The 72,089-nt window shown below is 44.5% G+C and overlaps 3 protein-coding genes across 3 annotated transcripts; all 3 read right to left on the bottom strand.

Annotated features, from left to right (window-relative positions):
- Positions 1-10,224: 10,224 nt before the first annotated feature.
- On the bottom strand, positions 10,225-14,244 carry aar2 (AAR2 splicing factor). Its single transcript, XM_036945794.2, is given in 8 exon segments — positions 10,225-10,374; positions 10,640-10,813; positions 10,815-10,858; positions 11,191-11,247; positions 13,568-13,755; positions 13,757-14,051; positions 14,054-14,183; positions 14,185-14,244. Coding segments are annotated over 8 exon segments (1,098 nt in total).
- A 1,258-nt stretch (positions 14,245-15,502) lies between these two features.
- Positions 15,503-18,520, bottom strand: LOC149976957 (uncharacterized). Its single transcript, XM_090203755.1, has 5 exons — positions 18,025-18,520; positions 17,545-17,679; positions 17,166-17,222; positions 16,401-16,562; positions 15,503-16,224 (listed from the first exon to the last, which is right to left on the bottom strand). Exons 1-5 carry the CDS (start codon positions 18,025-18,027, stop codon positions 16,087-16,089), a joined length of 495 nt encoding a protein of 164 aa, XP_090059881.1. The 5' UTR covers positions 18,028-18,520; the 3' UTR covers positions 15,503-16,086.
- Positions 18,521-26,854: 8,334 nt separating this feature from the next.
- prpf6 (PRP6 pre-mRNA processing factor 6 homolog (S. cerevisiae)) lies at positions 26,855-51,683 on the bottom strand. The gene is made up of 21 exons (XM_036947530.2): positions 51,277-51,683; positions 50,352-50,514; positions 50,141-50,259; positions 49,949-50,027; positions 49,602-49,778; positions 43,690-43,827; positions 43,265-43,359; positions 43,011-43,167; positions 42,456-42,618; positions 38,437-38,555; positions 38,062-38,280; positions 36,887-37,009; positions 36,625-36,746; positions 35,802-35,940; positions 35,537-35,656; positions 31,656-31,832; positions 30,691-30,824; positions 30,498-30,589; positions 29,337-29,451; positions 27,674-27,800; positions 26,855-27,552 (listed from the first exon to the last, which is right to left on the bottom strand). The coding sequence occupies exons 1-21, from the start codon at positions 51,564-51,566 to the stop codon at positions 27,400-27,402; spliced, it is 3,021 nt and encodes a 1,006-aa protein (XP_036803425.1). The 5' UTR covers positions 51,567-51,683; the 3' UTR covers positions 26,855-27,399.
- Positions 51,684-72,089: the final 20,406 nt, after the last annotated feature.

The raw sequence follows: 72,089 nt of genomic DNA, 5'->3' as shown, positions 1-72,089 counted from the left end.
AACACCTAGATCCCCTGAACGCAGCTCACTTTCCAGCTCACACTCTCAAACACCTAGATCCCCTGAACGCAGCCCACTTTCCAGCTCACACTCTCAAACACCTAGATCCCCTGAACGCAGCTCACTTTCCAACTCACACTCTCAAACACCTAGATCCCCTGAACGCAGCCCACTTTCCAGCTCACACTCTCAAACACCTAGATCCCCTGAACGCAGCTCACTCTCCAGCTCACTTTCCAACTCACACTCTCAAACACCTAGATCCCCTGAACGCAGCTCACTTTCCAACTCACACTCTCAAACACCTAGATCCCCTGAACGCAGCCCACTTTCCAGCTCACACTCTCAAACTCCTAGATCCCCTGAACACAGCTCACTCTCCAGCTCACTTTCCAACTCACACTCTCAAACACCTAGATCCCCTGAACGCAGCTCACTCTCCAGCTCACTTTCCAACTCACACTCTCAAACACCTAGATCCCCTGAACGCAGCTCACTTTCCAGCTCACACTCTCAAACACCTAGATCCCCTGAACGCAGCTCACTTTCCAACTCACACTCTCAAACACCTAGATCCCCTGAACGCAGCTCACTTTCCAACTCACACTCTCAAACACCTAGATCCCCTGAACGCAGCTCACTTTCCAACTCACACTCTCAAACACCTAGATCCCCTGAACGCAGCTCACTTTCCAGCTCACTTTCCAACTCACACTCTCAAACACCTAGATCCCCTGAACGCAGCCCACTTTCCAGCTCACACTCTCAAACACCTAGATCCCCTGAACGCAGCCCACTTTCCAGCTCACACTCTCAAACACCTAGATCCCCTGAACGCAGCTCACTTTCCAGCTCACACTCTCAAACACCTAGATCCCCTGAACGCAGCCCACTTTCCAGCTCACACTCTCAAACACCTAGATCCCCTGAACGCAGCCCACTTTCCAGCTCACACTCTCAAACACCTAGATCCCCTGAACGCAGCTCACTTTCCAGCTCACACTCTCAAACACCTAGATCCCCTGAACGCAGCCCACTTTCCAGCTCACACTCTCAAACACCTAGATCCCCTGAACGCAGCTCACTTTCCAACTCACACTCTCAAACACCTAGATCCCCTGAACGCAGCCCACTTTCCAGCTCACACTCTCAAACACCTAGATCCCCTGAACGCAGCTCACTTTCCAACTCACACTCTCAAACACCTAGATCCCCTGAACGCAGCCCACTTTCCAGCTCACACTCTCAAACTCCTAGATCCCCTGAACACAGCTCACTCTCCAGCTCACTTTCCAACTCACACTCTCAAACACCTAGATCCCCTGAACGCAGCTCACTCTCCAGCTCACTTTCCAACTCACACTCTCAAACACCTAGATCCCCTGAACGCAGCTCACTTTCCAACTCACACTCTCAAACACCTAGATCCCCTGAACGCAGCCCACTTTCCAGCTCACACTCTCAAACACCTAGATCCCCTGAACGCAGCTCACTCTCCAGCTCACTTTCCAACTCACACTCTCAAACACCTAGATCCCCTGAACGCAGCTCACTTTCCAACTCACACTCTCAAACACCTAGATCCCCTGAACGCAGCCCACTTTCCAGCTCACACTCTCAAACACCTAGATCCCCTGAACGCAGCTCACTCTCCAGCTCACTTTCCAACTCACACTCTCAAACACCTAGATCCCCTGAACGCAGCTCACTCTCCAGCTCACTTTCCAACTCACACTCTCAAACACCTAGATCCCCTGAACGCAGCTCACTTTCCAGCTCACACTCTCAAACACCTAGATCCCCTGAACGCAGCTCACTTTCCAACTCACACTCTCAAACACCTAGATTCCCTGAACGCAGCCCACTTTCCAACTCACACTCTCAAACACCTAGATCCCCTGAACGCAGCTCACTTTCCAACTCACTCTCTCAAACACCTAGATCCCCTGAACGCAGCTCACTTTCCAACTCACACTCTCAAACACCTAGATCCCCTGAACGCAGCTCACTTTCCAGCTCACTTTCCAACTCACACTCTCAAACACCTAGATCCCCTGAACGCAGCCCACTTTCCAGCTCACACTCTCAAACACCTAGATCCCCTGAACGTAGCTCACTCTCCAGGTCCCAATCACCTGATTTCTATTTAGTTCAGTTCTTTGCACCCCATCATTGTGAGGTTTTGTTTGTTTTGTGACACACTTCTATTCAGACCTCTGTTCTTTTACCTGTAATTTTGATCCTCCCGTGTATGATAGTTTTTGCCTGCCTCACTAACGATGCCTTTTGCCTATTCCCTGCCTGTACTTTAGCCTATCGGATTTCCTGTTATCAACCTATTGCCTGATCTCCCGGATGACGTTACTAGCCTTTTCCCTGCCTGTTCTGCTGCACTGTTGGACCCCTTGTGTATGACCTTCTGCCTGCCCCTGGGTCCAGATACCTGCTTCCTCCTGTGGTCCTTTGCAATAAACACCTGCCTCGCCCTGCGCTTGAAACCAGCTCTCTGTCTCCTCTCGTGTTCATTACCACGGCACCAGTGCAATGAGTGGAGCTTACTCAGGTGTTCCAAAGCGTATTTCAGGCCGAGAGTCTAATGCTTCTTCTTGTAGTTCATTATGAGTTTTAGTTGATAAAAGGATCTCTCTGCAGAGGCGACAGTTACAGGGATGGTAAAAATAGATTGATTGCTATAGCAACATCATTGAAACTGGGCAGAAGGGAGTGGTGCTTAAAGTACAGCAGTTCTGCAACATCTTTAATTGAGCCTCTTGTTCTCCTTAATTGCCACGTTACGGAAAGAGACTAACTGTATAGGGAACTCTGGGGACAGGTCGTCTGGATTCTGGACAGACATAAATTGGCAGATATTAATAACAGATGTTCATCTTTAGCGGACAATAGTTCTTGAGGGCTTTAATTTCTTTAATAATTTATAGATAACCTGGTGAACCGGCATTTGAGTTTGGTTGCAATAAAAACATATAGAGAGATTTTACCAGCTAAATTTACTGAGAACACATTCTCATTTACAGTAACAACCTGGGGAGTAGTTACAAGGGAGAGGGGGAATGAGACAATTGGAAGCTGGGAATAATTAGGTGGCCATGATGGTATGAGGGCCAGATTGGGAATTTAGCCAGTTCACCAGGGTTTATAACCTTACTCTTACGATAAGTGCCATGGGATCTTTAGTGACCCAGAGAGTTAGGACACCTGTTTAACATCCAAGCCAAAATACACCACCCTATACAGGGAAATGTCCCCAATCACTGCCTTGGGATATTTTTGGGGGACCAGAGGAAAGAGTGTCTCCTACTGGCCCTCCAACACCACTTCCAACAGCATCTGGTCTCTTATCTAGGACCCACCCTGCTTAGCTAGAGGCAAGCCAGCAATAGTATGCAGCCTGGTAGGGTGCTGGTGACATTAACAGTCCATTATCTCTGGTAAATATTGGCATGCATCATTTAAGGCTAAGCTTAAATTGTGTGCAGCGCAGTGGACATGTAATGCACAATGTCTCAGGAAAGACTGTCTGGGTTGGGAATACTCAGCATAGAAAACAGTCAGGTCTGCAACCTGGACCTACAGATGCATATCTCCTCCTATAAGTAATGACTGTACTGTGAATTACATTTTTTCTAAACATGAACGATCCCAATTTGCTTTAAACATTCACATTCTAGTTGATGCACTTATCCTGAGAAACAATCAGTATTAAGTTCCTTGCTCAAGCTGGCTCGTGGATTTGAACCAGTGACCTTTCGGTTACTGGTCCAACATTCTTAACCACTATGCTAATACCAGTCCATCCCACAGGTAATCATGGGGACATGGTCAATTACTTAAAGCCCACACTCTCACAAGCTATTCATTACAATTATGTACCTCGCGATGGATTTAAACAGATTGACTGTCAATGTGAGAAAGAGAGACATTGCCAATTCTTCCATGAAACCTGAGAAATATGGCTATGCAGATTGACCCATAACTCTCTCTCATTCACACACATACGCTCACAAGCTCATACACACACACACACACACACACACACACACACACACACACACACACACACACACACACACACACACACACACACACACACACACACACACACTCCTTCCATGCATTAGCTCCTGCTCTGAAGAGAGACAGAGAGATCAGTGTTTTTACTGTGAGCTCCATGGAAATGACCATTCCACATCTAATGGAGTAAAAAAAACACATTGACTGACTGGGCCTGGGAGGGTATGTTTTCAGGTTCCACAAAACCAACCTCCAGGTCCTACACCAATATATTCCTATCAGCGGAGGCTAGTGGGAGGAGCCATTGGAGGACGAACTCATGTTATGGCTGGAATGGAATTAATGGAACAGAGTCAAACGTGATTTTCATACGTTTGGTGTTTGATACCAATCCATTAATTCCATTCCAACTATTACAATGAGCCCATCTTTCAATAGTTCCTCCCACCAGCCTCCACTGATTCCTATGTATTTGTATGTCTGGCTGAGATTCCTTCCGTTGCTGTGGAGGAAATGTGGTAGTAATTAGTCAGTTATTCATTCCAGCCATAGTTGTTGAAACCCCAGTGGTCAGCTGACACGTGTCTCGCCCTGAGGGAGAATGACGGACCACGGTCCATGTGTATGGTCCTGTTCTGCAGGCTTGGAGATGGACCACCACTGACCACTTATATAGTGTAGGAACAACTGAGTTCACTTGAGTTTCAATGCATTTTCAACTCCTTACTGAAGACCTCTTCTCTATTCCTCACTGAAAGCCCATCCCAGTCTAGCCTCCTCTCTACACATGACACTCAAACCACAGAGCAGAACTTGGGTCATTTGATGGTCCACCAGCTCAGAACATTCATCAGATAGGTGGGAAATGAGTTCCAGAATTTCTTTATATGCAAAAACGTTTCCATAGAATTAGAAGTGAATCATCATCAATAGTAGAGATTCCATTGGCTGAGGTAATTACACTAGGAGGCTCTCCTCTTTCCAGCTTGTGATTGGTTCCACAGACTGTTTCACAGAGCAGGGCCTCATCAAAGGGAATCATTGGAGCTAAAGGACAGACAAATGGTTGAATAGATGAACTGGATGGATCAACAGGCAAACATAAGGCCTGTTCCAAACCCCTCAGAGTCAATGAGAGGGTATTCTTTACACATGTGCAAGAACAAGCACGCACATGCACGCACACACATACACACACACACACCATTTCAGGCCTCATGAACATTGTGAAATCAGCTCCATCAACTCCCAAATGTTTTTAGGATGGCTTTGAACACTCTCACAATGGAGCTCACTGCATCACTGTCTCGCTTTAACTACCAATTGACAAAGTAGACTAAAGGCAGACTAAATGGAGGGACACACACACACACACACACATACCACCCCCTACCAACACTAAACAGTGGGGAGTTTCTGATTCTTCCTCAATCTGAAAAGTGTTGGTAATTTATTCAGTCCCTTCAAGATTAAGAGGAATTTCTTTGTGATATTTGCGGGCAAAATGTTTGATTCTGCTGCGGCAATTCTGAAAGTAACAGATCTATAGTGAAGATCAACGCCTCCATCTAGTGGACATAATCTGTAAGTAACATTTACAGAACAGAGTAACCAAAAAGCACACATGGATTTAAAGTTGTGTTTAATCAAAGAGAATGACCAGTTACACAAGGTTACAGTGAATGGTAATGTTACTGCATGCTATATTAGACACACATTGCTGATGGTTGTGAAATCTCAAGGCCATCAGACTGTTAAATAGCCATCACTAGCCGGCTTCCGCCCAGTACCCTGCCCTGAACTTGGTCACTGTCACTAGCTGGCTGCCATCCATTTACTCAAGCCTGGACCTTAACGGCTGCTGCCCTATGTACATAGACATGGAACACTGGTCACTTTAATAATGTTTACATACTGTTTTACCCATGAAGTGCTTCGAAAGGCTGGTCATGGCTCAGATCAACACCATTATCCCAGAAACCCGAGACCCACTCCAATTTGCATACCACCCCAACAGATCCACAGATGATGCAACCTGGACAAAAGGAACGCCTATGTGAGAAGGCTGTTCATTGACTACAGCTCAGCGTTCAACACCATAGTGCCCTCAAAGCTCATCACTAAACTAAGGACCCTGGGACTAAACACCTCCCTCTGCAACTGGATCCTGGACTTCCTAACGGGTCACCCCCAGGTGGTAAGGGTAGGTACCAATACATCCGTCACGCTGATCCTCACACAGGGACCCCTCAGGTGTGTGTGCTCAGTCCCCTCCTGTACACCCTGTTCACTCATGACTGCATGGCCAGGTACAACATCATTAAGTTTGCCAATGACACAACAGTGGTAGGCCTGATCACTGATGACGACGAGACAGCCTATAGGGAGGAGGTCAGAGAACTGGCCGTGTGATGACCGGACAACAACCTATCCCTCAACGTGATCAAGACAAAGGAGATGATTGTGGACTACAGGAAAAAGAGGACAGAGCACGCCCCCATTCTCATTGACGGGGCTGCAGTGGAGCAGGTTGAGAGCTTCAAGTTCCTTAGCGTCCACATCACCAACAAACTAACATGGTCTAAGCACACCAAGACAGTCATGAAGAGGGCATGACAAAACCTATTCCCCCTCAGGAGAATGAAAAGATTTTGCATGGGTCCTCAGATCCTCAAAAGGTTCTACAACTGCACCATCCTGACTGGTTGCATCACTGCCTGGTATGGCAACTGCTCGGCCTACGACCGCAAGGCACTACAGAGGGTAGTGCGAACGGCCCAGTACATCACCGGGATCAAGCTTCCTGCCTTCCAGGACCTCTACACCAGTCGGTGTCAGAGGAAGGCCCTAAGAATTGTCAAAGACTCCAGCCACCATAGTCATAGACTGTTCCCTCTGCTACCGCACGGCAAGCGGTACCGGAGAGCCAAGTCTAGGTCCAAGAGGCTTCTAAATAGCTTCTATCCCCAAGCCATAAGACCCCCGAACACCTAATCAAATGGCTAGATGATATCATGAGGATATATTGTGGATATATTGAAGCAACATCTCAAGACATCCCCCCCCCCCCCCACACCCCACCCACCCACCCTCTTTTACACCACTGCTACTCTGTTGTTATCTATGCATAGTCACTTTAATAACTCTACCTACATGTACATACTACATCAACTAACCGGTGCCCCAGCACACTGACTCTGTACCGATACCCCCCTGTATATAGTCTCGCTATTGATACTTTACTGCTGCTCTAGAATTACTTGTTACTTTTATTTCTTATTCTTATCTGGATTTTTTAACAGCATTGTTGGTTAAGGGCTCATAAGTAAGCATTTCACTGTTCACCTGTTGTATTCAGCACATGAGACAAAAACAATTTGATTTGATTTCATATGTACAGTTGAAGTCGGAAGTTTACATACACCTTAGCCAACTACATTTAAACTCTGTTTTTCACAATACCTGACATTTAATCCTAGTAAAAATTCCCTGTCTTAGGTCAGTTAGTATCACCACTTTATTTTAAGAATGTGAAATGTCAGAATAATAGTAGAGAAAATGATTTATTTCAGCTTGTATTTCTTTCATCACATTCCCAGTGGGTCAGAAGTTTACACTCAATTAGAATTTGGTAGCATTGCCTTTAATTTGTTTAACTTGGGTCTAAAAACCTGACTCAGTTTCGGGTAGCCTTCCACAAGCTTCCCACAATAAGTTGGGTGAATTTTGGCTCATTCCCCCTGACAGAGCTGGTGTAACTGAGTCAGGTTTGTAGGCCTCCTTGCTTGCACATGCTTTTTCAGTTCTGCCCACAAATGTTCTATGGGATTGAGGTCAGGGCTTTGTGATGGCCACTCCAATACCTTGACTTTGTTGTCCTTAAGCCATTTTGCCACAACTTTAGAAGTATGCTTGGGGTCATTGTCCATGTGGAAGACCATTTGTGACCAAGCTTTAAATTCCTGACTGATGTCTTGAGATGTTGCTTCAATATATCCACAATATATCCTCATGATATCATCTATTTTGTGAAGTGCACCTGTCCCTCCTGCAGCAAAGCACCCCCACAAAATGATGCTGCCACCCCCGTGCTTCACGGTTGGGATGGTGTTATTGGGCTTGCAAGCCTCCCCCTCTTTCCTCCAAACATAACGATGGCAAACAGTTCCATTTTTGTTTCATCAGACCAGAGGACATTTTTCCAAAAAGTACAATCTTTGTCCCCATGTGCAGTTGCAAACCGTAGTCTGGCTTTTTTATGGCGGTTTTGGAGCAGTGGCTTCTTCCTTGCTGAGCGGCCTTTCAGGTTATGTCGATATAGGACTCGTTTAACTGTGGATATAGATACTTTTCTACCTGTTTCCTCCAGCATCTTCACAAGGTCCTTTGCTGTTGTTCTGGGATTGATTTGCACTTTTCACACCAAAGTGCATTCATCTCTAGGAGACAGAACGCGACTCATTCCTGAGCGGTATGAAGACTGCATGGTCCCTTGGTGTTTATACTTGCATACAATTGTTTGCACAGATGAACGTGGTACCTTCAGGCGCTTGGGATTTGCTTCCAAGGATGAACCAGACTAGTGGAGGTCTACAATTTTATTTCTGAGGTCTTGGTTGATTTCTTTAGATTTTCCCATGATGTCAAGCAAAGAGGCACTGAGTTTGAAGGTAGGCCTTGAAATACATCCACAGGTACACCTCCAATTGACTCAAATGATATCAATTAGCCTGTCAGAAGCTTCTCAAGCCATGACATCATTTTCTGGAATTTCCCAAGCTGTTTAAAGGCACAGTCAACTTAGTGCATGTAAACCTTCTGACCCACTGGAATTGTGATACAGTGAAATAATCTGTATGTAAACAATTGTTAGGAAAATGACTTGTGGCATGCACAAAGTAGATTCCCTAACCGACATGCCAAAACTATAGTTTGTTAACAAGAATTTTGTGGAGTGGTTGAAAAATGAGTTTTAATGACTCCATCTTAAGTGTATGTAAACTTCCGCCTTCAACTGTGTATTCTGTATTCTAGTCTAGGCCAACTTATTAAACTATTGCTGTACATTCACTATTTTATCCTACGTATTCAGATATACTACATATTCAATCCACATACTGTCCATAATACATATATACATATACATCCACATATACGTCTCATCACACAAAAACACATCTATAATTTTGAATTCCATTACTTTACTTTTAGATTCTTGTGTATTGTTAGATACTACTGCAGTGTTGTATTTCTCTACACCCTCAATAAAATCTAAGATAGGCAATCCCAAAAAATAACTAATTATTGATGATAGGTGCTAACATGAACACAGAAGGACCACTAGAGGGTATCAGTGAGGTTTTCCACATTTCCCCATTCTCCTCTAGAACCTTAGAACGATCCACGTAGAAAGTGCCATATTGACCCCATTCCTGATTCCAATTGGACCATTCATTTTAGATGGACATGTGCTTGTTTATGAGTAGACTGGCAGAGAAGTTAAAGACAGAGAGCCAGGGAGGGGGCAGCATGGCCAGAACTAGAATGACACCCCAGCGTTAAAGAGCCTTGGAGGTCAGTTGTTTTTCCTAAGAATGGTCAAGCTCAAGGCAACACACTTGAAGGAAATGAGAGACAAAGAAAACAGAGGCTTCACTACAGACCTGGGTTCGATCCCACACTGTGTCACAGCTGGCCGTGACCGGGAGATGACGCACAATTTGCCCAGCGACATCCGGATTAGGGGAGGGTTTGGTCGGCCGGGATGTCGTTGTCCCATCGCGCTCTAGCGACTCCTTGTGGCGGGCCGGGCGCCTGCAAGCTGACCTCGGGCACCTGCATGCTGACCTCGGTCGCCAGTGGTATGGTGTTTCTTCCCACACATTTGTGTGGCTGGCTTTTGGGTTAAGCGAGCAGTGTGTCAAGAAGCAGTGCGGCTTGGCAGGGTTGAGTTTTGGAGGATGCATGGCTCTTGACCTTCGCCTCTCCCGAGTCCGTATGCGAGTTGCAGGGATGGGACAAGACTGTAACTACCAATTGGGGTGAAAAAGGGCTAAAAGTATAATAAATAAAAATAAAAATAATACAAATGTAAAAAAAAATATATATATAAGTCTCTTCTTTAAGACAAGGTTGCAGTCCTATTTCCTGACCCCCACGTACCTGTGACCCTGGATGTTCTTCACAGCATGCTCAGTCCAGTGTGATCCTCTCAGGCAGTAACACTACAACAGGGTCACAATCATCAGGATCTACCTCAGTGGTCAGGTGGGCCTTGAACTTCTCTGCCCTCTTCTGAAGGGTGCCGTTCACCCCAGGCCCACTGGCAAACTGGAAGAAGTCCTGACGGAGAGAAGGGAAATGGAGAGCAAGTTAGACACGAGTCACACCGTAACAAACGCTGGCTGTGTGCAGCAGATTCAACATGTAGAATTATCAGGAAATGAATAGAAAATTACGGACTGTGTTCTGTGGTCAGATGTGATAGGATGGCCACCTGCTGCTTTTAACCAATTTACGGTGCGGTCTGTTTTGTCTTCTAGAACTGGGGAAGATATTCTATAATACAGACATCAGTAATGATGGGGTTTCATTGATGCCAGCTCACCTGTAACGTGGAGGTGAGGTAGTTGTCCTGAGACACAATGTCCACAGAGAAGTCTGTAGGTATCTCTCCCAGCTGCTGGTAGAGCACAGCGATGACGCCCAGGTATAGAGCCGGGCTCTCACTACGACACAGCAGGGCCAGCAGATGCTTCCCGTGCTCAAAGCCCTCGTACGTACACGGTCCCAATGAGAAAATACACAAATGCAAACTGCAGCTCACCTGGGGAGAGGGAAAGGCATAGGAGAGAAACAGAGAGAGGCAATCAGAAAGACAGTTCATTACCAGGTTATTTTACAGCTCTTAGAGCAAAGGCTGTAGTTGTCAGATGTCCTATTAAATATGGTTTATAGTGGTTGAGGATAGGCGCCTGAGGCAAAAAGACATATGACTACAGCATGGTTGCAATCATGTCAATTCAAATGTCTAAGCCCCAATCTCCTTTGATGTTTCGCAATCTATAACGTCTAGTCTAAGTTCCTATTCACTTTATCTTCTCCATAAATCCACATAAATCTGTAAAATATATCACATAGATCTTACTTCCGCTTCACCTAGCTCATTGAGTGGTTGCTGCTGGTGGTGTTTCTCCAACAGAATGTCCAGGGCATGAAGTGGCAAGAAAAAGTATGTTAACCCTTTGGAAATAAATCTAAGATTTCTGCATAAATTGGTAATAAAATGTTATCTGATCTTCATCTAGGTCACAGCAATAGACAAACACAGTCTGCTTAAACTAATAACACACAAACCATTATACGTTTTCATGTCTTTATTGAACACACCGTGTAAACATTCACAGTGCAGGGTGGGAAAAGTATGTGAACCCTTAGATTTAATAACTGGTTAACCCGCCTTCGGCAGCAATAACCTCAACCAAACGTTTTCTGTAGATGCGGATCAGACATGTAGGAGGAATTTTGGACCATTCCTCTTTACAAAACTGTTTCAGTTCCACAACATACTTGGGATGTCTGGTGTGAACTGCTCTCTTGAGGTCATGCCACAGCATCTCAATCGGGTTGAGGTCAGAACTTTGACTGGGCCACTCCAGAAGGCGTATTTTCTTCTGTTGAAGCCATTGTGTTGTTGATTTTCTTCTGTGTTTTTGGTTGTTGTCCTGTTGCATCACCAAACTTCTGTTGAGCTTCAATTGGTGGACAGATAGCCTAACATTCTCCTGCTTAAATAAAGGTTACTTATTTATTTTTTATTTTTTATTGTTGAAAAATTTGGGAATTCATTTTTCCGTCAATGATAACAAGCTGTCCAGGCCCTGAGGCAGCAAAGCAGCCTCAAACCATGATGCTCCCTCCACCATACTTTACAGTTGGGATGAGGTTTTGATGTTGGTGTGCTGTGCATATTTTTCTCCACATATAGTGTTGTATGTTCCATTCAAACAACACAACTGTAGTTTCATCTGTCCACAGAATATTTTGCCAGTAGCGCTGTGGAACATCCAGGTGCTCTTTTGCAAACTTCAAACGTGCAGCAATGTTCTTTTTGGACATCAGTGGCTTCTTCCGTGGTGTCCTCCCATGAACACCATTCGTGTTTAGTGTTTTACGTATCGTAGACTCATCAACAGAGATGTTAGGTTGTTCCAGAGATTTCTGTAAGTCTTTAGCTGACACTCTGGGATTCTTCTTAACCTCATTGAGCATTCTGCACTGTGCTCTTGCAGTCATCTTTGCAGGACGACCACTCCTAGGAGAGCAACAACAGTGCTGAACTTTCTCCATTTATAGACAATTTGTCTTATCGTGGACAGATGAACATCAAGGCTTTTAGAGATACTTTTGTAACACTTTCCAGCTTTATGCAAGTCAACATTTCTTAATCTTGGGTCTTCTGAGATCTCTTTTGTTCAAGGCATGGTTCACATCAGGCAATGCTTCTTGTGAATAGCAAAGTCAAATTTGTTTTGACTTTGCTATTCAGCTCTAACCAACATCTCCAATCTTGTCTCATTGATCGGACTCCAGAAACGCTGACACCTGACTCCAGATACAGTGGCTTGCGAAAGTATTCACCCCCTTGGCATTTTTCCTATTTTGCCTTACAACCTGGAATTAAAATTGATTTTGGGGGAGGTTTGTATTATTTGATTTACACAACATGCCTACCACATTGAAGATGCAAAAAGTCAATATACTGTAAGGTGACTCACCTTTTGTAGCAATTACAGCTGCAAGTCACTTGAGGTATGTCTCTGTAAGCTTGGCACATCTAGCCACTGGGAGTTTTGCCCATTCTTCAAGGTAAAACTGTTCCAGCTCCTTCAAGTTGGATGGGTTCCGCTGGTGTTTTGTGTGTGTTCCTGTTTTGTTTTGTCTTGTTTTCCCACACACCCTCTTTACATCCCCTCATTACTCTACGTGTATATTATCCTCTGTTCCCCCCCTGTCTGTGTGTGGTATTGTTCGTTCGTTACGTGTGTGACGCTTCAGGCTGGCTTTGTGCATTGTTGTGTATTGTTGTAACCCGTGGTTTTGTTATTTGTACCTATTTGTGTATTTGTGCGCTATCGCTTTTTCCCTTGGGCCGGTGTGTTGTGAAGCAGTTTGCGTCCATCTGTTTTCCTCTGCCTGAATAAAGTGTACCTGTTCACTCATCTCTGCTTTCCTGCACCTGACTTCCAACCAGTTGCGCACACTCTGACAGGAATGAATACTTTTGCAAGGCACTGTAGCTTTTGGAGAAGTCATTAGCCTAGGGGTTCACATACTTTTTCCAACCTACACTGTGAATGTTTAAAGGATGTATTCAATATAGACAAGAAAAATACAATAATTTGTGTGTTATTAGTTAGCACACTATGTTTGCCAATTATTGTGACTTACATGAAGATCAGGTCAAATTTGATGACCAATGTATGCAGAAATCCAGGTAATTCCAAAGGGTTCACATACTTTTTCTTGCCACTGCAGCTCAGGTCTGGGCTATACTGAGTGATCTGGGCTGGGGTGGCTCCAGGAGGCTAGGTCTGCCTGGGGATGGGGGAGAACCTCAGCTCAGTCCCATCTCTTGGCTTCATCCTGTGCAGCCTGTCCTGCTCCTCCTTCATGGTCTGACACTTATCGTTCCTAGGCAGGTTCTGTTCCTCACGGGTCTTGGTGTTTGAGATAAAGTTATGGGATTAGGTTGTTGATGGCACACATACAACCCAGGAGAAGCTGCAACCTTGTGGCTAGCTCCTGGTTCACCCAGGCAGTTAGGGAGACACATTTGTACATCAGCTCGTACTGGTAGGGGCCCAGGAAAGGGTCAAGGTCTTGTAGGCCCACCCAGACCCAGCCCACCTCCTCTTCATTCTGGGAGGCAGAGAAGTCCAGATCCTCCTCTTTGGGGTCCCAGTTGGCCAGACAGATCTCGCTCTTTCAGAGGCCTTTTTTAGGGCCTGTTTCACCCCAAGGTCTGGTGCGTTGGAGGAACAGTAGTGGAGGAAGTGGAGGCCTGGTGGGATCATCTTCACCCCCTGGAAGCAAGACCCGACCTGCCAGCTCTTGTAATTTATACCGAGCTCTGTGCCCTCGGGAACGCTCCATAACAACCAGGGTTGCCCCCTCCTCAAACAACCCCCATGCCACCTCAGGATTTATCATTCATCCATGTTTCTCAAACGTAACATTTTGAAGATGTTGCAAATGTCAAGTTTCTAAGTGTTTAAGGTTAGGTTTGGCCATTATCTCTGAAATTGTAAGGGTTAAGTTTAGACATTAACTCTGAATGGTAAGGTAAGGGTTAAGGTTTGGGATAGGCTTTAAACAAAAATCTCAAAAACAACTTTATATTGCTGGTTTCGAATTTACAACCTTTGGAATCAAAGGCAGATGATTATGTTAGGCATTAACTCCGAATGATCCACGTAAGAGTAAAGGTTTGTGATAGGCTTAAAACAAAACTCTCAAAAGTAACCTTCTATTGCTGGATTCGTACTTGCAACCTTTGAACTAAGACGCATGTAGCTACATACACCTGCCATCCCTGTCCACGCAGCTCTAGCAAAATCAAAACCTAATTGAAGGTAAAAAACGGTCACTATTGCCCCCTAGTGACCGGCTTTCATGTATGTGAACTGACGGATGGAAGTCGAATACTGATTTGTATCCAGTGCTCAAAACCCCCTAGAGTCGATTTAGCGTGATTTAGCGTAATTGTAAAATCCCCATCAAAATCTGTGGCCCGTTAAATTAGCGATATCAGTTTTTTGTATGGGTACCAGTGAACAAAATGAATGGAAATATATGGAGATTGTTTAGTGCCTAAAATAAGAGGTTAAATACATGTAAATATATATATATATATATATATATATGTATATACTGTCATTCTACTCTATATATATTTGTGTCCTGATCATTCTTATATGTCTCAGATATAGGACAGACATTCCTTTAGAATGTATTTTCTTACTGATAATCTATGTATGAAGCTGTTGGTCAACGTGTTTCTATGGGCTAATAGCAGTAAGGCCAAATTCAATGTTTCATCAAACAAAAATATTTTGATACCTTAAGGGGTTCTAAAATTGTAAATCAAATAGCTAAATGATCCTTGGTATGACCATATTGAAGTAGACATTTAAAATGGTTAGGTTTAAGTTTATGGTATGGACGTCCCAAGGATCCAGGATAGCACTAACAGTGCTACAGAGTTCATGTAAACATGACTGTGCATGTGGAATTTCTTTCCCAACAGAAACAAAAACCTAAAATGAGAAACGTTCTGGAAGTTATGCAACTTGGGGAGTTTCTTGTTTTTTGTCCATTTTGTTAACAATTTCTTATAACAAGAGAACTAAACAATAGGTCTCTAGTAATGGCCCATGTTTCGATCATTACAGGAATAAACAACCAATAATGCAGTTTAAGAAACCTTTATCAGTGGGCATCTTGAATACATTTCATAGAACAACAAATGTATCTATCGGTTTCACAAAAACAATATCTGGATTGTGAGATAGCTAAGAGTTATAAAATGTGTGTGCACCAAGGTATTACAAGTAAATATCTTCACTGCATTGTAAAACCATCCTCTAACAACCATAATTAATGGGGGGAACTCAGTCGGGTCTCAACTTACTGCTGAGAGTAAGAATAGTAGATTACACAAGGTGCAATTTCAACATGTGGTTGTGCATCAGCAGTCACTTAATTAGCCCAAGTCAGGTAAACATTTTTAGATTGGCAAGTTAGTCTAGCGGCTAGCTATCTAAACTTATAGTAAGCATGATCAGTTCGGTTTTTTTGTGGCCCCCGCCCACATCAAAGTGGCCCATCCCTGATCTATGGTGACCTATAGCTTATACGTGTGGGACTATACAGACAAGAAGTAAAAGGTCATAAACAGAGGCCTATGCCTGACATACAAACTGTCATTCTACTCTACAAAATAAGCTTTTTTGAAACAATTTTGATAAAAAAGAAAAACATATTTTTTTAGAATTATTTTGTGGGTGTGTACAAACTCTGCAGCTTCTGCCAACAGTTTATCAGTGCCCTGATGAGTCTCATCCTCTTCCTGTTCTTTCCCTTCGTCCTCTGGGCAGTCACACACAGCGCTGTTCTCTTCTGTTTCCTCACCTTAAAGAAAGGAAAGGCAAAACATTGAGGATCCATCTCATCTCATTACATCGTCGTTGACTGATATACATCATTTATACACATTAACTATCATTATTAAAAAATGAATCGTATGTAACAAAAAGCATTCGCCAGAACCATAGTGAAACCTAGCCCTGTCTTTAAAGCAGCCTCACCAGGTCAGTGTGCCTGCAGTTCTGTCTGATCAGCACTGCCATCATCTCCACTGGCTTCTTCATGGCCCGCTGCTCTCTGCTGCCCCGCCCGTGTTCCTGATCCCAGCCCTGACACAGGAATTGCTCTGTCATACCATGGATGGAGCGCAACACGTGCTGCAGCTGCCATAATGAAGCATGGGAAAACAGTGAATTATTAGGCATACTGTCAAATAAGACATACGCGTTGGAAATACATTTTGTATAATGATTGTGTTGTCATCTGCAATTCACATTTTTATTTCATACATTCAAGAAATCAATCATTCATTCAATCAATCACTCAAACAAACAAACAAACAAACAAAGTTGTAATTGGAGTATAAGGCAAGGGGTAATTGTTTTCACAGAGGGGCATATTAGCTACATCCCCTGTCCATGGTGCTGAAACTGACACACAAACAAACACACACACACATTTGTTTTACTATCCTTGTGGGGAGCAAACAATTGATTTCCATTCAACATCCCATTTTCCCTAACCCTTAAACTAACCCTAACCTTAACCATAACCCCAAATCTAAAACTAATTTAAGCCTAAAATATCATTTTTCCTTGTGGGGACCTGCAAAATGACACTGACAATTTTCATTGTTTTACTATCCTTGTGAGGACTCCCAGTCCCCATAAGGACAGTAAAACCAAACATACAAACACACACACACACACACACACACACACACACACACACACACACACACACACACACACACACACACACACTACCTTTCCTGAGGGACAATGGTCCCTCCCTTTGGGTGTGTCAAAAGTGCCTGTCAGATTCTGTTCCAAGAAAACATACATGTCTGTTAGACAATAAAGGGATATACATGTTTTTAAAGGATATAGTATTCATAACAAATCAGTGAAGGCAGTCAAAAACAAGTATTCCACTGTACAGACTTGCCCTGCATAATATTTGTGTAGGCTCAAGCTAGTACCAGACGTTTTTCTGAAGTGTGAATTTTGCATCTGCCATTTTCCATAGTCAATATAACAGGTATAATAAATTAATAGTCACAACTAATAGTTATGTTTGAGATAAAGCCACTTTGATCTTGTGAACAACAGTAACACACTTTCAACGATTTGATGGCCCACATACCAAATTCTGAAGTTCAACGAAGATTAGTTCTCTGTACGTGCTGAGTATATCCGTGTAGTTGCACCTGCGCTTACTGTAGGAGACACCCAACAGCAGAAACACCACGACGCTACGGAGCACAGGCCCGTTCACATACTGAAAAATCAAGTAGTGTGTGAGTTAACACATACCTGCCAGTCAGCTTATTTTATTTCACATTAATTATTTGTAGATTTAATATGGAATGCGTCCTGCGCGCAATGCGCGTAATTGAAAGGTTATTCTTGGGCGCACGACATAAACTGTAAGTATATGTCTATATTTAATCATGATCAAACTATTCAACATGCAACAGTTCAGAACAGAGAGAAAACACTATAACATTAGTTGGTTTTATCTACATGAATGGACCCCATCTCCAAGTGTGCTTTCCATTGATCTAGGACAGCACCCATCGTTACGCAAGTATGCATCACATGTCAGAAGGGAATGGCCACCTACCATTTATCATTTTCTATAGGATGATCTCCAGACAAGCAAATCCGTGTCATCGGGAGCCAGCAGGAGCTGCGGGAGTTATTCGTGATCGGGCTGTGTACATTGTATCCAAAAGGTTAGTAGCCTATTTGGGTGTTTAAAAACGCTTTCATGGGTAAAGTCAACGCGTTGGCAAGCGGACCCAGGATGTGCAGAGATTTTTCCGAAGTTCCGTGGTTACCCAACATCGCCGAAATCCTACTGGCGTCTCTAGTTTCCCTCTCTGTCATGGGTTGCTAGCGGTGGGCTTAGGATTTCAGCAAACTCCAGTCCCATCAAGTCGAGGACAATTTCCACGATCAATCAATCACCTTTTTGGTTTCTTTCGGTTTCGTTGGAGAGATTATAGGAGCAGGGGAGCAACGTTGACAGGTTTAGGTTAGATGCTCCCCAATCAGCGGGCTAGGCTATGTACACTTTGGAGACCTTAAAATAGTTCTGGAAAACTGTCGTGCGTAATAGTATAATAATGCTGAAACTGTTGCTTTCAAACTGTTACATTACTAACCGTTGCATTCAAACTGTTCCATTCAAACTGTTACATTCCAGTCTATATACAAAGGAATGTCAAATTAATGCAAAAAAGCGTCTACTAAATGGCATATATTCATATTATTATTATTATTATTATTATTATTATTATTATTATTATATACAGTGGGGTCCCAAATTAGTTGATCCCTTGATAAAGATTAGCACAAAATACAATAAATAAATAATACAAGTACTGAGCTATATTGTATGCTAAAAAAACGGACAAATTATGTTATTTTATACTTACACAATTAATCAGAGAAAGAGATTTTGTTTAACAAGTAAGTAAAAAATATATTTTTAAAAGTACCCTCACCTTGCAAGCTCGAGGATAATGATACGAGTATTTTTCTAAAATGCTTGATGAGAATGGAGAACACATGGGAGGGATCTTAGACAATTTCTATATACAGAATCTTTCCAGATCATTGATATCCTTCGTCTGTGCTTATGGACTGAAAAATTATACTCAAACCACAGGTTTTTAAATGGGACTCAAGTCCGGAGACTGAGGTGGCCTTGCAAAATGTTGATTTTGTGGTGAATGAACCATTTCTTTGTGGATTTTATGTGTGCTTGGGGTTATAGTCTTGCTGGAAGATCCACTTGATTCACTTGGCGGAGGTTTTTGTCTGAAACAGGTTTTTGTCTAAAAGGTCGTAGTACTTGGTAAAGTCCTTGATGAGTCAGTCTGGTTGGGAGGGCTGCAATGATGTGTGGTTGGATTAAAGAATGTTTATGTCCAGTCGGTACTGGAACGTTTACTTTAGGCACAGATGGAATCAGCAAATCCCAACCCAGAACATTATGGGTGAAATGCCAAACTGATCTTATATCAGTGTCCAGACACACTGTCCACTTCATCTCTCATTGTGCTTACATCCAGAGACTGAATGCACACAAACAGACTACTTAGTATTTTTTGGGTGATTCTCACAAAAATGTAATTTTAAAGAGATATTCTTTGGATTTTTTTAAATCCACATTTTCATTTGGAGGAAAAAGAAGACACTATATTATATATACAAAAGTATGTGGACACCCCTTCGAATTAGTGGATTCGGCTGGAAACGGTGGAAACACGTTCTCTGGAGTGATGAATCATGCTTCAACATCTGGCAGTCCAGATTTGGTGGGTTTGGTGGATGCCAGGAGGATGCTATCTGCCCCAATGTACAGTGCCAACTATAAAGATTGGTGGAGGAGGAATAATGGTCTGGGGTGGTTTTTCATGGTTCTGGCTATGCACCTTAGTTCCAGTGAATGGAAATATTAACGCTACAGCATACAATGACATTCTAGACTTTTCTGTGCTTCCAACTTTGTGGCAACAGTTTGGAGAAGGCCCTTTCCTGTTTCAGCACGACACTGCCCCTGTGCTCAAAGCGAGGTCCATACAGAAAAGGTTTGTTGAGATCAGTGTGGAAGAACTTGACTGGCCTACACAGAGCCCTGACCATCACACACCTTTGGGATAAATTCGAACGCCGACTTTGAGCCAGGCCTAATCATCCAACATCAGTGCCCGACCTCACTAATGCTCTAGTGGCTGAATGGAAGCAAGTCCCCGCAGCAATGTTCTAACATCTAGTCAAAAGCCTTCCCAGAATAGTGGAGGCTGCTATAGCAGCAAAGGGGGGACCAACTCCATATTAATGCCCATGATTTTGGAATGAGATGCTCGACGAGCAGCTTTCCACATACTCGCCAGAGACCCAAAACGTGCAGAGGTGTACTGCCAGGAGATAAAGAAGCTTCAGACAGTAGGCTACGTGTCACTGGTGCCACCTGAGGTAGCTGAACGATCTACTGAGTCCTGGTTTATACCTACCATATTGTACATCACAATGGAAAAGATAGGATTGTGTTTAACTGTTCGTTCCAGCATATAGGACAGTCACTCAATGACCTTCTCCTCCCTGGACCGCCCTTGGGACCATCCCTGTCCTCCTCAGATTCTGTCAACATGCCGTAGCTGTAAGAAGTGACATCCCCTCTGCCGATGAAGCAAGAAACCTTGTTAATGTACTGCGGCAGTTGCTCCATACTATAGGCTTTTAGAAACACAGTTGGGCCAGCAATGTACCGGCTGTCATCGAGCACATACTGCCCAGGGCTAGATCAGAAAGCAGTGAACTGTAGCTTTCCCAAAGTAGCACGGCCCTCCAAGAACCAACCCCTTTGGCAACGTTGAAACTACCTCAGAGACTCCTTGAGATATAAGCACCACATTGTTTAGCTCTCCAAACCTACAATGAGGAATATCTACAGCATGCTTGCCCGTCAATACCACCCACTAGGCTACATCGTGCCTTTCACAACCCGAGCCAAGGTACTCGCCCAGGACCTGTGGAAAGAATGGATAGTTTGGGATGAGCCCATTCAACTTCCGAGCCTGCTGGACAGATGGCTTTTCTGGGAACAAGTGATTCCTGACCTTGTCCAGATGGAACTCACCAGAACTTACGCACCACCATATGCTGACAATCCAAAGTCAACCAGAGACCTCCACATATTCTGTGACGCGTCATAGAGATCATATGGCTCTGTTGCCTACATGCAGACTGTGGATGACCAGAAGCAGATGCACATTTCTTTCATTTTGGCCAGGTCTCGCATTGCACCAAAGAAGCAGCTGTCAGAAGAAGAGTGCTGCACTTACTGGGGCTCAGCTGGCCAGTGTCCTCCAAGCAGAACTCACCCTGCCCATCGAACAAGTCATCCTCTGGTCCGATTCAACTACAGTCCTTCATTGGCCCAAGTCAGAATCTTGTAGATACAGTACAAGGTCTTCATAGGAACTTGTGTTGCAGAGATTTAGAACCTTACGGATGTAGTCAACTGGAGGTACCGCATGTAGATACCGCGAACAACACTGCGGATGACATCACTTGGGGCAATACCTTGAAAGAGCTGGCCCAACCACATCGACGCACCAAGGCCCTGAGTTCCTCCAGCACTTAGAAGATAGGTGGCCTTCAATGCCTTCTGCTGACCCGGAGCCTGATGGCAGCCATCTGCAGACATGTGTCTGTCAGTTCCAGTCTTTAGCTCCTAACAACAACTCCCTACACGGGGAGGCCGATCCACTCTCCAGTTCAACCAGCGAAGCAGCAGACTACATAGCCACAGAGATCCTACTCCTGAAGCAAGTTCAGATGGAATCATTTCGTGAATAGGTCAAGGCCGTCATGTCAAACCGGTCTAACAGCCATCTGGGTCCCTCGTCTCCTGAGTATGATAAGGATTCAGGACTCCTTGGAGTTGGCGGTAGATTGCGAAGAGAAGAGCACCTGGAGATGGATGCTATGCACCCCATCGTCTTGGATCTGCATCATCCGCTGATCGAGTGACTCATTCAAGATTTCAACTAGACTCTCCTCCATCCCGGCCCAGAGAGGGTTGTGGCGGAACAGGGTCGTAGATACTGGATTCAGCGGGAAGGGAAGCTATCCGGAAGCTTCAGCACACCTGTTTGTGATCCCAAAGATGGCGCATCAAACCTGACGTTCCAAAGATGGCAGACCTACCTCCGGCTCTTCTGCATCTGTACAAGCCATTCTTCTACTCTCCCGTAGGGGATTATTTCGGACTATTCAACATAAAAATTGGATGTCGCATGGAAATGTGATGGGGCATCGTCTACAAATGCATGCCCAGCCACTGCACCCACCTGACCTCCAGCAGAGCCTGGATGCCAATGCCTTCCTGATGTCTCTAAGACGCTTCATTGCACGGCCTGCTGGGAAGAACACTCAGACTTACCTGATGGATGTATTAGGACTGCTGCTATCCTGGTCAAGGGTCAGACTTACCTACGACCAGTGGCCCAGCTGGTGCAGCTACCAGCCATCCTTGATGATGATGGGTCAGTTTGTTATATCTGGAGTACTTCTCCTGTCCTATTCGGTGTCCTGTGTGAATCTAAGTGTGCGTTCTCTAATTCTCTCCTTCTCTCTTTCTCTCTCTCGGAGGACCTGAGCCCTAGGACCATGCCCCAGGACTACCTGACATGATGACTCCTTGCTGTCCCCAGTCCACCTGGCTGTGCTGCTGCTCCAGTTTCAACTGTTCTGCCTTATTATTATTCGACCATGCTGATCATTTATGAACATTTGAACATCTTGGCCATGTTCTGTTATAATCTCCACCCGGCACAGCCAGAAGAGGACTGGCCATCCCACATATGCTCTCTCTAATTCTCTCTTTCTTTCTCTCTCTCGGAGGACCTGAGCCCTAGGACCATGCCCCAGGAATACCTGACATGATGACTCCTTGCTGTCCCCAGTCCACCTGACTGTGCTGCTGCTCCAGTTTCAACTATTCTGCCTTATTATTATTCGACCATGCTGGTCATTTATTAACATTTGAACATCTTGACCATGTTTTGTTATAATCTCCACCCGGCACAGCCAGAAGAGGACTGGCCACCCCACATAGCCTGGTTCCTCTCTAGGTTTCTTCCTAGGTTTTGGCCTTTCTAGGGAGTTTTTCCTAGCCACCGTGCTTCTTCACCTGCATTGCTTGCTGTTTGGGGTTTTAGGCTGGGTTTCTGTACAGCACTTTGAGATATCAGCTGATGTACGAAGGGCTATATAAAATAAATTTGATTGATTGATTGATGCAGAAGAACCTGTCACCTAGAACAGACTTTAAATTGGTCAGAAAGGAAATAATGTCCGAAACGGAGATTTGTAGGTGGCAAGCTGCACTTGGTAATGAACTAAACACTCTGCCTGCTTGTGATAGATGTAACGACATCACCAAGTTATTAAAGAGACAGGCTTTCTTACATAGCCGCCCAAATGTCTGCCACGACATTCTAACCAGATGGATTCATCAATGTGGGTGAATACCAGAACTGTAAGACCACATCTTGTATGGATAACTGGACAGTTAATTGGATATTCACAGCTGAGTGACATGGCACAGAATTGCAAACATTGTTAATCTTTAATCAACATTATAGAGCCCTAAACTGAGGAACTGTCTCTCTCACCATCTCTCAAATAAGAGTACAATCACGTCACCTACTCAATCAGTGTATAAATTCCAGAGGCATCAAACTCTAATTCAATGCCATTTAGCAGACAAAAGGGACTTAGTCATGTGTGCATGCATTTTACAGATGGGTGGTCCCGGCAATTAAATCCACTACCCTGGCATTGCAAGCACCATGCTCTACCAGCTGAGTTACCAATGACCACTGAACAATTAAGTATTTCTTGTAGTTAAATTATACACCAAATGTAGGCCACATTTTTAATCAGTAACAGGAGTGGAGAAATGTAATTCCTTTCTTTCAGCATCTTATGAGAATGAGTAGTTAGATAGGCCGACCGTCTGTAGAGGTGCTATCTTCATCAGCATCATAAAAGTGGATAGTATTTCAACCACATAAAAATATGCATCCAAGCTGAAATCTTACCAGGAACCTGTTGGGTCGTTTTCACAGCTTTCTATTGATGTCATTTGGACATAGAATTTTTTTGTGCATTTTCTCCCCAGTCTAGGGCAACATATAATGACAGAAGTTAAGCTATGTGTGTTGACAAGTTGACTAACAAATAGCCTACCAAAATGTTTATTTTTATTTTTATGCAGCCTACAGAGCATTTTCTAAATAAGCAGGATTAGGGTTGGTGCGGGCCTCAGATTTTCACTTTGTCCGATGTCAGGTGGTTGCGGATAGGTTATAAGCAAATGCGGGTGGATGAACAAACAGCTGACCCGCACACCACTAAAATGTACATAGGCTGAAGCATGGGGTTTGTCCATATGCATTTACACCATTGGACACAACATCCTAATTTGTTATTATTATTTATTCTAAATATGAATACTTTTTTTTATTACAAAGTATGTCATTGCCCTTTTAAGAAAACATTGCCCCTTTAAGAGTTCTGGTGAGCAGCTGTGCCTCAACAATGCTGGAAACACTGGATGTAAAAATGCATTTGTAAACAAAGCCACATGCACAATAGAAGGAGTAAAGAGATAAATGTGATAGCAATTGAAAACTGGCATCCCCAGCTTTCCAAATACATGAAGAATTGTAGAGCATTGACTGCAGGGTCAGAATGTTTCCCTTCTATGACTCTAGCAACTTGAATGTTCCTTGAGAGGAATATTGATCTTGCATAAAATGGGGCGGCAGGGTAGCCTAGTGGCTAGTTGGACTAGTAACCGGAAGGTTGCGAGTTCAAACCCCCGAGCTGACAAGGTACAAATCTGTCGTTCTGCCCCTGAACAGGCAGTTAACCCACTGTTCCCAGGCCGTCATTGAAAATAAGAATTTGTTCTTAACTGACTTGCCTGGTTAAATAAAGGTAAAGTAAAAAAATTTAAAAAAAGCCATGTAGGTAAATAGGTCAACTATTCTATTTTGGGGGGATCTGATTTTGTTATACTAACATCACATGGCAAAAATAGTAGCACTGGAAAGTTCCATCCTGAGTGATAAAGTATACACTTTGAATGACTTTGCCAGAAGTGACACCGCTGTGTGAGTTGAGAGCTGCAGTGATGCACATTACAGACTATTTAATTCCCTTTATCTGAAAATCATAGTGTCAGCGACAATCATGCGTGTCACTTCAGTGCACACAGCGTAATAGAGAAAATAAAAACATTTGTGAATATATTTCGTAGAACAGACATGCTTCTGTCTGTATTATGCGGTGTCATCTCCAAACCATGTATTGAGACAAATGACAGACAGTAGCCTACAAGTAGATGAAGAGAACTTGAGTGAACATGAAATGTATTTCAATATGATTGAAATAGGCCTTTAGCCTACTGTTTATATTGTAAACTGTCTAAACCTTTGGGAGGGTTGTATTCAGAAATGTCAAAACAGTCCAAAAAGAAATCATACATGTTTGAAGTGTCTGTCTTATAGGAGATATAAGAAAGGTCAGTAAATATTTTTGAAACACACATTTAACCCCTTCCATAAAACGTTTTAACCGGTACGGGGTTACCTTCGTATGAGTCCTGTAACACTTGTGGGATCATAGAGTAAAACGGAGAATATCATGGTGTTTGAGTCTCCCTTTCCGTTTGGGGTCATATTAGTTTGTAGCCCAAACCGTTCGGACACTACAGAGGTCTTCGTCTCCTGCTCTGACAAACATTACTACTGTAGCTCTACCACTTTCCACCGCAGATGCGAAAGACCGACATAGGCGAATGCGAAGATTGAAACGGAGTCCATACAAAAAAACATCTCTAGCTTTCAACAGACAGATTTTGATGGGGATGTTGGTATTATGTTAATTAGATTGATGCAGTCATCTCTGTATGTCGCTTGTTTGTATCAATTGCAAAGACAATGGCAACTTTGTATTTGTTGTCAACTTCGTTCTGAAGTTATTGGAGGTCCCAGAGAGATGGACCACCATGTGATTCTATGTTTAGCAGAGATCTTGTGTGTATAAAGTGACTTGGGAGGACTTTATGTTCTCCAAGTGGTCTGAGGCAGGCATTCACCTGGATAATTTCTCTTGGAAGAATAGTGTCGCATCCCTCCAATAGAGTTCCAGACAGTTGTAGAATTTATGCCAAGGTGCATTGAAGCTGTTCTGTCTCGTGGTGGCCCAACGCCCTATTTACAGACTTTATGTGGATGTTTCTATTGGAGGGATGCGATGTCAGAGGGAGGCCCCAACAATGGTCAAACAGTACCAGTGCACCTAGTTTGGAACCAACTAGACCCTGAACAGCTTCTACACCCAACCCATAAGATTGCTAAATAGCTAATCGAATGGCTGGCAGGACTAGCTGCATTGACCCTTTTTGTACTAACTCTACCCACACACACGAATATGGACCACACACACACACACTCATCACATATGCTGCTGCTACTTTCTATCTATCCTGCCCAGTCACTTTAGCCTACCTATTTGTACATAGCTACCTCCAACCCATGCTTTAAGGGGGGGGGGGGGGGGGGGGGGGCGGTTACTAAGCAAAAACTCATATCTCTAGTTTAAACTTATGGATTTATGACCATTTTTTATGTTACTTAGATTGACGCAGGTGCATCAATAGACTTAAATTAACTTGGCATTGTTGGACAAGGACCCGTAAGTAAGCATTTCATCGTTAGTCTACACTGGTTGTTTATAAAGCATGTGACAAATAAAATGTGTGATCTTGAGCCGACTCATCTCACCAATATTGTCATGCCACATACAGATCTTGGAAGATGCTTGTTTTCTTAAGAAGATATCTCATATCCAAGGCAATTAAATGGTTGATTTTCAGTTTGTTTTTTATTGAGGAATCCTCCGGAGCGGGTTTAAACAGTTGTAAGACATACACAAGCAGTGAATCATGACTAACTATTTACGGTGTATATCTCAATCAAACAAATTACAGAAGAGTAAAAAAAACAATACCATGGTCAAATTAATAGTCACATTAACATCTTTACAGAGCTGGTATCAGGTAACTTAGTCTGCTCCAAGAATACCCGTGCAGATTCAATTGAAGGACATTTTATTTCACAATTCAACAAAATATCCTGTTTTCATTTTCCCAACAGCAATGTGCTTTAAAAAAAAACTCTGCATACATTGTATAACACTGTAAATATGCAAATATTCTGTACTAATAGTGAACCATAGTCCACTCCTCAGACCAGGCAAGTGTGTCCCCGAAGACTGCAATTATGCTGCTACTCCCTACCACAGACTTTGAAAGGAGAGAACTTGAGGTGTGTGTCACTGGTTAATGGACAGAGGGGCACGGAGTCATAGAAACAGATCCATAACACACACAGTGTCTGTCTGTCCAACTTTAGAAGGTGTTTTTTATCTTGGAAGCGACCTGTGTGAGGATCTCTCCTATCTTCTTCTGCCAGTAGAGGACATGTTTGGACTCGGCACACCACAGCTCCCCGTGACGCGGCTCAGCGTTCTCACACCGCTTACGCACCTCTTCCTGCTGCTCCTACAGGGGACACAGAGAGAGAGAGAGAGAATGTGAGACACCATAGAACAACACAGAGCCTCCCACACACACATACAAGCTCATTCACACACACACACACACACACACACACACACACAACCTCAGTGCCGTGTTGCATCTCAAACTTGTAGAAGAGGGCCCAGGCATCTCCCAGGTCTGGCTCAATCTTCACTGTCCTCAGGAACCACTCTCTGGCCTTAGTGATCTTACGCTCGCTCCAGAACAGCCTGCAACACACACACACACGAGCTGGTTACCGCCAGATTACGACTAATATGTTGACAGAGTGAAAGTAAGAGAGAGCGAGGGAGAGTTTAACCTACTGAAGGAATGAAAGTTTTAAGTTTCAAGTTGTAATGTCACATGCACAAGCTTTTCTTGCAAAGTCAAAACCCATAACAACATAATACTAGAACAAAAACACGAGAAATAAGAAATATGAAGCAAGCATACCATATACAGGCGCAGTTCCAATACCATATTTACAATGTGCTGGGATACTGGAGTGACGGCGCTCAACATGTACAGTACCAGTCAAAAGTTTGGACACACCTACTCATTCCAAGTGTTTACATTTTTTACTATTGTCTACATTGTAGAATAATAGTGAAGACATCAAAACTATGAAATAACACATATTGAATCATGCAGTAACCAAAAAAAAAAGTGTTAAACAAATCAAAATATATTTGATATTTGAGATTGTTCAAAAGTAGCCTCCCGTTGTCTTGATGACAGCTTTGAACACTGCACCGGTACCACTTGCCGTGTGGAAGCATAGAGGATAGTCTATGGCTTGGGTGGTTGGAGTCTAACAACTTTCAGGACATTCCTAACACACCGCCTGATATAGATGTCCTGGATGGCAGGGATCTCGGCCCCAGTGATGTACTGAGCTGTCTGCACCACCCTCTGTAGCGCCATGCGATCGAGGGCAGTATTATTTCCATACCAGGCAGTGATGTACTGAGCTGTCTGCACCACCCTCTGTAGCGCCATGCGATCGAGGGCAGTATTATTTCCATACCAGGCAGTGATGTACTGAGCTGTCTGCACCACCCTCTGTAGCGCCATGCGATCGAGGGCAGTATTATTTCCATACCAGGCAGTGATGTACTGAGCTGTCTGCACCACCCTCTGTAGCGCCATGCGATCGAGGGCAGTATTATTTCCATACCAGGCAGTGATGTACTGAGCTGTCTGCACCACCCTCTGTAGCGCCATGCGATCGAGGGCAGTATTATTTCCATACCAGGCAGTGATGTACTGAGCTGTCTGCACCACCCTCTGTAGCGCCATGCGATCGAGGGCAGTATTATTTCCATACCAGGCAGTGATGTACTGAGCTGTCTGCACCACCCTCTGTAGCGCCATGCGATCGAGGGCAGTATTATTTCCATACCAGGCAGTGATGTACTGAGCTGTCTGCACCACCCTCTGCAGCGCCATGCGATCGAGGGCAGTATTATTTCCATACCAGGCAGTGATGCAGCCAGTTAAAATGCTCTCAATGAAAGCAGAGCGAGGGAGAGTTTAACCTACTGAAGGAATGAAAGCAGAGCGAGGGAGAGTTTAACCTACTGAAATAATGAAAGCAGAGCGAGGGAGAGTTTAACCTACTGAAGGAATGAAAGCAAATAGAGGGAGAGTTTGTCCTACTGAGACAGTACAAAGGGGAAGGTGGTCATAGCACAGATAAGAGGGAGTTTGTGAGAGAAAGAGTGAAAGATGAATGTTCTGTAGTTTGGTAGTGTGTGTCGTACTTGGCCACGGCTAGCAGGACGTGTGGGTCGTGTTCACACTTCTTCAGAGCATCAACACTCTTAGTCTTCCTCTGGGGCCGTGCCTCCAGAAACACTGCCTCAGCCCACAGGATACCTACAGAAAGACAGAGATATATGTAAATGCAATATGTAAGATTATTTTCTCCATCCTGAACTGTTTCATGTTGAACTGATGATCATGATTAAATAGACATACTTAAAATAGACATAGTTAAAACACAAACAACTTTAATCTTCTGATGTCTGAGGACTAAACCATGTCAATTGAGTAAACACATCAGAATTGTGTTTTATTTACACGTCAGTAGCTAGGTTTCCAACCAGTTGGCGACAGATTTCCATGCAAATATTCAAAAATCCACATAAATACAAAAAAAATAATTTCCCACCGGAGATGTTTATATCAAATTGACCTGTTGCGGATAAACGGCTGTGCGTGATGACGTAATGCACATACAAATGACTTGTGCAGTTAAATTCCTATGTACTGAATAAACAAATCTAATGTAAATGGGTTTCCATTGCATTTTCAACTCTACCGATGGGTTTGCAAAAAAAATATTTTTGCGTTAAAGAGCAAATGTGCCCAGCAGCTCGAAGATACAGCATACCACATGACGAGATCATTAGGATTTTGTTTTGTCAAACGGCAGTCAAGCATCCATCATCATGTCACCATCTTGCACTTTCACCACCCTGTGAAGTTCATAACTTATTTCATCTGCAGCCTAATAAACTGCATGCTTTCCTGACGAGTCGTAGTGGAAAGACCACACACAATATCATCGCGTGACTCCAACTTTATGTCGAAATGGTTATTATATCCATATTTGTGCATAAAGGAATTTCCGCCGCCATTTCACAAAAAGATCCCACCTTGTCTAGAGTATTGTTTTGTCGACATTTGGAAAGTTTACCGACACATTTGCTGTTTCCATCAGGTCTGTCGTGACATTATCTATCCGACGTGTACTTTACTCACGTAAAAATGGTAGATGGAAACCTGGTTTATGTGAGTAAATACATCTTATATTCTCAACAGTGAGACCAAGCTAACTGGGACAATCACCACTTGGATCTAGCAGACTAAAAAGACAGAATTGCTTTCCATCACACACACATTGTGAGGGACTGTCTTACCTGAGTTGGGGCACTCTTGTAGGGCTTTAGCCATCAGTGTGTTGGCGATGTTCTTCAGCCCTGCCCTGAACTCCAATCTCACCGACTCCAACCTGACAACACACACAAACAGTGTACTGTGTATGCATCAACCAGTTTGTGTGTTTTAAGAGTGTGTGTCTGTGTGTAAGCGTAATGCGTCTGTATATCTCACCATAGGTCTGGGCTCTGTGGGTTCTTGAGGCGTGATTTCTCCAGAATGGATCTGGCCCTGGTCAGCTGGCCAACCCTCTCCTCCAGACGAGACAGCAGCAGCCACAGGGACATGGAGTGGGGACACTTCTTCAGCTACACACACACACACACACACACACAAGATGAATCAGTGTTAAACACACATAACTGAGCAACATTGAACTCCAGATAGCCTACTGTCGCTCTAGCTATATGAATGTATTCAGATATCTCTCATCACCCAGAATGCCCGCTCCGGTCTTCACGTCCAATCTCCCTTCCACCTCTCACCCCCTGGTTGTAGGCCTCCTTGGCCTTCTCTCTCCCTCGCTCCCCTTCCTTACCCTCTGGTTGTAGGCCTCCTTGGCCTTCTCTCTCCCTCGCTCCCCTTCCTCACCCCCTGGTTATAGGACTCCCTGGCCTCTCTCCATATCTCCCCTTCCTCACCCCCTGGTTGTAGGCCTCCTTGGCCTCTCTCCCACCTCACCCCCTGGTTGTAGGCCTCCTTGGCCTTCTCTCTCCCACCTCACCCCCTGGTTGTAGGCCTCCTTGGCCTTCTCTCTCCCTCGCTCCCCTTCCTCACCCCCAGGTTGTAGGCCTCCTTGGCCTTCTCTCTCCCTCGCTCCCCTTCCTCGCCCCCTGGTTGTAGGCCTCCTCTCTCCCCTTCCTCACCCCCTGGTTGTAGGCCTCCTTGGCCTTCTCTCTCTCCCTCCTCACCCCCTGGTTGTAGGCCTCCTTGGCCTTCTCTCTCCCTCCTCACCCCCTGGTTGTAGGCCTCCCTGGCCTTCTCTCTCCCTCGCTCCCCTTCCTCACCCCCTGGTTGTAGGCCTCCTCTCTCCCCTTCCTCACCCCCTGGTTGTAGGCCTCCTTGGCCTTCTCTCTCCCTCCTCACCCCCTGGTTGTAGGCCTCCCTGGCCTTCTCTCCCCCTCGCTCCCCTTCCTCACCCCCTGGTTGTAGGCCTCCCTGGCCTTCTCGTTGTGCTCAGACTGCTCCTCTATCTGTCCCCTCATCATCCAGAGCTTGGGGAAGTCCTCATAGTGTTTAAGAGCCTCGGTACACAGCTCGTGGGCTGCTTCGATGTTCCCCAAAACCCACTCCAGCTTTACTGACTTCATAAACACCTGCAATGGGACAAACACACACTCTGTATATACATTTTTCATCTTAGTCATTACATTAGAACACTTATATTCTCAGCAGTATTTCATTCTGAATAAAATCTTGCAGAAGAAATAGCATTGAACAAATACATTTTTGGTGGCAAGACATCAGACAACCATTTCAAATGTAACTAATATCATGTTAATGATGCCAGGTGCAACATCCTCAAGCCTAGCCTGGGTGTTTCTACCTTCAACAACACCACATTGTTACTTTATCTGGCAAGGCAATGCTATGATCCCCTGGAGACAGACAGCACTTTGGCAGTTTCCCATCCAGTTGTGAATCTAGCAAGCCTGGGCATGGACGCATGGATAACACACCATTACCTTCATATAATACTTCCTCCCAAAACAAGTCTGAGGTCAGGAGGAAACTGTATGTGTGTGTGTGTGTACACTATGTTATCTATATATCCCACTGGGCCACTCTGACAAGACAAATGAGTTTTGAAATATCCCCCTGGGGCTTTCGTTCTCTTTCACCCGACACTGATGTTGAGGTTGGGCAAACTGGAAGATGGATGACTGTAGGACTCGCTCTGATTCAGCTCTTTGTATCCATAGAGGAGTCTTGGCTGATTGTAGGACTCGCTCTGATTCAGCTCTTTGTATCCATAGAGGAGTCTTGGCTGATTGTAGGACTCGCTCTGATTCAGCTCTTTGTATCCATAGAGGAGTCTTGGCTGACTGTAGGACTTGCTCTGATTCAGCTCTTTGTATCCATAGAGGAGTCTTGGCTGACTGTAGGACTCGCTCTGATTCAGCTCTTTGTATCCATAGAGGAGTCTTGGCAGACTGTAGGACTCGCTCTGATTCAGCTCTTTGTATCCATAGAGGAGTCTTGGCAGACTGTAGGACTCGCTCTGATTCAGCTCTTTGTATCCATAGAGGAGTCTTGGCTGACTGTAGGACTCGCTCTGATTCAGCTCTTTGTATCCATAGAGGAGTCTTGGCTGATTGTAGGACTCGCTCTGATTCAGCTCTTTGTATCCATAGAGGAGTCTTGGCTGATTGTAGGACTCGCTCTGATTCAGCTCTTTGTATCCATAGAGGAGTCTTGGCAGACTGTAGGACTCGCTCTGATTCAGCTCTTTGTATCCATAGAGGAGTCTTGGCAGACTGTAGGACTCGCTCCGATTCAGCTCTTTGTATCCATCCAGGAGGAAACGAAAGATGCAACAACTACGATGGGTTGCTAATATGACTAGGATTGTGCCTTTTGCTTGAGGACAATTAAAGAAAGTTGATATGAAAACCAATAGAACAGGAGAGAAATGGCATAGTGGTGGGTCCAATAGAACAGGAGAGAAATGGCATAGTGGTGGGTCCAATAGAACAGGAGAGAAATTACATAGTGGTGGGTCCAATAGAACAGGAGAGAAATGGCATAGTGGTGGGTCCAATAGAACAGGAGAGAAATGGCATAGTGGTGGGTCCAATAGAACAGGAGAGAAATGGCATAGTGGTGGGTCCAATAGAACAGGAGAGAAATGGCATAGTGGTGGGTCCAATAGAACAGGAGAGAAATGGCATAGTGGTGGGTCCAATAGAACAGGAGAGAAATGGCATAGTGGTGGGTCCAATAGAACAGGAGAGAAATGGCATAGTGGTGGGTCTAATAGAACAGGAGAGAAATGGCATAGTGGTGGGTCCAATAGAACAGGAGAGAAATGGCATAGTGGTGGGTCCAATAGAACAGGAGAGAAATGGCATAGTGGTGGGTCCAATAGAACAGGAGAGAAATGGCATAGTGGTGGGTCCAATAGAACAGGAGAGAAATGGCATAGTGGTGGGTCTAATAGAACAGGAGAGAAATGGCATAGTGGTGGGTCCAATAGAACAGGAGAGAAATGGCATAGTGGTGGGTCTAATAGAACAGGAGAGAAATGGCATAGTGGTGGGTCTAATAGAACAGGAGAGAAATTACATAGTGGTGGGTCCAATAGAACAGGAGAGAAATGGCATAGTGGTGGGTCCAATAGAACAGGAGAGAAATGGCATAGTGGTGGGTCCAATAGAACAGGAGAGAAATGGCATAGTGGTGGGTCCAATAGAACAGGAGAGAAATGGCATAGTGGTGGGTCCAATAGAACAGGAGAGAAATGGCATAGTGGTGGGTCCAATAGAACAGGAGAGAAATGGCATAGTGGTGGGTCCAATAGAACAGGAGAGAAATGGCATAGTGGTGGGTCCAATAGAACAGGAGAGAAATGGCATAGTGGTGGGTCCAATAGAACAGGAGAGAAATGGCATAGTGGTGGGTCCAATAGAACAGGAGAGAAATGGCATAGTGGTGGGTCTAATAGAACAGGAGAGAAATGGCATAGTGGTGGGTCCAATAGAACAGGAGAGAAATGGCATAGTGGTGGGTCCAATAGAACAGGAGAGAAATGGCATAGTGGTGGGTCCAATAGAACAGGAGAGAAATGGCATAGTGGTGGGTCCAATAGAACAGGAGAGAAATGGCATAGTGGTGGGTCCAATAGAACAGGAGAGAAATGGCATAGTGGTGGGTCTAATAGAACAGGAGAGAAATGGCATAGTGGTGGGTCTAATAGAACAGGAGAGAAATGGCATAGTGGTGGGTCCAATAGAACAGGAGAGAAATGGCATAGTGGTGGGTCCAATAGAACAGGAGAGAAATGGCATAGTGGTGGGTCCAATAGAACAGGAGAGAAATGGCATAGTGGTGGGTCCAATAGAACAGGAGAGAAATGGCATAGTGGTGGGTCCAATAGAACAGGAGAGAAATGGCATAGTGGTGGGTCCAATAGAACAGGAGAGAAATGGCATAGTGGTGGGTCCAATAGAACAGGAGAGAAATGGCATAGTGGTGGGTCCAATAGAACAGGAGAGAAATGGCATAGTGGTGGGTCCAATAGAACAGGAGAGAAATGGCATAGTGGTGGGTCCAATAGAACAGGAGAGAAATGGCATAGTGGTGGGTCCAATAGAACAGGAGAGAAATGGCATAGTGGTGGGTCTAATAAAGAAGTAAATGGAAATACATTTTCCAAATTATAAAATAAAATCATTGAAAATACTTCACCAGAAAGCATGACTTGGCCAGAGGAATCGAGGATCATTAGTTTCTTTATTTTCTTACTGTTGATCGTTTCAAATCACATGCTTATAGATCTATATCTATTTGGGAAGTCTACAGTGCACGTGGCAATAGGCCTAGCTGATTAGTGAGCTGCAGCTGTCAGTGAAAAACCTCTAAGCATAGAAACTAAAAAGTTATTATTGAAACGAAACTGCTCCATGAAAATGCACATAATGATAATCTTACCTGGCACCAAATGGTTTAACATGCGATTGCATTTAGAATTGTTGCGCAGTGCATATTTTCCTCCATCAGGAGAAATCCCACTCAAAATAGGCTCTGTAAGCTGGGCGTGTAAGACAGTTGTGTGGGATGAATAAGATACATAATGACTAACGAAAATAGGCCAATTTCATCCCACCACATTATGCACATTAACCTATATACCGATAAGCTTGACGGTCAAATGTATTTCCATCAACTAATAAAAAGCATTATTTTGCTATGGGATTTTTTTGGGCCGACAAAAGTTTTATCAGCTTTTCATTTCGATGTATTGGCCGAAAGCAGGCAATTGCCGGTTAACGGAAACCCTGACACACCACCCCACACTCACCCTGGCAGTAGGAGCACTGCTGCGGGCCTTGGCCAGTAGTCGACGTGCTCTCTCATATTCATTATTCTCAGACTCCAACTTCACAGCAGCCAGCCAGATCTCCTCACTGTTAGGGTTAGCCTGGACACAGACAGATAGGAGGAAGGGTGTTTTACTTCCACCAAATGTTGGTTTACTTTGCAGTGTACCCTGTTGTTTTAAAGAAAGATACTGTTGGAATAAGCATGTTTACTCCGGCTAGCAAGCTCCATTGCTCCTCTCTCACCTGGAAGGCCAGAGCCAGGATGCTGCGGGCAGCAGGCACGTCCTCAGCCAGCCACTTAGACTTGGCCCCCATCAGCCATAGCACCTCAGCCTTGGGACAGTGAGCCACTGCCCTCTGCAGCAGCGCCTCCAGAGACTCCCTGGGGGGGAGGGGGGGTGGATAGTGGACAGTGAGAAGTAAAAGGGTGCATCGTGGAGAGATAGAAAGGGGGTCAGATGAGAAGAAAATGAGGGAGTGAGAGAGAGACGTGGGTAAAGACAGAGGGAGGAGAAAGGAAAGAGAGATTGAATAAGTAATGGTGAGAAAGTGTGAGGACAGGCAGGCTTTGAAACAGTGATTGATCATAACTAACCGTATGAGTTTGGTTAGCTAAACTAGCAAGTCTGTTTGTTACCAAGGCAACTATTGTCGCTATCTAGTAAACGTGCTAGCTACTTCAGTGGATGTTAAACACATTTCTCCCTGCAAATAAACACATTTCTAGCAGTAAATTTGTTAAATTACTGCCATGGTATAAATCGGATAATCAACTTGGGGCTCTATGCGTTCTCTGGAAAATATTGCAACTCTGTGGAAGGTTAGGTTCGCTAACGCATTGTGGAACACACCTTCCACGTCCCTCATTATTTTTCAGAGAACGCATAGCCCCTCGTTGATTCCTTATATAAATAATTACTATTTTACATACACTAAATGAATGAAAAGCAACTAATGAAATTGATTGGCTTCTATTGAATCATTTGCCAATGACAAGTGATGATATCTACTTTGATACAATTACAATCAATAGGTACAGGCATTTAATTCAACTTTCAACACACACCTAGTGCCGTGGTTCTTCTCGAAGTAGGCTGCGCGGAGCCACACACTCTTCTTGCTAGGGAACATCTGCAGGGCGTGGGCATAGATGGCACGGGCACACTCCAGAGCCCCATGGGACACACACTGAAATAAAAAAAAAATACAGATAATGTATCAAACTAAGGACATGCCATATGTGTCTAATATAAACTGAGTATCTCGATAATAGATCCAGGGGGATCGCGATAGAGGATAAGGAATGGGTGAAAGGTCGTCGTGCTTACACTCTCTGCATCCTCCATCCAGGTGTGTTTACAGTCCTCCTCCTCGATGCCGATGCCAATAACCGCCCGGATCACCGCCTGGCACGTTGCCACGCTGCCAGCTTTATCACATTCCTCTGCATCCTGGAGACGAGGGGGGAGAGGCAGAAAGAATAGGTTGAGCGAGGAGAGGACAGAGAGGGGTACGGACGGGAGGGAAAATGAAAAGACGAGGGAGGGAAGAGAAGAAGAATCGTGAGAAAAGTTTGAAAGGGAGAGGGGGAGTTGAAAGGAAGGACAGGAGGGAGAGGGAGGAGAGAGCGAGAGAGAACCACAGGCAAGCCAGTGGAATGCTGGAGCAACTACAGAGTGAATTATGTCAAAACATGTCCCCACATCCTCTAAAAAAACACAACCAGGGATCCTCAACCATTTATAGACGGATTTATGGGCGGCCAGGGCTTCAAACTGTACTGGGGAAAAACATGACATGATCTCTTTCTTTTGAGTTGAATCAATCCAGTGTTTGATCTGGCTCTGTAGTGCCAAACCCATATGCTTAATATTACCCCTGTGTACTCCAATATACCTCCCATGCCTGTTCCAGAGAACTGTTGATGGACCACTTCACTTTAGAGCCAAGAAAACAGTAAAAACAAGGGGAAAGAAAACTAAAGAAATCCGACAGATAATTGCAATCCAAAGCTTGGTTGCACAACAATAAGTGTAAGTTGAACAGAGGTGAAATGCACAGAGGTCAGAAAGACATCAGTCACCTACCTGCAGGAAGTGACACACACACACACACTGTGAAAAGTGTTTGAGTGCTCCACTTGTTTTGTGCTGCAGTGATTAAATAACATGGACGACAGAGTTGTTCCAAATGACTCTGGCACGCCAGCACCTCTGAAGAGAGGGAGTGACTATAGTATCCTTTTACAGAGTGGAGTCAAGGGCAACACTGGCATGATTTGAGTAAAGGGTGACGGGACTTTTCAACATTAGACGTTTTCCAAATGCTGGGGTGAAGCGGAAGGCTTTTGGATCATGGATGCAGGAGACTGTTGTTTATTCAGTGGGTCACATGAAAATAACAGGAGCTGGAAGTGGCTCACATCACTTTGTGCTTTGCAGCACAGTGGTGTTTCCTGCTCTAAACTCTCACCTCTCTCTCACACACACTTTCTCCCTCTCACCTGTATCCACTGTTCTCTGTTGATCTCGACCCCATTGGCCCCGAGTGATGTGATGGCTCTGTCAACTATCTTCTCCACCATTTGCGTATTCCCGTTGGCCTCCTCCAGCTTGGCGGCGGTGATCCAGATGTGTCGGTCCGTAGGGATGTTCTCACGGGCCTTGTTCAGGACACGCCTGGCATTCTCATAGGTCTCCAACCGTGCCAGTGCCAGCCACAACTACACAGGCAGAAGCGGCAGGAAGGTGAGGGAAGGGGGTGTAAAAAAAATTAAAAGTAGATATTTTGGGATGAGCAGTCAGGGTCAGAATGCAGAAGATAGAGTTGTATGAGACTGGGTCCTTATGAGAACATTGCACAATATCAATGTGTATACCTCCACGCTAGTGGGACAGCACTCCACAGCTCTGCTCAGCATGATCCTGGCATCCTCTGGCTCCTCCAGTTCTACAGCAGTTTTCCACAGACGAACTGACTTAGACACATTCTCCAGCGCTGTGGGACACACAGAAAGAGGAGTTACACCTGGGGTTCCCAAACTTTTTTGGCCCGTGCCGAATTGTATAAAAGACTGATCGTTTGTTCGTTCGACATGGTGGGATCTTTTTGTCTGTAAAATGAATAATGCGTATGGAAGTCAAATTGGGAGTCATGGGATGACATGGTGCATTAGGTCCTCCCACTGCAACCCAGGAAACTTCACGAGGTGGTGAAAGCCCACGGTATGACCAGACTAGGCACAAAGGCCATTCAACGCAACAGTTTTTGTGACAAAACGATCAGCAGAGTTGAAAATGCGAGAGACTGAACACATTGAACATTACATTTGTATTTGGTACATGAAAACGTCAGTGAAAAAGTTCATTTTGTGGATTGTCATAACGTGACGTTTATCTGCAACATGTCTGTTTTGGTGGTGGGAAAATACATATTTTCTTTCATGCAGATTGTTTAAAGATTCGCATGAAAATGTGTTGCCAGTTGGATGGAAACCTAACTACAGATTATGTTCTTCCCACGTCATTTTCAAATCCGGCGATCCCACATGGGATTTCTGTTAAGTTACAGCCTTCATTTTTTCCACAAACTGTCATTTTTGTGGTTACTTAGGTAAATACCTGTAGTGAACTTGTGCAAAACATTAGGAGATGAAGCAGATTGAGTTCTTCATTTGGTCTGTCACGATTTTACATTAGGAACCACCTTAGTTCCCCAGAACGGTTGAGCTAATCACGTGTTTCTTTGTAAATAGCACAACAGGAGAAAGAGTCCAGGTGTGTATTTGGTTTCACTTGCTAGTTAGCGAAGTGGCTGACTTAATAAGGAGATGGGGCATCATATAATGTTAGCTTTCTGCCGTGATTGAGAAGTCAAAGCACTTTGGATGAATTATCTGTACAGATGTCACTGCTGCCATCTCCATTTCCTTGTGTTTTTTTTCTCCTCTCCGTTGTCGGCTCCTGAGGCTTCTCCGAGCGACTCCACACCTGCTGCTCCAGAGCCAGAGCTCTTCTTCCTCCAGACAAGTCTGTCAAAACGGCTTTCTCTAATTAACATTCACTTACAAATGTCCAAACTCACTAAATTACATTCGGTAGCTACAACCTATATTTGAATAACTTTATGAGCTGGATTGCCTGTCTTCGCAATTAGTTTATTTTCATTTGTGCTCGTTAGCATATTTAGCTAGCAGCCACTATACGCCATTACCTGTGCTAATTTTGTTAGCATTCTGGTAATAGACACCCAATAGTTTTTTTGTTGCATTTTTAGTGCCCCCTTGTGTACAAAGACAGTTATAACGTAAATCCCAACGACGTGACGATATGAAAATCTGGATATTGTCCAACCCTAAAACACAAAAATATCTGCAAAAACATTTCATAATGTAATCATGGCAATTATTTTAATATCACCACATTGCCTCAATCTTCTAGGTACACTGTGATGGATAAATAGAGAAGGTTTTTATTTTCTTTCTGTTGTGAAATACACAGGGGCAGCCCAGATATGTAGGGGCTGAAGACTTTCAAAGGAAGCAAAACATCCAGTCTCTCAAAGAAGTATGCTGCTGGGAACAGCACTGTGTGTGTAATGGAGCAGTGCTCCCACCATGACAGAGTGTAAATAGAGGGTGTGTCATGGCTAGAAGTGTCAATTGGGATAGGAAACAAGGTTCAAGGTTGGGTTCAAATGGAGTGATGGCCTGTTTAACTTTTTATTTCCCTCTTCTCTCAGTCTTTCCTTTCATCATTAGTCCAAGCTCAATAGTCTCAATAGCAGACACGTAAGCCTTGTTCACACTGCAGGCCTTAATGATTATTCGTATTTAAATACTGACTGTCCAATAGAGCCAGGCCAATATGGGATTTTTGGATCCAATTCCAATTTTAGAGTGGAAATATTCACCGATAACTGATATACAGTGCATTTGGAAAGTATTCAGACCCCTTGACCTTTTCCACTTTGTTACATTACAGCCTCATTCTAAAATGTATTACATAAAACTGTTTCCTCAATCTACACACAATACCCCATAAAGACAAGGTGAACACAGATTTGTTTTACATTTTTTAGCAAATGTATAAAAAAAATTAAAACAGAAATGCCTTATTTACATAAGTATTCAGACCCTTTGTTACAAAACTCGAAATTGAGCTCAGGTGCATCCTGTTTCCATTGATCATCCTTGAGACGTTTCTACAACTTGACTGGAGTCCACCTGTGGTAAATTCAATTTATCGGACATGATTTGGAAAGGCACACACTCGTCAGTGCATAACAGAGCCATGAGGTGGAAGGAATTTACCGTAGAGCTCCGAGACAGGATTATGTCGAGGCACAGATCTAGGGAAGGGTACCCAAAGAATTCTGCAGCATTGAAGGTCCCTAAGAACACAGTGGCCTCCATCATTCTTAAATGGAAGAAGTTTGGAACCACCAAGACTCTTCCTAGAGCTGGCCGCTCAGCTAAACTGAGCAATCGAGGTCGTATTGCCGCATTGTATCATGTATTTGGATATTTCTGTTAGGGAACACTACCCGGTGAAGTGTGCAATAACTAAATTCGCCCTTGCACTCCTAAAGAATGCAATTTTTTAAAACTTTGGCAAAGTCTACAAACTTAGTCTACACTCTTCGTAACAGATTCTAGTTTTGGAAACAGAAAACTGTATTGAGATCAAATGTTTAATCGATGAGAAAATTAGCAGAATGTTGCCAAAAATCCATCTTCTCCTACTGCCAGCCACTGGGTTCCCTCTCATCACCATATTTGGTAGTGCGTGGAAACGCCTACCGGATGCTTCACATTTATACATCCGGTGAAATATCTTGCTCATTGTTCCATCTGTGGTTGGGGTTTAGCGTAGGGACATCCCAAGGATCCCTGATAGCATCATCCCTCAGAGGACATTGTCAAGTCCTCTCTCACAGCTAGTTAGCTGGACAGCTTGCACTTATCACAGAAATGGCGATTGGCGAAATGTGAATAAGGACCAGTCCCTACCAAGTGACATGTTTTTTGGTGTCTCTGAAAACATTTGAATGGTGGAGCTTGAGGAATACCCTTAATAAAGAGCAAACATAACACAACAGATTTCACTGGCTTTACTAAAAACCTATAACATTACCACAACTTTGAACTTCTTAGCACAGCACTTACTTTACATTTGGGCATTGCATCCATTGTTTGTCACGACATGACACTTTACGTAAATGGCCTGTGCGCATTTTATTGAGCTGGCAAGCGTCTATCCACTCAGCACTCACGGTAGAAGCAGTGAGACGAAGAGTTAGTTCACTCTCCTCTCTGACTGGTGTGGATGCGTTGGCCCGGTGGTCGTGTCCAGTCTTAGTGTAGCGCGCCAAGGCAAGATAGGCTTATAGCCATGGGGGACAAATAACGACATGTACAAAAAGTCAAATTCTATCAAGAACGGCTTTTATGACGAGCGTTATCTTTGCATCTTATATTGGTCCATTTCAATGGATTTAACAACGGTACGAAATATCGGCCAATAATATTGGTGAACCGATAAATCGCTCGGGCTCTACTGTCCAAAGAACAGGTTACAAGTGAACAAATGGGGTGTGTGTGTGTTCAGGCAGAAGTCATCTGCTGACAATAACACACTAGTTGTCATAGTAATGACTTGTGTGGCACAGTGGTGTAGACAGATAACTTCATATCATTCAAAAGTTAGGTAGCAAGCTAAGGTGACAATGCCAATACCATTGGCTGTTCAGACTCCAAGAAAAATTACAGATTCTAATTGGATATACAAAACAACTTGATTTGAGTCACTTCAAACTGTCAATGTGAACAAGGCTTTACAGGTCTCAACAAGAACTGGTTTGCACCATTGTAGCTTTGACAGGGCACAAACATCTCACCCTTCCTGAGGACGCGTTTCTTGGCCCTGACGTCAGTCTCCAGCTCGGCTGCTCTGATGTAGATACGGACAGACCCGGGGAGGTGACGCACCGCCTGGGCCACCACTGCCTTGGCTGTGTCCCCTGGCTGCAGCCTGGCGGCCTCCAGCCACACATCCTCACTCTGGGGACAAAACACACCCATTCATCTCACACACATTGCCTGGGTCACCACTGCCTTGGCTGAGTCACCAGTCTGTAGACTAGCAGTCACATCCATCAATCATTATCACCAATGAGGTGAAGTTTTTGAGCACTATCATTAGTCTGCAGTAATGTGCAAATTACAGCCAGAGGCACCTCTAGACTAGACCTATCTATCATCTAATACAGGGTAATTAGGCCAGCCCATTTTTAACGTCTGGAAATCTAACCAGGCCAGCACAGACACTGACTGGTGGAGAAATTGAATGCCTCATTTAAAACCTAAAAAGTTAGCACACAAATACACAGATAAGCATCATGGGAAGCAAGAAGTGCACTTTGAAAATATACTTTACAGTTTGTGTACGTTACCTTGGGACACATCTCAGTGCCCTTCATGATGAGGTTCCGGGCCACCTGTAGTTTCCCTGTCACCTCCTCTAGCCTGGCCGAAGCAATCCAGGCGGGGGGGTGGTGGGGGTTGGTCTCCCTCACTGACTTCAGCAGCAGACGGGCCTTCTTAATGTCACTGCACATTCACAAGAAGACCGTCAACAATACAGACAAAGATATAGATCAGCAACAAATGTGTGTTCGTAGCGAAGTTTATTCTCTGGGCCACTCACCTGATGTCTCCTCCATGTGTGGGGATCATTGAGTTTAGGTCAGTGAGATAACCTTTAGGGTCCACCACCGTCTGTCCACTCACAGAGTCAGACACCTGAGCGGAGAGAGATGGAGATCAGCACAGATATACAAAACAGGAAGTTATACTGGGGATCACATGCTTACCATCTGTCCAGTCTCTTCCATAACATATACAGTGAGCTCAAAAACTAATTGGGACAGAGACACTTTTTTGTTGTTGTTTTGGCTCTCTACTCCAGCACATTAGATTTGAAATGATACAATGAATATGAGGTTAGTGCAGACTGTCAGCTTTCATTTCAGGGTATTTTCATCCATATTGGGTGAACCGTTTAGGAATTACAGCACTTTATGTACATAGTTATGGGGCGGCAGGTAGCCTAGTGGTAAAGTGATGCATTACCTGGCTGAGCCTCATGTCCATCAGTGTGTTCCTGGCCTGGCCGATTTTCCTCATGTCCAGCTCTCCTGTCCCAGGGGTCATCAGGCCAGGGGTCATCCCCCCAGGGTACGGGCTTTCCAGACCACCGGGGAGGTTCAACTGGACACGGAACCAACACAACAAATAAGAGTCTGGATGAGAACCAGCGGCCTAGAAATACATTTTGGCATGGGTAGGATTAGGTCTGTGGCAGTCATGACATTTTGTCAGCTGGTTATTGTCATGCAGAAGACTGCCGGTCTCAAGGTAAGTGACCTTTAATTAACAAACAAGTTTCGCATCTCCAGGCCTCCACGCATACAAGCCTCTGATGCGCGCCTTTGGAACCTCTACATGTAAAATAGTCTAATAATTACATTTAATATACACTGGGTTACAAGTAAGGGATTACAAAAGACGGTAACTGTAATCTGTTACTTACCAGCAAAATAAATATTGTAATCAGATTACAGATACTTTAGAAAAAACAGATGATTATTTTGAGGATTACTTTTAAATTCTGAAAGGAAGTTTGTGGGGGAAAAAAATCTTTGACACTTCTGTTTTCTCAATTCAAATCAGCATTGAAAAAAGGATCAAGTTTAAATTTGTTCCACCTGAGCGAGTCTGACCACAAGTCAGAGACCACTATGATGACACAACAAATGTGTTTTATGGATCATGGGAAAAGAGCAGGAATAGGTTTTTGTAGGCTACAGTCCAAGCTGTCTTCCAACGGTGCGACTGCTGTCAGCATCCAAAGATTATACAACTTGAATAAACACGGCGATACGGATATCCCCTATTATTGATATCTTCATAGGGCATAGATCTTTTTTTCACCTTTATTTAACCAGGTAGGCCAGTTGAGAACAAGTTCTCATTTACAGCTGCGACCTGGCCAAGGTAAGCAGAGCGTCATAAACAACACATGGGACACATGGGATTAACACATGGGATTAACAAATTACACATGGTTACACATGGGATTAACAAACGTAGTCAATAACACAATAGAAAAATGTATATACAGTGTGTGCAAATGTAGTAAGATTGGGGACGTAAGGCAATAAAATGGCCATAGTGGCAAAATAATTACATTTTAGCATTAACACTGGAGTGAAAGATGTGCAAGTAGAGATACTGGGGTGCAAAAGAGCAAAAATAAATAACAATATGGGGATGAGGTAGTTGGGTGGGCTATTTACAGATGGGCTATTTACAGGTGCAGTGATCAGTAAGCTGCTCTGACAGCTGATACTTAAAGTTAGTGAGGGAGATAAATCTCCAGCGATTTTTGCAATTCGTTCCAGTCATTGGCAGCAGAGAACTGGAAGGAAAGGCGGCCAAAGGAGTTGGCTTTGGGGATGACCAGTGAAATAAACCTGCTGGAGCAAGTGCTACGGGTGGGTGTTGCTATGGTGACGAGTAAACTGAGAAGGCGGGGCTTTACCTAGCAAAGACTTATAGATGACCTGGAGCCAGTGGGTTTGGAGATAGATATGAAGCGAGGGCCAGTCAACGAGAGCATATAAGTCACAGTGGTGGGTAGTATATGGGGCTTTGGCATCAAAACGGATGACACTGTGATAGACTACATCCAATTTGCTGAGTAGAGTGTTGGAGGCTATTTTGTAAATGACATCGCCAAAGTCAAGGATCGGCAGGATAATCAGTTTTACGAGGGTGCATGAGTGAAAGAGGCTTTGTTGCAAAATAGGAAGCCGATTCTAGATTTAATTTTGGATTGGAGATGCTTAATGTGAGTCTGGAAGGAGAGTTTGCAGTCTAACCAGACACCTAGGTATTTGTAGTTGTCCACATATTCTAAGTCAACCGTCCAGAGTTGTGAAGCTAGTCGGGCAGGTGCAGGCAGTGATTGGTTGAAAAGCATGCATTTAGTTTTACTAGCATTTAAGAGCAGTTGGAGGCCATGGAAATGTTCATAAATGACCAGCAGGGTCAAATAATAATAATCACAGTAGTTGTCGAGGGTGCAACAAGTCAGCACCTCGGGAGTAAATGTCAGTTGGCTTTTCATAGCCGATCATTAAGAGTATCTTAGAGAGTTGAAAACAGCAGGTCTGGGACAGGTAGCACGTCCGGTGAACAGATCAGGGTTCCATAGCCGCAGGCAGAACAGTTGAAACTGGAGCAGCAGCACGACCAGGTGGACTGGGGACAGCAAGGTGTCATCAGGCCAGGTAGTCCTGAGGCATGGTCCTAGGGCTCAGGTCCTACGTTCGGCCCGCCTTTTCCTGTAGTCCACGATCAGCTCCTTTGTCTTGCTCACATTGACAGAGAGGTTGTGGTCCTGGCACCACACTGCCGGTTCTCTGACCTCCTCCCTATAGGCCGTCTCATCGTTGTCGGTGATCAGGCCTACCACTGCTGTGTCATCAGCAAACTTAATGATGGTGTTGGAGTCATGTTTGGCCACACAGTCGTGGGTAAACAGGGAAAACAGGAGGGGACTAAGTACACACCCCTGAGTGGCCAAAGTGTTAAGGATCAGCGTGGCAGACGTGTTGTTGCCTACACTTACCACCTGGGGTAGCCCGCCAGGAAGTCCAGGATCCAGTTTCAGAGGGTGGTGTTTAGTCCCAGAGTCCTTAGCTTAGTGATGAGCATTGTGGGCACTATGGTGTTGAACGCTGAGCTGTAGTCAATGAACAGCATTCTCACATAGGTGTTCCTATTGTCCAGGTGAGAAAGGGCAGTGTGGAGTGCGACTGAGATTGCGTCATCTGTGGATCTGTTGGGGCGGTATGGGAATTGAAGTGGGTCTAGGGTGTCCGGGAGGATGCTGTTGATGTGAGCCACGAACAGCGTTTCAAAACACTTCATGTCTACCAACTTGAGTGCCACTGGGCGGTAATCATTTAGACAGATTACATTCGCTTCCGCGCATACTTTGAGTACACGTCCTGTTAATCCGTCTGGCCCAGCGGCTTTGTGAATGTTGACCTCTTTAAAGGTTTTGTTCAAATCGGTTATCATACAGTCATCCAGAACAGCTGGTGCTCTCGTGCATGCTTTAGTGTTGCTTGTCTCGAAGCGAGCATAGGATTTGCCCTTTAAACAGTGGCATATTATCAAGATATCAGTGTCCCCAACAAAAAGGTAAACAATAGGCCTATAACAAATGCAGCATATGGCATTTCTTTCCCACGTGTAAATAGCACTTTTCAGTAGTGCTCAAAGCATGCCATTCCATGAGCACAGGATTTATTTTTCAACTTGAATCAATGTGCCCAAACCGTCCTCCATGACAACAAAATCATAAACAACAGAGTAGGGCTGGCTAATAAGTCCTTAGGTAGGTTAGAAGAAGCCTACATAACCAACCCATAAAGTAAAATTAAACATCCATACACGACCAGCTATGTAAACTTTAACATTGATTTATCCTGCAGTAGATGACGTTCAATTGGTAACATACATTTTTGACTTCTTCTAATGTCTCTTAAGGGGAAAGTAATCTCAAGGTAACCGAATGTAATCACATTACATTACTGAGTTTGGGTAATCCAAAAGTTACTTTACAGATTACAATTTTAGACAACTACTAAATGTTACGGATTACATTTAGAAAGTAACCTACCCAACCCTGAATATACACCCTCACAATAAACCATTATTTATTTTAGTCCGGTCTAAAGAAACATGATATGAAGAAAATGTATTTCAGAAGAACAGAATATGAGTTGGCTTGCTGTATGTTAGATATATGGCTATGCTCCATGTCATAGGCTGTAGGCTTGTTCATTTAGCTGGCAAGATATCCTTAAAAATCCTGTGCCATTATTTTATAGTAAGTGTAAAAGTGATCATTTGAAACAGGTCATATATGCTAGATTTAGTTATTTGTCAACCTTAGTTGTGAATGATACAAACCTTAGAATGTCTTAGAAATCAGAAAAGATATGGGCTGCATGGTGGGACTATAGGCTAATGATGATTTGAGAAAGTAGCAAAAAAAAGATTTGCGCTCTGTTCCTTGCCTCAGGCTGCACAGCTGTTCTCTCATCAAGTGATCATATTTTCACCCGTCAGACAATTCTAAATGAATATCATGTCTTCGATTTAGAATGTCCCATTATCAAAAGGACAGGGGGAAAGACATGTGATCTGTATGTACTGGTGTGAATGGAGGCAGCATGCTTTCCCGCCAGGCCGTTTTGTAGGCGACTTGGGTTAGCGGAGCATGTGCTTAGAAATAAACATAATTTTCACTCCATTTATTTCACTCCACGCATCAACCACTGTTTGAGGAGCACGCTCTTGCTGCCCGACGGGATTTTCCGCCCAAACTCTGTATGCCACGGGCCCTTCAACCTTGATCCTGCATCCGTTCGGGAACATCGATAGTAACATGTTTTCACAACTAAACATTTCACTAAACTGTTGACAGCCCGTCTGCGCGCTTGAGAAAGGAATAAAGGAGAGAGGAGATGGAAACGCATGGTGGTGAGATATGCTGTATAGCTAAAGGTAATGCCTACTAGGCTAATCAAAATCAAATACAAATTCACTAATTGTAGGCCAACTGTAAGCCGCCCTGCACAATCAATGAACCAGCAGCATCGCCTAGGGCTATACGTTCTCTCCCAGACTCATGGATAGACATTTTGGGCCATAAGGTAACCAGTTCATCCAGTAAGCATAATAATACAGTCCACACTCACAGACTAGACCAAATACATTTTAAATCAGTTATGTTTGATGTTTTTTTCCCATGCATAATATGTATTGTATAAGGGCACGATCATTTTAATGATGGTTTTTTTTTTTGGGGGGGGGGGCTTGGACTCATAAGCTCTAATAGTATGGGTGTTTTGAATTAATCATCACCGTAGAAAGCATTTACATTGATGTCAGAGTGGTTAGAGGGACAAGAGCCCTGAGTACCAGGCCATTAGGACCTGATGGAGGGACAAGAGCCCTGAGTACCAGGCCATTAGAACCTGATGGAGGGAGAATAGAGCCATGAGTACCAGGCCATTAGGACCTGATGGAGGGACAATAGAGCCATGAGTACCAGGCCATTAGGACCTGATGGAGGGACAATAGAGCCATGAGTACCAGGCCATTAGAACCTGATGGAGGGACAATGGCCCTGAGTACCAGGCCATTAGGACCTGATGGAGGGACAATAGAGCCATGAGTACCAGGCCATTAGAACCTGATGGAGGGACAATAGCCCTGAGTATCAGGCCATTAGGACCTGATGGAGGGACAATAGAGCCATGAGTACCAGGCCATTAGGACCTGATGGAGGGACAAGAGCCCTGAGTACCAGGCCATTAGGACCTGATGGAGGGACAATAGAGCCATGAGTACCAGGCCATTAGGACCTGATGGAGGGACAAGAGCCCTGAGTACCAGGCCATTAAGACCTGATGGAGGGACAATAGAGCCATGAGTACCAGGCCATTAGGACCTGATGGAAGGACAATAGAGTCATGAGTACCAGGCCATTAGGACCTGATGGAGGGACAATAGCCCTGAGTACCAGGCCATTAGGACCTGATGGAGGGACAATAGAGCCATGAGTACCAGGCCATTAGGACCTGATGATCGTTAGCAAGTTGAGTACTCTCGAAGTATGTCCAGTGCATAAGAGGAGATTACCGCGACTCAACAGTCACATGGAATTTTACTGCGGTCATGACTCATGACTGCCGGTGTAGCGGTAATACAGTCACCCCAACAGCCCTAGGTAGGATTTGGAATGTTTCAGTGGCAGAAGTTGACTCCTACAGGCACATAATGAAACTGCAACATGTGACAAAACAGAGAGTGTAGTATGAGAGTATGGCAATGCATGACCCTTAGAAGTTGGTGAGTATGCTTGAGTGTGTGTCTGCTTCTGTGCATGTAACGTTACTAACCCCCTGCAGTGGGTCCACAGTGGTGTGCTTGTCTCCTGTGGTCAGGTGTTTGGAGAAGAAGCTGTCTGGTACAGGGGTGAGTTTCTCATAGCGCGGGTTCCTCTGGCGCTTATTCCTGGCATCGCCAACCTCCGGGATACTCAGCCACTCCTCATCTGACATTCCTGACAGCTTCCTCTACACAAGAGCCAGAGAGAGAGAAAGGGAGAGAGAATGAAGAGAATGAAGCTTTCAGTGTCATTATCCATTAAGAGATGGAAATTTGTGTCTTTGGCAGATTTAAAGGTAGAACTGCTCAGAGACAGTACAGGAGACTTGAATCTGTTGCCATGAGAACAGTGACCAACCTTGAGGTCAGAGAACTGCTGCTGGATCTTGGGGCGCTCCATACGGTACTTCTCTATCTCATCCTTCTCCCTCAGCTCCCTGGGGACCACACAGGACAGACCGGGTTAACACAACAGAGCAGTAACACACACACACACACCCTCAGGAGCAGTAACCCACACTAATAAACACATGGAATTATCTTCTCTCACCTCCTCTCCTTGCGTCGTTCGTCCATCCTCTTGTCCAGAGCTGCGTAGATGGCATCTGCCTCCTCGTCGTCTTTCTCATAGGGTCCACTGGAGAACAGACTACCAGCATAGCCGTTAAACTGAGACAAAGTGGACAGAGGTAGGTGTTACAATATGTTGTGAGATGAGCTTTGCCTGAACTTGTTCTTGGGTGTCATGTGTAAACAAGCACCTCATCATAGTTGGTGTCATTCAGATCCTCTTCGTCGTCTTCCTGGTTCTTCTTCATCTTGTCCCCCACCGTCCTCTGCCCCGGGGGAGCATGGCGGTCATCCACCGGGTCGTTGGCATCTCGAGCGGGTCCGATATCAGAACGGGTGGTGAAACCTGTGGCTCTGGAGACAGAAGAGGTGGAGTTAGATGGAGAGATTCAACAACAGACTAGAACATTATTCTTCAATCTACCCAGCAGATCCAACCCGCTTGCTTACAGCTGCACTAGGGTCAGACAGGCTTCCTGTGTAGATTATTACACAGCAGAGCAGGCGCGAGAGATGGCTTGGAAAACATACCTCAATCCAGGGATGAGAAATGTGGTGTTCTTCAAATTGTCCCATTATCCCAACTGTTACACCAAGAAGATTAAACGACTGCTAAAAAAACTAGCAAAAAAACTAAGTTGTTGTAACAGTTAAATTGGGATAATGGGGCAATTCGGAGTATAACTAATTTCTCATCCCTGTATCGAGATACATATTCCGAGCCATATCTCGGGTTGGCTCAGCGGTGTCTTAATCTACACTGGAAGTCTGTCTGTCTGACTCTAGTGCAGTTGTTAGCAAGCTGGTCAGATCTGCTGGCTATCTTCAATCCTGCTCCTGGAGACCACAGCCTCTAGTTTTTGTTTCAGTCTGGTTCTGGAGTGTTTACATAGGTAGATAGCGAGCCAAACATTGCATTGGTACACAAGTAGTTACTAGCGTTACTTAATAACAAGAAATTAGGAATTTTAGACGTATTGCATCCTAACACTATTAGCAAGATTTAGGTACAAATACTTGATTGCCAGCAAAATTCAAGATTGTTTTCCAGTCAAAGTTGGCTTAGTTACTGTAGCTAGCTATGTGGCTAAGCTAACTAACATCATGCCTGCTTACCCTCTGCCGAGTCCAGGCACATAGCCTAGCGGCGCGGCCATCCCAAGGAAGGGCTTTTTCTTCTTGCCCATGAGCGGGGAGGACATGGGCATTGGCGGGGGCTCGGCATTACGCCCGCCACCCCGGCCACCTCCAGAGCCTCTACCAGAATTCTGCCCGCCGCCCCCAAAGCCTCTACCATCATTCTGCCCGCGGCCACCGGAGCCTCGACCGAAATTCTGTCCACCGCCCCTAGAGCCTCTACCATCATTTTGATTTCTGTTGTTATAGTTTCCATCTCTGCCAGCCATCGTGGCTAGTTATACCGACAACGCGGTTCACTCACTAAGGTATAATAAGAACGGGTTCACTTCCGGAATAATCTTCTTCGTATGAGCTTCCGGCAGACTGGAACTTTTGGAAATAACAACCTACGCACTTCCTTTTACAATCATGGCATTGGTCTGCAACAGCGCCCCCTGTAGCGCTCCACAACTACTACTGCCATGCTCTACCAGCAGAGTGCAGCAGACTACAGGAAAATGTGCAGGCTAGGAGAATAGCCAACTTTAGGCCCATTGCACATATCCCAGACATGGCAACTGGAATTTTGAGTCTAAATGGTTTATTAAGTCTACCTGTAACTATAGGGAATAAATATGCATTGGTTTCGGGTCATGTATTTGATCAGCATATAGTTGAGTGAATCTGCTAGCCCTCATCAACAGAAGCTCATTAGGCTACCTCAGCCTGGTTTGACAGCCAGGTCATTTTGAGTCTGCATTTCACCATTATTGACATAATGAAAGTCGACACTGTCCTATTTCTTGAGAGAACCAATTTAAAAACACAGCTGATTGGCCGACACATTTTAAAAAGTGTTTTAAAATTAATTGGCATACATTTTGACAGCGATGCATTATCTAATATATATCAAACCAGTCTAACATGGACACTAAAGCCTTCTTGGGCGGTCCATTGTCAATCACAGGATGGGCTCACTGCGATAAATGTAATTACAACCTAATATGAAGTTTCTGTGCTGTCTGTCTTGTGATGAAGTACCTCCGCCTATGCATCAATTTGATTCCATCACCTTTAACTTTAGCCATCTACAGCCAAGGCCTCAGCATGTTAATTTCTCTTCATTTAATTTGCCTCCAGGGCAGACATTATTTCACTGTGATGAAAATGTGCTGTCAGCTGCATTAGAGGATGTATGGCTTTAACAGCCCAGAACCATTTCATAGATCCAAAGAGCTGCAAATCTTCACAGACCTGGTTTCATTTTTGTATTGAACCTTTGTTTTAACTAGAAAAGTCAGTTAAGAGCAAATTCTTACTTACAATGACAGCCTAAACCGGCCAAATCCGGGCCAATTGTGCGCCGCCCTATGGGACTCCCAATCATGGCCGATTGTGATACAGCCTGGATTTGTACCAGGGTGTCTGTAGTACACCTCTAGCACTGAGATGCAGTGCCTTAGACCGCTGTGCCACTAACTGAACACGTTTAACTTATTTCATAGTTTTGATGTCTTCACTATTATTCTACAATGTAGAAAATAGTCAAAATAAAGAAAAACCCTTGAATGGCTAGGTGTGTCCAAACTTTTGACTGGTACTCTGTCTGTCTGTCTGTCTGTCTGTCTGTCTGTCTGTCTGTCTGTCTGTGATCCAGCGATCCAGGTCCGTGTCATTAGAGGGAAACCACCCATCAGTAATGCTGATTGAGGTTAATGATCAAGAAAACCCTGCGTGTCAAACCCATGTCCACATCTAATCCCCCGGTTACTGTTCTGAATACATTCAATCACCTTTGTTTGAGGTCAGCCTTGGCAGATGCAGATATGGGTCAATGCCAGATGAAATCAGTGGATGAGCAGTGAGTCGCAATAAAAGGTATTTTTGGAACTTGCAACACCTTGTTTTCTCTATTCGTGTTGCAGGATATTTGTGGTGAACAAGCTACATCTCTCAGCTGACACGCACAGACACAAACATGCATGGAGGAGAAAACGAGAACACCATGTCTGTCTCACACACACAGAGAGTCTAGCTAGCATGGCGGTGGTCCTGGTAGCCAGCAGAGTTAATGGATGTTGTCTCCCTTTGATGGATTACTGGCAATATTCACACTGGGCTAAATGGTAAAGCTACCGCTTACAAGGAACAGGACGAAAGAAAGCCCGTACGACCTCCGACAAGACATCAAACATGCAAAATGACAATATACACTGAGTGGACAAAACATTAGGAACACCTTCCTAATATTGAGTTCTCTTTTGCCCTCAGAACAGCCTCAATTTGCTGGGGCACGGACTCTTCAAGGTGTCCAAAGTGTTCAAAAGGGATTCTGGCTCATGTCGACTACAATGTTTGTGTGGTGAACCCTTCTTGCTACACACGGGAAACTGTTGAGCGTGGAAAACCACCAACGGTGCAGTTCCTGACACAAACCGGTGCGCCTGGTACCTACTACCATACCCGTTCAAATGCACTTACATCTTTTGTCTTGCCCGTTCACCCTCTTAATGGCACACATACACAATCCATGTCTCAATTGTCTCAAGGCTTAAAAATCCTTCTTTAACCTGTCTCCTCCCCTTCATCTACACCGATTGAAGTGGATTTAACAAGTGACATCAATAAGGGATCATAGAGTTCATCTGGATTCACCTGGTCAGTTTATGTCATGGAAAGAGCAGGTGTTCCTAATGTTTTGTACACTCAGTGTAGGAGAAAGGTGGAAACCTATTACACCGGCTCTGACGCTCGTCGCATGTGGCAGGGCTTGCAGACGACAATGTATTACGGAGGGAAACCTAGCCATAAAATGCCCAGTGATGCATAACTTCCAAACAAACTAAATGCCTTTTATGCTTGCTTCGAGGAATACAACACTGAGTCTTGCGTGAAAGCCCCTTTGTTCCAGATGACTGTGTGATCTCAGTGATCACACAGTCTTAACACTCACTCACCCAGGTTAACAGTCGCAAGGCCACCTGGCCAGATGGAATACCAGGATGCGTTCTCAATATATGCGCAGACCAGCTGGCATGTGTCTTCACGGACATCTTCAATCTCTCCTTTTCCCAGTCTGTAATCCCAACATGTTTCAAGTTGACCACCATTGTCCTGTTTCCCAAGAACTCTAGGCAACCTGCCTAAATGACTATTGCCTTGTAACATTCACATCTGTAATTATTAAGTGAAAGGCTGGTCATGACACACATCAAGACCATCATCCCAGACATTCTGGACCCACTCTAATTCACAAACCATCCCAACAGATCCAAATTGCAATAATCTCAATTGCACTCCACACTGCCCTCTCCCACCTGGACAGGAGGGCAGATAACTATGTGATAATTCTGTTCATAGACTACAGCTCAGCGTTCAACGTAATAGTCTCCTCCAAGCTCATCACTAAGCTGGGGACCCTGGGACTGAACACCTCCCTCTGCGACTTCCTGGCCGGGCCGATCCCATGTGGTGAAGGTAAGCAACAACACCTGCTTGCTGACCATCAACATGGGGGCCCCAAAGGGGTTCGTCCCTGACTGTTCTCCCTCTTCACCCACGACTGCATGGCCACGCAGGAAACCAACACCGTCATCAAGTTTGCCTGTTCGGCCTGATCACCACAGCGATGAGAGAGCCTTCAAGTCTAATAAAATCAAATCAAATGTTATTTGTCACATGCGCCGATTACAACTTGTACGGTGAAATTACACGGCTTACTTACAAGTCCTTAACCAACAATGCAGATCAAGAAATAGAGTTAATAATATATATACCAAATAAAGTAAAAAAAAAAAAGATCTAATCAATCAGAAATAACGAGGCTATATACAGGGGGTACCGGTACAGAGTCAGTGTGGAGGCTATATACAGGGGGTACTGGTACAGAGTCAATGTGGAGGCTATATACAGGGGGTACCGGTACAGAGTCAGTGTGGAGGCTATATACAGGGGGTACCGGTACAGAGTCAATGTGGAGGCTATATACAGGGGGTACCGGTACAGAGTCAATGTGGAGGCTATATACAGGGGGTACCGGTACAGAGTCAATGTGGAGGCTATATACAGGTAGTACCGCTACAGAGTCAATGTGGAAGCTATATACAGGGGGTACCGGTACAGAGTCAATGTGGAGGATATATACAGGGGGTACCGGTACAGAGTCAATGTGGAGGATATATACAGGGGGTACCGGTACAGAGTCAATGTGGAGGATATATACAGGGGGTACCGGTACAGAGTCAATGTGGAGGCTATATACAGGGGGTACCGGTACAGAGTCAATGTTGAGTCTATATACAGGGGGTACCGGTACAGAGTCAATGTGGAGGCTATATACAGGGGGTACCGGTACAGAGTCAATGTGGAGGCTATATACAGGGGGTACCGGTACAGAGTCAATGTTGAGTCTATATACAGGGGGTACCGGTACAGAGTCAATGTGGAGGCTATATACAGGGGGTACCGGTACAGAGTCAATGTGGAGGCTATATACAGGGGGTACCTGTACAGAGTCAATGTGGAGGCTATATACAGGGGGTACCGGTACAGAGTCAATGTGGAGGCTATATACAGGGGGTACCGGTACAGAGTCAATGTGGAGGCTATATACAGGGGGTACCGGTACAGAGTCAATGTGGAGGCTATATACAGGGGGCACCGGTACAGAGTCAATGTGGAGGCTATATACAGGGGGTACTGGTACAGAGTCAATGTTGAGTCTATATACAGGGGGTACTGGTACAGAGTCAATGTGGAGGCTATATACAGGGGGTACCGGTACAGAGTCAATGTTGAGTCTATATACAGGGGGTACTGGTACAGAGTCAATGTGGAGGATATATACAGGGGGTACCGGTACAGAGTCAATGTGGAGGATATATACAGGGGGTACTGGTACAGAGTCAATGTGGAGGCTATATACAGGGGGTACCGGTACAGAGTCAATGTGGAGGCTATATACAGGGGGTACCGGTACAGAGTCAATGTTGAGTCTATATACAGGGGGTACCGGTACAGAGTCAATGTGGAGACTATATACAGGGGGTACTGGTACAGAGTCAATGTGGAGGCTATATACAGGGGGTACCGGTACAGAGTCAATGTGGAGGATATATACAGGGGGTACCGGTACAGAGTCAATGTGGAGGCTATATACAGGGGGTACTGGTACAGAGTCAATGTGGAGGCTATATACAGGGGGTACCGGTACAGAGTCAATGTGGAGGATATATACAGGGGGTACCGGTACAGAGTCAATGTGGAGGCTATATACAGGGGGTACCGGTACAGAGTCAATGTGGAGGCTATATACAGGGGGTACCGGTACAGAGTCAATGTGGAGGCTATATACAGGGGGTACCGGTACAGAGTCAATGTTGAGTCTATATACAGGGGGTACCGGTACAGAGTCAATGTGGAGGCTATATACAGGGGGTACCGGTACAGAGTCAATGTGGAGGCTATATACAGGGGGTACCTGTACAGAGTCAATGTGGAGGCTATATACAGGGGGTACCGGTACAGAGTCAATGTGGAGGCTATATACAGGGGGTACCGGTACAGAGTCAATGTGGAGGCTATATACAGGGGGTACCGGTACAGAGTCAATGTGGAGGCTATATACAGGGGGTACCGGTACAGAGTCAATGTGGAGGCTATATACAGGGGGCACCGGTACAGAGTCAATGTGGAGGCTATATACAGGGGGTACCAGTACAGAGTCAATGTGGAGGCTATATACAGGGGGTACTGGTACAGAGTCAATGTGGAGGCTATATACAGGGGGCACCGGTACAGAGTCAATGTGGAGGCTATATACAGGGGGTACCAGTACAGAGTCAATGTGGAGGCTATATACAGGGGGTACTGGTACAGAGTCAATGTGGAGGCTATATACAGGGGGTACCGGTACAGAGTCAATGTGGAGGCTATATACAGGAGGTACCAGTACAGAGTCAATGTGGAGGCTATATACAGGGGGTACCGGTACAGAGTCAATGTGGAGGCTATATACAGGGGGTACCGGTACAGAGTCAATGTGGAGGCTATATACAGGGGGTACCGGTACAGAGTCAATGTGGAGGCTATATACAGGGGGTACCTGTACAGAGTCAATGTGGAGGCTATATACAGGGGGTACCGGTACAGAGTCAATGTGGAGGCTATATACAGGGGGTACCGGTACAGAGTCAATGTGGAGGCTATATACAGGGGGTACCGGTACAGAGTCAATGTGGAGGCTATATACAGGGGGTACCGGTACAGAGTCAATGTGGAGGCTATATACAGGGGGCACCGGTACAGAGTCAATGTGGAGGCTATATACAGGGGGTACCAGTACAGAGTCAATGTGGAGGCTATATACAGGGGGTACTGGTACAGAGTCAATGTGGAGGCTATATACAGGGGGCACCGGTACAGAGTCAATGTGGAGGCTATATACAGGGGGTACCAGTACAGAGTCAATGTGGAGGCTATATACAGGAGGTACCAGTACAGAGTCAATGTGGAGGCTATATACAGGGGGTACCGGTACAGAGTCAATGTGGAGGCTATATACAGGAGGTACCAGTACAGAGTCAATGTGGAGGCTATATACAGGGGGTACCGGTACAGAGTCAATGTGGAGGCTATATACAGGAGGTACCAGTACAGAGTCAATGTGGAGGCTATATACAGGGGGTACCGGTACAGAGTCAATGTGGAGGCTATATACAGGGGGTATCGGTACAGAGTCAGTGTGGAGGCTATATACAGGGGGTACCGGTACAGAGTCAATGTGGAGGCTATATACAGGGGGTACCGGTACAGAGTCAATGTGGAGGCTATATACAGGGGGTACCGGTACAGAGTCAATGTTGAGTCTATATACAGGGGGTACCGGTACAGAGTCAATGTTGAGTCTATATACAGGGGGTACCGGTACAGAGTCAATGTGGAGACTATATACAGGGGGTACCGGTACAGAGTCAATGTGGAGACTATATACAGGGGGTACCGGTACAGAGTCAATGTTGAGTCTATATACAGGGGGTACCGGTACAGAGTCAATGTGGAGACTATATACAGGGGGTACTGGTACAGAGTCAATGTGGAGACTATATACAGGGGGTACCGGTACAGAGTCAATGTGGAGGCTATATACAGGGGGTACCGGTACAGAGTCAATGTGGAGGCTATATACAGGGGGTACCGGTACAGAGTCAATGTGGAGGCTATATACAGGGGGTACCGGTACAGAGTCAATGTGGAGGCTATATACAGGGGGTACTGGTACAGAGTCAATGTGGAGGCTATATACAGGGGGTACCGGTACGAAGTCAGTGTGGAGGCTATATACAGGGGGTACCGGTACAGAGTCAGTGTGGAGGCTATATACAGGGGGTACCGGTACAGAGTCAATGTGGAGGCTATATACAGGGGGTACCGGTACAGAGTCAATGTGGAGGCTATATACAGGGGGTACCGGTACAGAGTCAATGTTGAGTCTATATACAGGGGGTACCGGTACAGAGTCAATGTTGAGTCTATATACAGGGGGTACCGGTACAGAGTCAATGTGGAGACTATATACAGGGGGTACCGGTACAGAGTCAATGTGGAGACTATATACAGGGGGTACCGGTACAGAGTCAATGTTGAGTCTATATACAGGGGGTACCGGTACAGAGTCAATGTGGAGACTATATACAGGGGGTACTGGTACAGAGTCAATGTGGAGACTATATACAGGGGGTACCGGTACAGAGTCAATGTGGAGGCTATATACAGGGGGTACCGGTACAGAGTCAATGTGGAGGCTATATACAGGGGGTACCGGTACAGAGTCAATGTGGAGGCTATATACAGGGGGTACCGGTACAGAGTCAATGTGGAGGCTATATACAGGGGGTACTGGTACAGAGTCAATGTGGAGGCTATATACAGGGGGTACCGGTACAGAGTCAATGTGGAGGCTATATACAGGGGGTACCGGTACAGAGTCAATGTGGAGGCTATATACAGGGGGTACTGGTACAGAGTCAATGTGGAGGCTATATACAGGGGGTACCGGTACAGAGTCAATGTGGAGGCTATATACAGGGGGTACCGGTACAGAGTCAATGTTGAGTCTATATACAGGGGGTACCGGTACAGAGTCAATGTGGAGGCTATATACAGGGGGTACTGGTACAGAGTCAATGTGGAGGCTATATACAGGGGGTACCGGTACAGAGTCAATGTGGAGGCTATATACAGGGGGTACCGGTACAGAGTCAATGTTGAGTCTATATACAGGGGGTACTGGTACAGAGTCAATGTGGAGGCTATATACAGGGGGTACCGGTACAGAGTCAATGTGGAGACTATATACAGGGGGTACCGGTACAGAGTCAATGTGGAGGCTATATACAGGGGGTACCGGTACAGAGTCAATGTTGAGTCTATATACAGGGGGTACCGGTACAGAGTCAATGTGGAGACTATATACAGGGGGTACTGGTACAGAGTCAATGTGGAGACTATATACAGGGGGTACCGGTACAGAGTCAATGTGGAGGCTATATACAGGGGGTACCGGTACAGAGTCAATGTGGAGGCTATATACAGGGGGTACCGGTACAGAGTCAATGTGGAGGCTATATACAGGGGGTACCGGTACAGAGTCAATGTGGAGGCTATATACAGGGGGTACTGGTACAGAGTCAATGTGGAGGCTATATACAGGGGGTACCGGTACAGAGTCAATGTGGAGGCTATATACAGGGGGTACCGGTACAGAGTCAATGTGGAGGCTATATACAGGGGGTACTGGTACAGAGTCAATGTGGAGGCTATATACAGGGGGTACCGGTACAGAGTCAATGTGGAGGCTATATACAGGGGGTACCGGTACAGAGTCAATGTTGAGTCTATATACAGGGGGTACCGGTACAGAGTCAATGTGGAGGCTATATACAGGGGGTACTGGTACAGAGTCAATGTGGAGGCTATATACAGGGGGTACCGGTACAGAGTCAATGTGGAGGCTATATACAGGGGGTACCGGTACAGAGTCAATGTTGAGTCTATATACAGGGGGTACTGGTACAGAGTCAATGTGGAGGCTATATACAGGGGGTACCGGTACAGAGTCAATGTTGAGTCTATATACAGGGGGTACCGGTACAGAGTCAATGTTGAGTCTATATACAGGGGGTACTGGTACAGAGTCAATGTGGAGGCTATATACAGGGGGTACCGGTACAGAGTCAATGTTGAGTCTATATACAGGGGGTACTGGTACAGAGTCAATGTGGAGGCTATATACAGGGGGTACCGGTACAGAGTCAATGTTGAGTCTATATACAGGGGGTACCGGTACAGAGTCAATGTTGAGTCTATATACAGGGGGTACTGGTACAGAGTCAATGTGGAGGCTATATACAGGGGGTACCGGTACAGGGTACCGGTTCACAAACACAAACATACCCCACAGAGCCTCAGGACAGCAACACAATTAGACCGAACCAAATCATGAGAAAACAAAAAGATAATTAATTGACAAATTGAAGAATTTAAAAAACAGAGCAAACTAGAATGCTATTTGGCCCTAAACAGAGAGTACACAGTGGCAGAATACCTGACCACTGTGACTGACCCAAATGTAAGGAAAGCTTCGACTATGTACAGACTCAGTGAGCATAGCCTTGCTATTGATAAAGGCCGCCATAGGCAGACCTTGCTCTCAAGAGAAGACAGGCTACAGTGGCAATAAAAAGTATACGAACCCTTTGGAATTACCTGGATTTCTGCATAAATTTGACATACAGTTTGATTTGATCTTCGTCTAAGTCACAACAATAAACAAACACAGTCTGCTTAAACTAATAACACACAAATTATTGTATTTTTCTTGTCTATATTGAATACATCACTTAAACATTCACAGTATAGGTTGGAAAAAGTATGTGAACCCCTAGGCTAATGACTTCTCCAAAAGCTGGAGTCAGGAGTCAACTAACCTGGAGTCCAATCAATGAGACGAGATTGGAGATTTTGGTTAGAGCTGCACTGCCCCAGAAAAAACCCTCACAAAATTGAAGTTTGCTATTCACAAGAAGCATTGCCCGATGTGAACCATGCCTCAAACAAACCATGCATCAGAAGACCTAAGATTAAGAATTGTTGCCTTGCATAATGCTGGAAAGGGTTACAAAAGTATCTCTAAAAGATACATTGAAAGACAAATTGTCTATAAATGGAGAAATTTCAGTGCTGTTGCTAGGCTCCATAGGAGTGGCCGTCCTGCAAAGATGACTGCAAGAGCACAGTGTAGAATGCTCTATGAAGTTAGAAGAATCCTAGATTGTCAGCTAAATACTTACAGAACTCTCTGGAAGATGCTAACATCTTTGTTGACGAGTCTACAATATGTAAAACACTAAACAAGAATGGTGTTCATGGGAGGACACCACGGAAGAAGCCACTGCTGTCCAAAAAAGAACATTGCTGCACGTCTGAAGTTCGCAAAATAACATCTAGATGTTCCACAGCGCTACTGGCAAAATATTCTGTGGACAGATGAAACTACAGTTGTGTTGTTTGAATGGAACATACAACACTATATGTGGAGAAAAATATGCACAGCACACCAACATCAAAACCTCATCCCAACTGTAAAGTATGGTGGAGGGAGCATCATGGTTTGAGTCTGCATTGCTGCCTCAGGGCCTGGACAGCTTACAATCATCAACGGAAAAATGAATTCCCAAGTTTATCAAGACATTTTGCAGGAGAATGTAAGGCTGTCTGTCCACCAATTGAAGCGCAAAGGAAGTTTGGTGATGCAACAGGACAACGACCCAAAACACAGAAGTAAATCAACAAAAGAATGGCTTCAACAGAAGAAAATACATCTTCTGGAGTGGCCCAGTCAGAGTCCTGACCTCAACCTGATTGAAATGCTGTGGTATGCCTTCAAGAGAGCAGTTCACACCAGACATCCCAAGTATGTTGTGGAACTGAAACAGTTTTGTAAAGAGGAATGGTCCAAAATTCCTCCTACATGTCTGATCCTCAACTACAGAAAACGTTTGGTTGAGGTTATTGCTGCCGAAGGCGGGTCAACCAGTTATGAAATCTAAGGGTTCACATACTTTTCCCACCCTGCACTGTGAATGTTTACACGGTGTGTTCAATAAAGACATGAAAACGTATAATTGTTTGTGTGTTATTAGTTTAAGCAGACTGTGTTTGTCTATTGCTGTGTCTTAGATGAAGATAACATTTGATGACCAATTTAAGCAGAAATCCAGGTAATTCTAAAGGGTTCACATACTTTGTCTTCCCACTGTATGAGCACACCGCCCACAAAATGAGGTGGAAACTGAGCTGCACTTCCTAACCTCCTGCCAAATGTATGACCATATTAGAGACACATATTCAGATTACACAGATCCATAAAGAATTCGAACCCAATTTTGATAAACTCCCTTATCTACTGGGTGAAATACCACAGTGTGCCATCACAGCAGCAAGATTTGTGACCTGTTGCCACAAGAAAAGGGCAACCAGTCAAGAACAAACACCATTGTAAATACAACCTATAATTATGACTATTTATTTTCCCTTTGGTACTTTAACTATTTGCACATCGTTACAACAGTGTATATATAGACATAATATGACATTTGTAATGTCCTTATTCTTTTGGACTTCTGTGAGTGTAATGTTTACTGTTAATTTTTATTGTTTATTTCACTTCTGTATATTATCTACCTCACTTGCTTTGGCAATGTTAACATGTGTTTCCCATGCCAATAAAGCCCCTTGAATTGAATTGAATTGAGAGAGATACAGAGAGAGAGAGAGAGAGAGAGAGAGATACATAGAGAGAGAAAGAGAGAGAGACAGAGAGGGAGATCAAATCAAATCAAATTCATTTATATAGCCCTTCTTACATCAGTTGATGTCACAAAGTGTTGTACAGAAACCCAGCCTGAAACCCCAAACAGCAAGCAATGCAGGTGTAGAAGAACGGTGGCTAGGAAAAACTCCCTAGAAAGGTGAAAACCTAAGAAGAAACCTAGAGAGGAACCAGGCTATGAGGGGTGGCCAGTCCTCTTCTGGCTGTGCCGGGTGAAGAATATACCAGAACATGGCCAAGATGTTCAAATGTTCATAAATGACCAGCAGGGTCAAATAATAATAATCACAGTAGTTGTCGAGGGTCCAACAAGTCAGCACCTCAGGAGTAAATGTCAGTTGGCTTTTCATAGCCGATCATTAAGAGTATCTCTACCGCGCCTGCTGTCTCTAGAGAGTTGAAAACAGCAGGTCTGAGACAAGGTAGCACGTCCGGTGAACAGATCAGCGTTCCATAACCGCAGGCAGAACAGTTGAAACTGGAGCAGCAGCACGGTCAGGTGAATTGGGGACAGCAAGGAGTCATCATGCCAGGTAGTCCTGAGGCATGGTCCTAGGGCTCAGGTCCTCCGAGAGAGAGAAAGAAAGAGAGAATTAGAGAGAGCATACTTAAATTCACACAGGACACCAGATAAGACAGGAGAAGTACACCAGATATAACAGAGTGACCATAGCCCCCCAACACATAAACTACTGCAGCATAAGTACTGGAGGCTGAGACAGGAGGGGCCAGGAGACACTGTGGCCCCATGGACAGGGCCAAACAGGCAGGATATAACCCCACCCACTTTGCCAAAGCACAGCCACTACACCATTAGAGGGATATCTTCAACCACCAATTTACCATCCTGACACAAGGCGAAGTATAGCCCACAAAGATCTCCGACACGGCACAACCCAAGGGGGGTCGCTAACTCAGACAGGAAGATCACGTCAGTGACTCAACCCACTCAAGTGACGCACCCCTGTAATAGGGTTAGAAGCAGAGAATCCCAGTGGAGAGAGGGGAACCGGCCAGGCAGAGATAGCAAGGGCGGTTTGTTGCTCCAGAGCCTTTCCATTCACCTTCACACTCCTGGGCCTGACTACACTCAATCATAGGACCTACTGAAGAGATGAGTCTTCAGTAAAGACTTAAAGTTTGAGACCGAGTCTGTGTCTCTCACATGGGTAGGCAGACCATTCCATAAAAATTGAGCTCTATACGAGAAAGCCCTGCCTCCAGCTGTTTGCTTAGAAATTCTAGAGACAATTGTGACCGTAGCGTACGTGTAGGTATGTACACCGAAATGTACAGTTGATTTGTCAGAGGACAAACCATTCACAGAGACAAACTGATATCTTTCCGACAGATAAGATCTAAACCAGGCCGTAACTTGTCCGTGTAGACCAATTTTAGTTTCCAATCTCTCCAAAAGAATGTGGTGATCCATGGTATCAAAAGCAGCACTAAGGTCTAGAAGCACGAGGACAGATGCAGAGCCTCGGTCTGATGCCATTAAAAGGTAATTTACCACCTTCACAAGTGCAGTCTCAGTGCTATGATGGGGTCTAAAACCAGACCGAAGCATTTCGTATACATTGTTTGTCTTCAGGAAGGCAGTGAGTTGCTGCGCAACAGCCTTTTCTAAAATCTTTGAGAGGAATGGAAGATTCGATATAGGCCGATAGTTTTTTATATTTTCTGGGTCAAGGTTTGGCTTTTTCAAGAGAGGCTTTATTACTGCCACTTTTAGTGAGTTTGGTACACATCCGGTGGATAGAGAGCCGTTTATTATGTTCAACATAGAAGGGCCAAGCACAGGAAGCAGCTATTCCAGTAGTTTAGTTGGAACAGGGTCCAGTGTGCAGCTTGAAGGTTAATAGGCCATGATAATTTTCATCATTGTGTCAAGAGATATAGTACTAAAACACTTGAGCGTCTCTCTTGATCCTAGGTCCTGGCAGAGTTGTGCAGACTCAGAACAACTGAGCTTTGGAGGAATACGCAGATTTAAAGAGGAGTCCGTAATTTGCTTTCTAATAATCATGATATTTTCCTCAAAGAAGTTCATGAATTTGATGAAGGGATTTCATGAAGTGAAATGAAGTGAAAGCCATCCTCTCTTGGGGAATGTTGCTTTTTACTTAGCTTTGCGACAGTATCAAAAAGACATTTCGGATTGTTCTTATTTTCCTCATTTAAGTTGGAAAAATAGGATGATCGAGCAGCAGTGAGAGCTCTTCGATACTAGTCGGAAGACTTCCAGTTTGGTGTGGCGCCATTTCCGTTCAAATTTTCTGGAAGCTTGCTTCAGAGCTCGGGTATTTTCTGTATACCGGGGAGCTAGTTTCTTATGACAAATATTTTTAGTTTTTGGGGTACAACTGCATCTAGGGTATTGCGCAAGGTTAAATTGAGTTCCTCAGTTAGGTGGTTAACTGATTTTTGTCCTCTGACGTCCTTGGGTAGGCAGAGGGAGTCTGGAAGGGCATCAAGGAATCTTTGGGTTGTCTGAGAATTTATAGCACGACTTTTGATGCTCCTTGGTTGGGGTCCGAGCAGATTATTTGTTGCGATTGCAAACGTAATAAAATGGTGGTCCGAAAGTCCAGGATTATGAGGAAAAACATTAAGATCAGAGAGAGAGAACAAGAGAGCGAGAGAGAGAGAGAAAGAGAGCGAGAGACAGAAGGAGAGACAGTAGTTTGTTGTCTCATGGATTATGTAAACCTTTAACCTGGAATGACTTGAGCGTCAAAACACAGAGGTTTAGGCAAGTGGATGATCTCTGATGTTGTTTCGATGGTGCAGAGTTTAGTTGAGACAAGGCAACTCACACACACACACGCATGCACACACACACACACACACACACACACACACACACACACACACACACACACACACACACACACACACACACACACACACACACACACACACACACAAACTGATTATCAGTGGACATTTTCTGGCTGATGTTTTATATTTAGCAACGTACAGCAGAGAGGTCATCACCCGGAAGCATCTTCTGTTAGGAGATTGACACTCAAGCAATATATGTAAACACACTCGAGGAGGAGTATCATTTTCTAGGTAATCTTCATGAGGCATTATGTTGATTTGTACTTATTTCAATAAAGATGACAACAAATCCTGCTATAACTTTCAGGAGTATCTGTCTGACGTTTCCGATTACTTACTTATTAGAAAACATAGTAGGAAATGATAGTGTAGAAAAATGAAGAATGATAACAACGGACAGCGTTATGTGTGTGTGTGTGTGTGTGTGTGTGTGTGTGTGTGTGTGTCTGCATGTTACAGTAATGCATGTTCATTCATGTGTGTTCTTGTTCTCACGAGTCCAGTGTATGAGTGCCTTTGACCTGTTTATTAAGCAACACGTACAGTATGTTCAGGAATGAAAAATCCCACAGTCCTCTGGTTCATCACACAATCTGCCCTCTCTACTGTCACAATGAACTGAGGAGTGCAATTCAATCAAAACCGCACTAGACACTTTTTCACACGGTCAGAGAAGATCACAATGTAAAAACCTATTCCCAGGTGGGTGGACTATGGACTGTCTTGGGCTCCAGCTACATAGGGCCCTGGTCAGACGTAGGGCACTCTAGATAGGGAATGGGGTTCGCTTCATTTGAGATGCAGACTGTGTCTGTTGTTGGGTGAATGTGGTGTGTGGGACTCACTGTGGAAGGTTAAGGAAAAAGATGGCCACTCAGTCCCAAACCAATCACGTATTCAATTTAAGATGTATTGATTGAGAGTGCTGTCGGTACACTCTATAGTCTATACACAAGCAGAGGGCATGAGAGAGAGAAACGGTCAATGCAATGTTCCGCATTACAAATCAGACCCATTTGATGGATCACACAAACACACACATGCAGGCAGACACACATACACACATGCACCCTCACAAGTACATACAGCTACAGGGTCTTAATAATCCTTCAGCAACAGGAAATCTGAATTATAATGTGGAGTATAATTAATTGTAATTTTTATAGGGGTTGATACATTTTTCATCAGGGAAAAATCAGGTCTGACATTTCAAAGTGGATATTGCAAACTTCAGAAGTCTTTTTAAACCTCAAATACACTAAAAGTAAGAAAGGTCCTGCATTGCGGGAAAGTTCTCCTGATCAAAGGTGATCAAATTAAGATCCTACATCTGTACACAAATACAAGAATTCACAAACATACTGTATACACATATTGGTACAGTATGTACTGTGGAGACATACAGAGTTAATACTTTTTTTGATGTGTGTTTTCATGCTTCAGCGTGAACCTTATTGTGAACTCATTTTGTCCATTTAATTTCATGTACAAATGAATGACTGATGTTAGTGACGTAACAGTGCAAGGAAAGAAAAAGTCTCAAAATAGGCCATGGACATCATAATTTTTTAATTTGATCCACACACGCTGAACTCAATTATGGTCTCTCAGTTCAACGTGGTCTCTGTGTGTGCCTTTCCATAAAGATTACAGACACACACACTCATGCACACACGCACGCTCACACGCACACGTGCACACACACTCTCACACACAAACACACGCAAACACACACACAAAGGAAGTCCTGTGAGGATAAATGATTTATTTAGCAATGATTAGCGAGTGTAATTCTGAAACAAAGAGTGTCCTTGGAAGACATAACACTTCTCTCTTCTGTTAGCGTCTTCCTAATTAGGATAGTCAGGGAGAGTCTACTAAGGTAACAAATAGCCAAGGAACGTCAGCTTCATTGATCCACTGAGCTTGGTGCGGTAACAAAGCTTTCAGTAAGGACACTAATAATTTGTCTGTATGACATTGAAACGCGACAGAGGAGAAAGGGGTAATCGATCTTCTGTTTTCAATGCCAATATGTTATCTTACATGACAGGGATATAAAAGGGTCAATATTGAACATCATTCATATTGCTAATTGCACTGCCTGCCTACACTAGGACTTTACTCCAAGCACGTCTCTTTCTCTCTCTCTCTCTCCTTCTCTCTGTCCGTCTCGCTCTCTCTCCTTCTCTCTGTCCGTCTCGCTCTCTCTCCTTCTCTCTGTCCGTCTCTCTCTCTCTCCTTCTCTCTGTCTGTCTCTCTCTCTCTCTCTTTTTCTCTTTGTGTCTCTGTGGGTACTAGGTCACCTTGACTGTTTGGACAAATATGACTTTCCTACATCATGACACTGTACATACTTTACTGTTAACTTGAGGTGGAATGTCAGATGTGTAATAATTTACACAGCCTCTCCTCAGTACATTCAACCATTGGACTTTGTAACACTTATATAAGGTTATATAAAAGTTATATAATGGATTCTAAGTTTCAAAACGAATTTACTTCCATGATTAAGTTTATTTTTCCTCCTCTGCTTTTTATTCAGGGAGACAACCAAGCAGATAGAGTTTATTGACTGGAAGTGGTTCTCTTGTACTGAGCAGTCTGCAGGAGCCCAGTGCTGGCCAGAATTATTCTGAGGGGATGGATCTGGTGAAGATGGAGTCTGTATTCTTATTTTCCTCAGTGGGGAGAAGTGGAGAGTGAAGAGGAGAATACTTCCTGCTTCTGATGAATTGTGACAGGTACGGCACAACACTGGCCCTAACTGGACAGACGGGAGAGAGAAGGAAGAAGAGAGGGGCATAAGAGAGAGGTGGAGAAAGGGAGAGAGGAGGAAAAAGAGCGAGAGGGAGGGAGAATGAGAGGGAGAATGAGAGGGAGGGAGGGAGTGGTTGAGGATGTGAGAGTTGGCAAGATGGAGAGATTCTGAGAGAGTGAAAGAGATAGAAAGATTGAAATGTCATCCTTCTGTACTGAGCAAGCAGACTTCATCCCTGAGGAGGAGCGGGACACAATGAAATAGATAATTTTCTACTTTAAAAGAGGGATGAATAAGACACTGCAGTTGTCTGCCATCTGTCTCCCTCCCTCTTTCTCTCTCTCTCTCTCTCTCTCGCGCTCTCTCGCGCTCTCATTTTCTCTCTCCCCCTCTCTCTCTGATTAGTACCCCCATCCCAGTTTCAATTATACTGTAGATGTGTAGAATTTGATTTACATCCATATCTTTGTTGGATGTCATGGGGAGAATGGAGACCTGGAGGACTTAACAGAAATAAATCACAGAGACCAGAATGTGAGAATGGGATGGCTAGCTCTGCTGTCCATAAGATTAACATGAAAACAGACAGATTCAAGTATTTGAACGAAAACAACGAAACAGAATTATCCAATGGAATTGTATTTTAGAGTATACAGTGCATTTGGAAAGTATTAAGGCCCCTGGACTTTTTCAATTTTTTGTTATGTTACAGCCTTATTCCATAAATTGATTGAATAAAAATAAATACTCATCAATCTACACACAATACCCCATAACAACAAAGCGAAAACAGATTTTTCTACATTTTTGCACATATATTTAAAATAAGAAACAGAAATAATTTATTTACATAATTGCGATGAGACTCGAAATTGAGTTCAGGTGCATCCTGTTTCCATTGATCATACTTGAGATGTTTCCACAACTTGACTGAAGTCCACCTGTGGTAAATTCAATTGATTGGACATGATTTGCAAAGGCACACAGTTGACAGTGCATGTCAGACCAACATCCAAGCCATGAGGTTGAAGGAATTGTCCGTAGAGCTGCGAGACAGGATTGTGTTGAGGCACAGATCTAGGGAAGGGTACCAAAAAATGTTTGCAGCATTGAAGGTCCCCAAGAACACAGAGTCCTTCATCATTCTTAAATGGAAGAAGTTTGGAACCACCAAGACTCTTCCTAGTGCTGGTCGCCCGGGCCAAACTGAGAAATTGGGGTAGAAGGGCCTTGGTCAGGGAGGTGACCAAGAACCCGATGGTCACTCTGACAGAGCTCCAGAGTTCCTCTATGGAGATGGGAGAACCTTCCAGAAGGACAACCATCTCTGCAGCACTCCACCAATCAGGACTTTATGGTAGAGGGGCCAGGCGGAAGCCACTCCTCAGTAAAAGACACATGACAGCCCACTTGGAGTTTGCCAAAAGACACCTAAAGACTCTCAGACCATGAGAAACAAGATTCTCTGGTTTGATGAAACCAAGATTGATCTCTCTGGCCTGAATGCCAAGTGTCACGACTGGAGGAAACCTGGCATCATCCCTATGGTGAAGCATGGTGGTGGCAGCATCATTCTGTGGAGAGGTTTTTCAGCAGCAGGGACTGGGAGACTAGTCAGGATTGAGGGAAAGATGAACGGCGCAAAGTACAGAGATGTCCTTGATGAAAACCTGCTCCAGAGTGCTCAGGATCTCAGACTGGGGCTAAGGTTGACCTTCCAACAGGACAGCAACTCTAAGCACACAGCCAAGACAATGCAGGAGGGGCTTTGGGACAAGTCTCTGAATGTCCTGTAGTAGCCCAGCTAAGCCCGGACTTGAACCCGATCAAACATCTCTGGAGAGTCCTGAAAATAGTTGTGCAGCGACACTCCCCATCTAAGAATACTTCTGTAATCTCTGCAAAAGGTGCTTTATCAAAGTACTGAGTAAAGGGTCAGAATACTTATGTAAATGTGATATTGCATTTTTTATTTTTTGCAAAAATGTCTTAAATCCGGTGTTAGCTTTGTCATTAGGGGGTATTGTGCATACATTGATGAGGGAAAAAACTATTTTAGAATAAGGTTGTAATGTAACAAAATGTGGAAAAAGTCAAGGGGTTTGAATACTTTGCGAATGCACTGTATGTGTGTATCTATTGTAGTCTTTATGTAGTGTTTGAACTGTTCTGTTCTGCTGCACGGGTTACTGTTTATTATCACTGCGACCTTACAGAGAGAGATATGTGGTATTCCTGCTACACTATCTCTGAAATATTGCATCACTCTTCATGTTATCGGCGGAATCAGAGGTAGTGTTGTCAGAATGCCTTGGCTTCTCTCTCCATGGCTAGACAGGCCTTTACCGTGCAGAAGAGGAGCTTTCGCTATAGGGGGAGCACAATTCCTCGGCTTTGTCCACTGAAATTAATCATGACAGATACAGAGAGATAGTGTATGTGTGTGCGTGTGTGTGTGCGTGCGTGCATGCGTGCGTAGAGAAAATAGCGAATTCGCCGCCTGTTAAGCCTAAGAATTTGCATAAGAGTAAGGCTTGGGACCGGGGTGTGAGTGGAATGTGAATGACACACACACGCACACACACACACACACGCACACACACACACACACACACACACACACACACACACACACACACACACACACACACACACACACACACACACACACACACACACACAGTAGGAGAGTGTGGGGTATAGGAATATATCTCTCAAATGTGTTCTGTCATCTTCCGCTGCACTCCCTGAATACATAGAGACTGAGAACACAACTCTTTAAGGAGAGGGTTTGGGCTCTGTGTGTGGAATTGAGGAAAACACAGTCTTTCCTGAATCTGAGATCAGACAAGGCAAGTATCTCCTCTCTCTTCTCCTCAACACTCCTCCTCTCTCCTCTCCTCTAATTCACCATTCCACTTAACCTGGTCGCCAGATATGTATGAAAAAAAGCACAACAGAGGAATTGGCTAAAGCACAAAAAGAACTGGGACCAGGCTACTTGCCACCATCGTTGGAAGAGAGACACAACTGTCTTATCAATGACCTCACTATGCCTGTTCTCGCCGCGGGTGATCCCCACTCTCTCCCTTGGTAGGGTTTGACGTTGTCAGGGTAACAGAGCAGAGATGTGTTGGCATGACGATGGCCAGCCATATGACTGAACAAGACATGATGAAAGTTTAATCTGTCGTCTGTTAGTTAGCTCACAGGATAGCCCTGCCTGCCAAGCTACCGGTCTGGAAACGAAACTAGTTACAGGATGCAGTTCACCATCTTGTGGAGAGACACACTGGGATAACAGTTTGGACC

Source organism: Oncorhynchus mykiss, chromosome 16 (assembly GCF_057628025.1).
Source record: "Oncorhynchus mykiss isolate SJ-2025 chromosome 16, ASM5762802v1, whole genome shotgun sequence".
In the NCBI taxonomy this organism is placed as follows: Eukaryota; Metazoa; Chordata; class Actinopteri; order Salmoniformes; family Salmonidae; genus Oncorhynchus; species Oncorhynchus mykiss.
Note: the sequence above shows the minus strand (reverse complement) of the source record. Positions and strands in the feature narration are given on the sequence as shown.

Bases quoted from the DNA above. Each gene is read 5' to 3' on its own strand.
- LOC149976957 (XM_090203755.1), bottom strand. The intron at 16,563-17,165 runs GTAGTGTGTGTG...TCATTATGGCAG, and splicing joins ACCATTGTCCCTCAGGAAAG to CTGCAGCACGTGTTGCGCTC. The intron at 16,225-16,400 runs GTGAGGCTGCTT...CCTTTCTTTAAG, and splicing joins ACTGCAGGCACACTGACCTG to GTGAGGAAACAGAAGAGAAC.
- prpf6 (XM_036947530.2), bottom strand. From the start codon at position 51,566: ATGGCTGGCAGAGATGGAAACTATAACAACAGAAATCAAAATGATGGT. The intron at 43,828-49,601 runs GTTAGTAACGTT...TTCCGTGTCCAG, and splicing joins CTGTGGACCCACTGCAGGGG to TTGAACCTCCCCGGTGGTCT. The intron at 43,360-43,689 runs GTAATGCATCAC...CTCTCCGCTCAG, and splicing joins TGGACATGAGGCTCAGCCAG to GTGTCTGACTCTGTGAGTGG.